The following is a 69,621-nucleotide window of genomic DNA, read 5'->3' as shown; positions in this document are numbered from 1 at the left end:
CAAAAACGACTATCTATCGCTGGATTTGAACATGCAACCTTTGGCACCAGAGGCAGATGCTTACACCCATCTGCCATCCCCGTCCACAATGCCCTAGCAAAACCAAAACCTACTTGAAGTTAACAGCGCATACCGGTTTCGATGTCATCTCCTGACATCGTCAGACGTCGAATACTGACTTGTTTCACGGGTGACCTGGCTGGTCTGGCACAGTGTGATTTTCACAGTCACTATCTCTCCCACGCTCTGTGTCTTGACGTTCTGCTATGCAAGAGATCAGGGGGAGAGAAAATTACATCATCATTATTTTAACCTTTATTTAACTTGGCAAGTCAGTTAAGAACAAATTCTTATTTACAATGACTGCCTACTGGGGAACAGTCTTGTTCAGGGACAGAATGACAGATTTTTACCTTGTCAGCTCAGGGATTCGATCCAGCAACCTTTTGGTTACTGGCCCAACACTCTTACCACTAGGCTACCTGCCACCTCATTATCCCCTAACCATATTCTTCAGCACACTGCTTATCATGGCAGGACATGGAACCCAGTCTGCTTGTAATAAGAAAATCATGTGCATGTTAGTGTGTGTTTAACCTTTGTTCGTGTTACTCACTTTACTGGAGCGGCCACTTCCTGATAACTCAGCCTGTGTGTGATGGACCAACTCCAGTGGCTGGGCTTGGGCTCTGTATATCACAAACTGAGAATCCCAAGGAGCCGGAATGGAGACAGAGGTTAACTTGTCACTCCTCTTCTTGATTAATCTGACGATAACTAGCCCTTTCAGGAACACTAGTTAATGCAATGCACTTCAAATATTCAATTAGCCTATTCCTATCTCTCAAAAAAGCACTGTTCCAGAAAGTGGAGACAATTCTGGATTAGTTATCTTTATGAAACAACATTACGATCCGGCTCTAACGATGTGCCAGCATTACGATCCTGCTCTAACGATGCACCAGCATTACGATCCGGCTCTAACGATGTGCCAGCATTACGATCCTGCTCTAACGATGCACCAGCATTACGATCCTGCTCTAACGATGTGGCAGATTCACTGCATCCTGTTGTTTACTGGGCTCTTGTATCCATGGTGATAATAAATGCATTCTGTTTTTGCACACGTTCCTTTAACCTAATCTCATTGGCCCTGTGTCAGTCAGAGTGACAAGCATAACACACTCTGTCCTTTCCACTCTTTTCCCCCCTCTCGCTCTCTCTCTCTCTCGCTCCCTATCTGACTGTTTGCTCCGCTCCGTGCTTCTCTTTTCTGAGTAAATATACAGAGAGTTGGTCTCTTGGTCGATCACTTAGTGAAGGTCACCGTCTGTGTTTCCGCGATAAAGAGCTTATTTTGACAGCTGCCTGAACTCGCCTCCTCCCCTACCCTCGCTGACTCGTCCCCTACCCTCACTGCCTCGTCCCCTACCCTCACTGCCTCGTCCCCTACCCTCACTGCCTCCTCCCCTACCCTCACTGCCTCGTCCCCTACGCTCACTGCCTCCTCCCCTACGCTCACTGCCTCGTCCCCTGCGCTCACTGCCTCGTCCCCTACCCTCACTACTTTCTCCCCTACCCTCACTGCCTCCTCCCCTACCCTCATTGCCTCCTCCCCTACCCTCACTGCCTCCTCCCCTACCCTCACTGCCTCGTCCCCTACTCTCACTGCCTCCTCCCCTACGCTCACTGCCTCCTCCCCTATGCTCACTGCCTCGTCCCCTACGCTCACTGCCTCCTCCCCTACGCTCACTGCCTCCTCCCCTACCCTCACTGCCTCCTCCACTACGCTCACTGCCTCCTCCCCTACCCTCACTGCCTCCTCCCCTACCATCACTGCCTCCTCCACTACGCTCACTGCCTCCTCCACTACGCTCACTGCCTCCTCCACTACGCTCACTGCCTCCTCCCCTACCCTCACTGCCTCCTCCCCTACGCTCACTGCCGCCTCCCCTAACCTCACTGCCTCCTCCACCACGCTCACTGCCTCCTCCACCACGCTCACTGCATCCTCCCCTACCCTCACTGCCTCCTCCCCTACGCTCACTGCCTCATCCCCTACGCTCACTACCTCGTCCCCTACGCTCACTGCCTCCTCCCCTACGCTCACTGCCTCCTCCCCTACCCTCACTGCCTCCTCCACCACGCTCACTGCCTCCTCCCCTACCCTCACTGCCTCCTCCCCTACCCTCACTGCCTCCTCCCCTACGCTCACTGCCTCGTCCCCTATGCTCACTGCCTCGTCCCCTACCCTCACTACCTCCTCCCCTACCCTCACTGCCTCCTCCCTTACCCTCACTGCCTCCTCCCCTACCCTCACTGCCTCCTCCCCTACCCTCACTGCCTCCTTCCCTACCCTCACTGCCTCGTCCCCTACTCTCACTGCCTCCTCCCCTACGCTCACTGCCTCCTCCCCTACGCTCACTGCCTCCTCCCCTACCCTCACTGCCTCCTCCCCTACCCTCACTGCCTCCACCACCACGCTCACTGCCTCCTCCCCTACCCTCACTGCCTCCTCCCCTATCCTCACTTCCTCCTCCCCTACGCTCACTGCCTCCTCCCCTACCCTCACTGCCTCGTCCCCTACGCTCACTGCCTCGTCCCCTACGCTCACTGCCTCGTCCCCTACGCTCACTGCCTCCTCCCCTACCCTCACTGCCTCCTCCACTACGCTCACTGCCTCCTCCCCTACCCTCACTGCCTCCTTCCCTACCCTCACTGCCTCGTCCCCTACTCTCACTGCCTCCTCCCCTACGCTCACTGCCTCCTCCCCTACGCTCACTGCCTCCTCCCTTACCCTCACTGCCTCCTCCCCTACCCTCACTGCCTCCACCACCACGCTCACTGCCTCCTCCCCTACCCTCACTGCCTACTCCCCTACGCTCACTGCCTCGTCCCCTATGCTCACTGCCTCGTCCCCTACCCTCACTACCTCCTCCCCTACCCTCACTGCCTCCTCCCTTACCCTCACTGCCTCCTCCCCTACCCTCACTGCCTCCTCCCCTACCCTCACTGCCTCCTTCCCTACCCTCACTGCCTCGTCCCCTACTCTCACTGCCTCCTCCCCTACGCTCACTGCCTCCTCCCCTACGCTCACTGCCTCCTCCCCTACCCTCACTGCCTCCTCCCCTACCCTCACTGCCTCCACCACCACGCTCACTGCCTCCTCCCCTACCCTCACTGCCTCCTCCCCTATCCTCACTTCCTCCTCCCCTACGCTCACTGCCTCCTCCCCTCCCCTCACTGCCTCGTCCCCTACGCTCACTGCCTCGTCCCCTACGCTCACTGCCTCGTCCCCTACGCTCACTGCCTCCTCCCCTACCCTCACTGCCTCCTCCACTACGCTCACTGCCTCCTCCCCTACGCTCACTGCCTCCTCCCCTACACTCACTGCCTCGTCCCCTACGCTCACTCCCTCCTCCCCTACCCTCACTGCCTCCTCCCCTACGCTCACTGCCTCCTCCACTACCCTCACTGCCTCCAATGCCTCCTCCACTACACTCACTGCCTCCTCCCCTACCCCCACTGCCTCCTCCCCTACCCTCACTGCCTCCTCCTCTACCCTCACTGCCTCCTCCACTACCCTCACTGCCTCCTCCACTACGCTCACTGCCTCCTCCCCTACGCTCACTGCCTCCTCCCCTACCCCCACTGCCTCCTCCCCTACCCTCACTGCCTCCTCCTCTACCCTCACTGCCTCCTCCTCTACCCTCACTGCCTCCTCCTCTACCCTCACTGCCTCCTCCACTACGCTGACTGCCTCCTCCCCTACGCTCACTGCCTCCTCCCCTACGCTCACTGCCTCCTCCCCTACACTCACTGCCTCCTCCCCTACCCCCACTGCCTCCTCCCCTACCCTCACTGCCTCCTCCCCTACCCCCACTGCCTCCTCCTCTACCCTCACTGCCTCCTCCTCTACCCTCTATCCTCTATATTTTGCATCTTTATTTTGTGTATGTAACATCAAAGAGCTAGCTGAAATGCCACATCTCCATCTGTTTTTGGCATGCCAACACATTCTAACCTTTGACCCCCTCATACTGTAGGTGTACCTATCTGTTTTGTATGCTCTTCACTTTCATTTGTTTTCTTCAATTCATTTGTTTTGTGAATCCATATTTGTCATTTGATATCATTTCATTTATATTTCTTTCTGCCTATCACTTTCTGTATGTCATGTTCTGATTTAATTTGTCATTTTTTGCATTTGATCCTTTTGTTTTCAGTTGATTTTGTTGGTGGATTTGACCCCTTCCCCCTCTACCATGTCAATGAGAAACCATCCCATCTCCTCTTAAAGCCCATGTATCTGTAAGTACGTGTGTGTGTTTGGCCTGTGTGTTTTTCTGCGGCTAGTCTTTGATATTAATTAAGATGAAACTTCTCTTCGTTAACACAGTTAATTGGAATAAGGCCTTAATTACTCCGCTTTAATAAGCGTTTCAGCTTTTGCCTAATGAGCAAGTCATTAAAAAGGACAGCAGATAGATGGCGCCATGGTGTGATGTCATAGGGTTCAAGGACATTTTATATGGACCGAGAGAAAAGAGGACAGAACTATGGACTATGTCTCAAATGGAACCCTGTTCCCTAAAATATAGTACACTACTTTTGGACAGTGATAAAGATATGTGGCTCTGGCAAAAAGTTGTGCAATTTATTTTTATTTAACTAGGCAAGTCAGTAAAGAACAAATTCTTATTTACAATGACGGCCTACCCTGGCCAAACCCTAATCCAGACGGCGCTGGGGTAATTGTGTGCCGCCCTATGGGACTCACAGTCGGTTGTGATACAGCCTGGAATCGAACCAGGGTCTGTAGTGATACCTCTAGCACTGAGATGTAGTGGCTTAGACCGCTGCACCACTCGGGAGCCCAGATTTATGGGGAATAGGGTGTCATTTGGGACATGTTGGTAAGTGTTAGTACTTTTTCCTTGCCAACACCTTTATTCTCCTGTCCTCTATCCCTCACTCCCAAAAAGAGCAGCCATCTCCTGCATTATGCTCCCTTTCTAGGGGGTGGGAAATTTGAGAAGTAGGCTGGTGTGTGGAAGTCTAGAGTTTGGGTGTCCTGTCTGATTCAGTTAACCATACACTCAAAGACCTGAACACACCAGCTCATAGTGTTTTCATTAAAGATTAGCCCATATCAAATTAATAAAGCTTTGCATTGCACGGGTTTATGTTATTGGGATTAAGAACATAAGAACTGTGTCATGGCAGGATATTCTATTCTTCTGTGACTCGTATAAACTTTCTTTGTGGTTCTGCTAACTCTGCTGGGGGGGGGGGGGGGGGTGCGTATGGTTGCATGGGTGTGTACGTGCATTTATGCACATAGACACACCACAGATTAGAGGCTCTCTGCCTTTTAACCACCATCCCAACTTTCATTTGAATGATATATTAAATTATGCAGGAAACATCATAACAATATGTGCAGTGGTGGCAGCTAGCCTAACGGTTACGAGCATTGGGCCAGTAACCGAAAGGTCGCTGGTTTGAATCCCTAAGCAGACCAGGTGAAAAATCTGTCTGTGGCCTTGAGCAAGGCATTTAACCCTAATTGTTCCAGGGTCACCATCAATAATGGCTGATCCCTGCTCATGACCTCACTCTCAAAGGGAGTGGGATATGCAAAAAAAGTATTTCTAATTTACACATGTGAAACAGGACCAATACAAGCACCCACCTAATTATTATTATAATTTCGCTACACTCGCATTAGCATCTGCTAACCATGTGTATGTCACCAATAAAATTTGATTTGAAAAAAGTGAATATATTATTAGCCTGCAGGACACCTCTCCTGACAGCTTCATCAGCTCTGTTGCAAATGAGGCAGGAATTACCCTAACCTTTACCCTCCTCCACCACTAGGGGTATATAGCCTTGATCTTAATAAATGTACCAGGTGTGTGTGTTTTTCACTGGTCATCCACTCACTGTCTCCTGTGTTCTATCTTCTCCAGGTCTACGTAAATAGGGCGGCAGCCGACGCCGGGATTTCCCATGGAAACAAAATGGCTGCTCTGACTGACACAACAACAGTCCCAGAATGCACTGCGGCAGGCCAGACATTCCTCTGATTCTCTACTTCTTTATTTCATCTCTTCAGTACTTCAAACATGTAAATTACTGGTGTTCTGCTTATGACTGTACTTCCCAGTTCTGTTCTGTTAGTGGGAGGGATGGCGGGGATAGGATTAGGGTTGGGGGATAGGGAGGAAGGGAGGGAAGGAGGGAGGGAGGGAAGGAGGGAGGGAGGGGGCGGGGTAATTACTGTGTAACATGGGCCTGAACTCTTTTTGTGTACTCATATCAATTATTTATCTAGAACTACAAACGGCATCCAACAACCGAGACTTACAGTACCTGCTGTTAATGGCTGTATTTCTGTCCATCGTTCAGAACTAGTGATCTACAGTATGTCTAGATCATAGCTATATATATATACATATATATATACATATATATATACATATATATATACAGTGGGGAGAACAAGTATTGGATACACTGCCGATTTTGCAGGTTTTCCTACTTACAAAGCATGTAGAGGTCTGTAATTTTTATCATAGGTACACTTCAACTGTGAGAGACGGAATCTAAAACAAAAATCCAGAAAATCCCATTGTATGATTTTTAAGTAATTAATTTGCATTTTATTGCATGACATAAGTATTTGATACATCAGAAAAGCAGAACTTAATATTTGGTACAGAAAACTTTGTTTGCAATTGCAGAGATCATACGTTTCCTGTAGTTCTTGACCAGGTTTGCACACACTGCAGCAGGGATTTTGGCCCACTCCTCCATACAGACCTTCTCCAGATCCTTCAGGTTTCGGGGCTGTCGCTGGGCAATACGGACTTTCAGCTCCCTCCAAAGATTTTCTATTGGGTTCAGGTCTGGAGACTGGCTAGGCCACTCCAGGACCTTGAGATGCTTCTTACGGAGCCACTCCTTAGTTGCCCTGGCTGTGTGTTTCGGGTCGTTGTCATGCTGGAAGACCCAGCCACGACCCATCTTCAATGCTCTTACTGAGGGAAGGAGGTAGTTGGCCAAGATCTCGCGATACATGGCCCCATCCATCCTCCCCTCAATACGGTGCAGTCGTCCTGTCCCCTTTGCAGAAAAGCATCCCCAAAGAATGATGTTTCCACCTCCATGCTTCATGGTTGGGATGGTGTTCTTGGGGTTGTACTCATCCTTCTTCTTCCTCCAAACACAGCGAGTGGAGTTTAGACCAAAAAGCTCTATTTTTGTCTCATCAGACCACATGACCTTCTCCCATTCCTCCTCTGGATCATCCAGATGGTCATTGGCAAACTTCAGACGGACCTGGACATGCGCTGGCTTGAGCAGGGGGACCTTGCGTGCGCTGCAGGATTTTAATCCATGACGGCGTAGTGTGTTACAAATGGTTTTCTTTCCGACTGTGGTCCCAGCTCTCTTCAGGTCATTGACCAGGTCCTGCCGTGTAGTTCTGGGCTGATCCCTCACCTTCCTCATGATCATTGATGCCCCACGAGGTGAGATCTTGCATGGAGCCCCAGAACGAGGGTGAATGACCGTCATCTTGAACTTCTTCCATTTTCTAATAATTGCGCCAACAGTTGTTGCCTTCTCACCAAGCTGCTTGCCTATTGTCCTGTAGCCCATCCCAGCCTTGTGCAGGTCTACAATTTTATCCCTGATGTCCTTACACAGCTCTCTGGTCTTGGCCATTGTGGAGAGGTTGGAGTCTGTTTGATTGAGTATGTGGACAGGTGTCTTTTATACAGGTAACGAGTTCAAACAGGTGCAGTTAATACAGGTAATGAGTGGAGAACAGGAGTGCTTCTTAAAGAAAAACTAACAGGTCTGTGAGAGCCGGAATTCTTACTGGTTGGTAGGTGATCAAATACTTATGTCATGCAATAAAAAGCAAATGATTTACTTAAAAATCATACAATGTGATTTTCTGGATTTTTGGATCACAGTTGAAGTGTACCTATGATAAAAAATTACAAACCTCTACATGCTTTGTAAGTAGGAAAACCTGCAAAATCGGCAGTGTATCAAATACTTTTTCTCCCCACTGTATATATATACATAGACAGTTCAGCCCTCTGCCTGGCCTCTAGTCTGAAAGGCCACTGTCTATGGCTCTGTGGGTTGGATTGTTACTATGGCTCTGTGGGTTGGTTTGTTACTATGGCTCTGTGGGTTGGTTTGTTACTATGGCTCGGTCTCAGATCATCACTGTTGGGCTGAATTACAGTTGAGCCTGTGGAATGGAATGGGCTGTTGTGTTCTGCCTGTTTACTTTAGGCCACGATCTGTGCACATAAATACACAGGCAAAGCAGGAAGGGGGAGAGGAGGGAACGGGGGAGAGGAGGGGGAGGTAGGGAGGGAAGAGGGAGAGGAGGGGAAGGTAGGGGTGGTAGGTAGGGGAAAAAAGCAGCCAAACATACAGAGGATTTGTTCAAAAAGAGAACCAGAAAAAAAGAAAGATGGAAAATAGTTTTGGTCAGGGTTTTGAAATGCAAACTTAACTTCATAACAGAGAAAGGGAGATGATGTTTAAAGTTTTACAGTAAAAGCACACAGGCAATAATGTTTGAGTTTGAGTCTTAACCTTTTCTTAATCTTACTTACGGTGCTGTGACTGACTGAATCCTGTCCAAAACCGTTTTGGACACCACTGATATACAGTGTTTCAATAGACTGAATCCTGTCCAAAACCGTTTTGGACACCACTGATATACAGTGTTTCAATAGACTGAATCCTGTCCAAAACCGTTTTGGACACCACTGATATACAGTGTTTCAATAGACTGAATCCTGTCCAAAACCGTTTTGGACACCACTGATATACAGTGTTTCAATAAACTGAATCCTGTCCAAAACCGTTTTGGACACCACTGATATACAGTGTTTCAATAGACTGAATCCTGTCCAAAACCGTTTTGGACACCACTGATATACAGTGTTTCAATAGACTGAATCCTGTCCAAAACCGTTTTGGACACCACTGATATACAGTGTTTCAATAGACTGAATCCTGTCCAAAACCGTTTTGGACACCACTGATATACAGTGTTTCAATAGACTGAATCCTGTCCAAAACCGTTTTGGACACCACTGATATACAGTGTTTCAATAGACTGAATCCTGTCCAAAACCGTTTTGGACACCACTGATATACAGTGTTTCAATAGACTGAATCCTGTCCAAAACCGTTTTGGACACCACTGATATACAGTGTTTCAATAGACTGAATCCTGTCCAAAACCGTTTTGGACACCACTGATATACAGTGTTTCAATAGACTGAATCCTGTCCAAAACCGTTTTGGACACCACTGATATACAGTGTTTCAATAGACTGAATCCTGTCCAAAACCGTTTTGGACACCACTGATATACAGTGTTTCAATAGACTGAATCCTGTCCAAAACCGTTTTGGACACCACTGATATACAGTGTTTCAATAGACTGAATCCTGTCCAAAACCGTTTTGGACACCACTGATATACAGTGTTTCAATAGACTGAATCCTGTCCAAAACCGTTTTGGACACCACTGATATACAGTGTTTCAATAGACTGAATCCTGTCCAAAACCGTTTTGGACACCACTGATATACAGTGTTTCAATAGACTGAATCCTGTCCAAAACCGTTTTGGAAACCACTGATATACAGTGTTTCAATAGACTGAATCCTGTCCAAAACCGTTTTGGAAACCACTGATATACAGTGTTTCAATAGACTGAATCCTGTCCAAAACCATTTTGGAAACCACTGATATACAGTGTTTCAATAGACTGAATCCTGTCCAAAACCGTTTTGGACACCACTGATATACAGTGTTTCAATAGACTGAATCCTGTCCAAAACCGTTTTGGACACCACTGATATACAGTGTTTCAATAGACTGAATCCTGTCCAAAACCGTTTTGGAGACCACTGATATACAGTGTTTCAATAGACTGAATCCTGTCCAAAACCGTTTTGGACACCACTGATATACAGTGTTTCAATAGACTGAATCCTGTCCAAAACCGTTTTGGAAACCACTGATATACAGTGTTTCAATAGACTGAATCCTGTCCAAAACCGTTTTGGAAACCACTGATATACAGTGTTTCAATAGACTGAATCCTGTCCAAAACAGTTTTGGAAACCACTGATATACAGTGTTTCAATAGACTGAATCCTGTCCAAAACTGTTTTGGACACCACTGATATACAGTGTTTCAATAGACTGAATCCTGTCCAAAACAGTTTTGGACACCACTGATATACAGTGTTTCAATAGACTGAATCCTAAATCTGTAGAGATGGGTGGAATGAAAGGAAATATTATTTTAAATCTAGTTTTACAGTTATTTTTAATTTTTAAAAATGTTTAATTTAACCTTTATTTAACTAGTTGTTGGTGTGGAAGATTGAGGTTTGTGTCAGGAGTTAGATGTGTGTTAAAACTCCAGTCCAGGAACCCAACTGCCTCAAACTACTGTGAGGGTTGAGTGTAAGGTTGAGTGTTTGACAGTTGATCATTAGTTATACACACAGTCGCTGACTGACTTTTTTCAATCCTAAATAGTGTGTGATATGAGAGGTAGTTTGACTACATTTCCCATCCATGGTATACAAAGATATTGAATGGAGTTTAAATGTAAAAGTAGCACAAATATAGCAAAACAAGAAGACAGAAATATACACAGCCTGTTTTCTCTATCATTCCATCTGTAGATTGTTGATTCAACTGTGATCAATTTTAATGGTTTGTTTCATAGCATGTTTGTAGGGGTTTTGTATGATAACCATGGATATGCTGTATTATACGGTAATAACCTAGTGTATGTTTGGGTCTATGTTGGATTGGGGAACATTTATCCCACAATCCCAAAAGACATACACTTTTGTGCCCAAACTTTAAGATGGGGGCTAGTTCTTGAGTATTTGGAGCATAGAATTAGAATTTAGAATACTGGAATGGACATGAACCTTCTTATGATGGGATAAAGGTCAGCCATTTGATCAGGGAGTTGGTCAACCATGGTTTGCCGGTGCTTTGATAAGATATTGTGTAAAATAATGAATATGAAGAATTTTAGAGGAATGATTCCATACTTTTTTTCAAATGAACTGCCAATATCCCTACATTCCATTCAAACAATGCAGTCAATCCACAGCCATACACTTTCTGAAATCAGTTGATGATAGGACTTAGACAAGTTGTAAATGTAACAAGTAATGATATTGTATTACATAATAGCACTCTCAGCTTTACAAGAAAACCAAAAATTTGACATTTATGGTCTGTTTACATATATTTTAGAGGCTATGTATTCCGAAAATTTGGTATAAAACCCGCATAAACTGTATTTATTTCTCCCTGACCAATAATGGCTACCATTTTCACCCCATTCTGGAACTTCAAGGTTTTATGACATAGCCCCTCTAGTAATTTAATAGTATCTCTAGCCCCTCTAGTAATTTAATAGTATCTCTAGCCCCTCTAGTAATTTAATAGTATCTCTAGCCCCTCTAGTAATTTAATAGTATCTCTAGCCCCTCTAGTAATTTAATAGTATCTCTAGCCCCTCTAGTAATTTAATAGTATCTCTAGCCCCTCTAGTAATTTAATAGTATCTCTAGCCCCTCTAGTAATTTAATAGGATCTCTAGCCCCTCTAGTAATTTAATAGGATCTCTAGCCCCTCTAGTAATTTAATAGGATCACTAGCCCCTCTAGTAATTTAATAGGATCTCTATGATTTGGACTTTCTGTTGCAGATTGTGTAACTGCCTGGGTTTTTGGCTGTGTCCCTTTAGGAATATGATGGAGTTGCCCGTAGACACTGATCTAAGCTCAGTTTTGTGTTTCATCTCTTATGAAGTTTTCAGAAGGGGCAACTGATCCTAGATCTGTGTGTAAGAGCATCTTCTACCTGGCCCGTCCCCTTCTGTTTTGTTACTATGTACCACTACCGCCTCCTGCTGTTGAATGTGGTCATGTACAAATTAAATACTGCTGAATATGTTTGTGTTCTTCACTTGAACAAACCCCTCAGCTTTGTCATTTAGGCTTTCATGGCATATTGTTTATTGATAAGTTACAAAAAAACAGTTAAGGATATTTTCCATTGGCCTACTGGACACTGGACCCCATAGAAAGGTCCAGGTTACTGCCCTGCATGTATGTATGTGTATATGACTGTATACTTCTTTATCTCCACGTTATCCATGCAGTCTTATACTTAACATCGTTCAGAAGAACTAATGTATTCCTTTATTTCTGTAGCCTCTAAACTCAATTGTTTTTATTTTTTGTATAATTTGTCTTATCTGCTGAGACATGAATGCAATGATTTAACCTTTTTTTTATCAAAGCTTGTTTTCTACCTAATCAAAAGAGCCTTGAACACAGAACATAAGAAGATTTGAATTTGGTTCGATCTCGTTTCCAGCAGCATCTGATCAACATGCTCTTATCCCGTGTGGTATTGTGGGTTTGGAAGACAGGCTGCTCATTTGATGATATTGAAATCACAGCTCTTTCTCTGAACTGATATGAGCTTGATAGGAATTCTATTGTAGAACGGTGGTGCAACAATAATGATAGTAAACCATGGACTGTCTCAAATGATATCCTAAAGTAGTGCACTATATAGGTAATAGGATATCATTATTTCAGGAGAGGGCAATATTAAAGAACATTCATATAGCGATGTCTTGTGCAGAATAGCCATTCTGTCATAGATATTGCCAGCTCTATACATTACATTTCTATCTGTAATATTGTATGTTGCACTCCAGTGAGTAAACCCCAAGTTTATCAATACCAAGCCAGGCTTGTCTGTCAGTACTTATGAACATACTGTAGGATCAGCTACAATTTAATAACTGTAGCCAGGATCATTATCAGAAATGAACACACACTGCACCTCATCTCTTGATAAAAAATGAATAGCTTGAAGACAACTAAAGTAATTTGATTTATGGGAACAGTTCTTCCTTTTAATGCAATACAGCCTTTCCAACAGGGAATGGAAGAGCCATACCTGGCATTAGAGTTGGTTGGGGCCTATTGTGGTGGCGTTATGGATACCACTGAAAAAGAGTCCACCTCTTTGTAGATAATTCTGTGTCTTTGTATAGGAAAGTGGGGGGAAAGCTTTTTGTATTTCTCTTCATTTTGTGTCCTCTGTAGTCCCCATCACGTGACTCAATTATGTTATCCTATTTGTCCAAACGTGTAAATAGAAGTTTGTTAATAAAACAATGTGTACTTTTAATCATCTGATTGTGATTTATTTGTATTAGGGATTATTCATATTTTCTGCAAATATTCTAACTGTAATCTGATGTGCAGTTGGACTGATTTACATTTTTACATTTTACATTTAAGTCATTTAGCAGACGCTCTTATCCAGAGCGACTTACAAATTGGTGCATTCACCTTATGATATCCAGTGGAACAACCACTTTACAATAGTGCATCTAACTCTTTTAAGGGGGGGGGGTTAGAAGGATTACTTTATCCTATCCTAGGTATTCCTTAAAGAGGTGGGGTTTCAGGTGTCTCCGGAAGGTGGTGATTGACTCCGCTGACCTGGCGTCGTGAGGGAGTTTGTTCCACCATTGGGGTGCCAGAGCAGCGAACAGTTTTGACTGGGCTGAGCGGGAACTTTAACTTTATTTAACTTATTTATTATATATATATGATTTATATGATTTAACTTGCTCTTCCAATTTTCACTGTAAACATCAATACTGACAAAACACTGGATATTGCATATGTGTTTATTGTTGTATATAAATATATAAACGAGGCCATTTTCATTTGAGGGTATTTTAAGCAGGGCAAATCAACAGAGCGTTTTTAACGTGGGTCAGATCTGGCATCCAACATCCAGGGAACATTTTCAGAACGTTCGCACAGCACCTATAAAATAATGTGAGCTGCTCCAAGGGGTTCTAGAATCTTTCTTCATTTGTCGAAGGTATACAAAAGCCTAAAAGGGAAACAAGGAAATTGTGTATTGTTTCTCAGTGTATTAGGGATACTATAGAATAATTGTGTCATACATATTCATAGGAGTCTCGTACTTGAGTGAGTCTTTCAGGACATGAATGCTCGGACGCTGCCTCTGATGGTGGCTCTGCAGATGGGGCAGTGACGCAGGCTGGCAGCACAGTCGCTACATACCACCAGGTGACCACAGGGAATGAAGACAATGGAAACCCGCTTGTCCATACACACCTTACATGTCCGCTCCTCCTGCAGCTGACGCAGGAGCTCATCAGGGGTGGTGTCGCCCACTGCTGAAATACACACAGGAGTGTTGCCGTTTGTGTGTGTGTGTGTGTGTGTATGTGGGCGAGTGTGTGAAATACACATGACCTCTGACCTTTTTCTCTGATGGGTGTCTGTGTCCTGACCCCTCCTGCACTGAGCCCCTGCCTCTCCACCGGCCCTGATAGGGACAGAAAACACCAACAGTAAAGGGTGAGACATGGTTACTCACGGTAACATCATCTAAACTCAGCAAAAAAATTAACATCCCTTTTTCAGGACCCTATTTTCAAAGATAATCTGTAAAAATCCAAATAACTTCACAGATCTTCATTGTAAAGGGTTTAAACACTGTTTCCAATGCTTGTTCAATGAACCATAAACAATGAATGAACATGCACCTGTGGAACGATCGTTAAGACACTAACAGCTTACAGACGGTAGGCAATTAAGGTCACTGTTATGAAAACTTATGACACTAAAGAGGCCTTTCTACTGACTCTGAAAAACATCAAAAGAAAGATGCCCAGGGTCCCTGCTCATCTGCGTGAACATGCCTTAGGCATGCTGCAAGGAGGCATGAGGACTGCAGATGTGGCCAGGGCAAAAAATTGCAATGTCCGTACTGTGAGATGCCTAAGACAGCGCTACAGGGAGACAGGACGGACAGCTGATCGTCCTCGCAGTGGCAGACCATGTGTAACAACACCTGCACACGATCGGTACATCCGAACATCACACCTGCGGGACAGGTACAGGATGGCAACAACAACTGCCCGAGTTACACCAGGAATGCATAATCCCTCCATCAGTGCTCAGACTGTCCGCAATAGGCTGAGAGAGGCTGGACTGAGGGCTTGTAGGCCTGTTGTAAGGCAGGTCCTCACCAGACATCACCGGCAACAATGTCGCCTATGGGCACAAACCCACCGTCGCTGGACCAGACAGGACTGGCAAAAAGTGCTCTTCACTGACGAGTCGTGATTTTGTCTCACCAGGGGGGGATGGTCAGATTCGCGTTTATCGTCGAAGGAATGAGCGTTACACCGAGGCCTGTACTCTGGAGGGGATCGATTTGGAGGTGGAGGGTCCGTCATGGTCTGGGGCGGTGTGTCACAGCATCATCAGACTGCCTGCAATGACAACAAGTTCAATCTCAATGCTGTGTGTTACAGGGAAGACATCCTCCTCCCTCATGTGGTACCCTTCCTGCAGGCTCATCCTGACATGACCCTCCAGCATGACAATGCCACCAGCCATACTGCTCGTTCTGTGCGTTATTTCCTGCAAGACAGGAATGTCAGTGTACTGCCATGGCCAGCGAAGAGCCCGGATCTCAATCCCATTGAGCACGTCTGGGACCTGTTGGATTGGAGGGTGAGGGCTAGGGCCATTCCCCCCAGAAATGTCCAGGAACTTGCAGGTGCCTTGGTGGAAGAGTGGGGTAACATCTCACAGCAAGAACTGGCAAATCTGGTGCAGTCCATGAGGAGGGGATGCACTGCAGTACTTAATGCAGCTGGTGGCCACACCAGATACTGACTGTTACTTTTGATTTTTGACCCCCCCATTCAGGGACACATTCTTTAATTCCTGTTAGTCACATGTCTGTGGAACTTGTTCAGTTTATGTCTCAGTTGTTGAATCTTGTTATGTTTATACAAATATTTACACATAAATAAACGCAGCTGACAGTGAGGACGCTTCTTTTTTTGCTGAGTTTATTTACATCTTTAACAAGAGTCTTCATTTGTTGTTTCTCAGTGTCAATCCAGTAATTTCAGATGAACAAGAATATCAAAGGGTTGTGTTAAAATATGAACGTGGTCAACATCAGAGTTAAAGATACCAACGTTGGTCCAGCAGGCAATTTTTAGGACTCCCCCAGGGGTCAAAGTGTAATTAGAACCCTGTAGGTTGTAAGTTCAAGTAATGGCATGTACCTCCCCTCTGTGAGCCCTTAGCCTTTACCCAGCCCATAACAATCTGCTGGTCCCTACCTCCAAACAAGTATCTATGGGTAGAGGCAGTGGGTTCTGTCAGACAAGGCAAATGTTTAGGGATTGACCCCTGTGAGCTGTACCCAGGCACGTGCTGATACTGTACTATCACCCTGGTAGTGGATGAAGTGAATCCCCTCCCCTTACAGTGTTAAGTGCTTTGAACATCAGAAAAGCTCTATGTAAATCGAAGCCATTATCATTAATATAATCACCATCCTTACCCTGACCTCTGCTCTGCGGCCTCCTGGTCCGGTCCTCCTCCTCAGCTGCCAGTATGTCAGTGACCAGGCCAGACACGGAGGTGTAGTGCTGGCCGTTCAGCAGGTACTTGGTCTGGACCAGACTCTCCACCAAGCCAGCCTCAAACCCCATCTGGAGCACGGTCTGGACCACAGGAGACAACATGGCCGAGGGCACGCCCAGACCACCCACCACATCTGACAGAGGAGAGGACAGGGAGGGACGGGGAGAGAGAAAAAACAAAACAGGTATTAGGTGGGAAGTTGGGAAAGAGACAGTTATATAGAGTTTCACTGAAAACCAACAGCACTGCATTTTTTATTCAGCGTTACTAAGACGATGTGTCTCTCCTTGAGATATGGAAAACCAATGACTTTGTTTCCTCTCCTGTATTCAGTACAACTAAAAAAAGATGAATAGCAGATTCAGCAACAGTATGTGATGCTATTGTGCTAGCATTCTATCATTTGATAAACGGCCCAGTAGAGAGAGCAGTACCCCAGGGTGTGGGAGTGGGCAACCAAGAGCCCCGCATCTCTCTGACACACATTAAACCACAGAAACAAATTGAGTTCTGATAGATACAGAGAAAAGCACCACTGAGGGATACATCTGTTTCTCTGACTGTCCTCTAAAACAGCTGAAACGGACAGTATTTGTAAATCTCTCGCTACACACACACACACACACGTTTAAGTGCCCACTTATGAAATACATCCTCTTAGTCTGTATCCAGGGGAAAGCAGCGTATTGGTTTCCAAGGCAATCCATATTTATTGTGTTTGTTCAGCACAGGTTAACACGTGGGGCGGATCACCCAGTGATGTCATTTAGGGAGGCGGGGGTCAAGAGAATGAAGTGGATGTAATATAAGTTTCAATGTTTTCATTTGTATCCTGGGACTCACCATTCTCTGAGTTGATTTCTCTGGACACCGGAGTCTGTGATGCACCCTGGAAAACAAATCAACACGGGATCTATTCTGTGAGTTCTCTAACACACTGTAGTGACCACAACAGTTATGTTGGCACACTACTAATATACAAATGATCCTGTCTTTTGGTATGACCGTGGAGGACAGTGAAGCACAACAGTGAGGGATGAATGTTAGGGATTAAGGTACTTACCACAGTCTCTATATTGAAGTGAGTATCCTGGATGTTGCTGACGTAGTCCCGCCCTCTCGCCTGGATCAGGAAGTCACATCTGAGGAATGAAAGAGAAAGTTGTAACATATTGACACAGCAGAACCGTGGACACAGGGTCAAAGACATTACATATTGCATTTTGACAGTTTGTGTGTGTTGGTGCTGTTGTGTGTTACCGTGGGAACCACTTGGCGTGCTCCTGCCAGGGGTCATCTCCAGGTTCCCAGTTCCTCAGCCCTCCATCACAGTAGAAACATTTCACGTTGTCACCGTGTCCTAGGAGGAGGGACATAATATTTTGTCTATCATAGCACTTCTGACAAAGACTTTACATGAAGATTAGACACACTAAAAAACACACACATGCATACAGTACACACAGACAGCAAGCAGTGTGTGTTTGCTGTCCGTGTACACACACACAGGTGGATTTAGGTATAGGCGACAATGGCAGCCGCCCAAGGCGGCATCTTGCTGAGGACAGCACGGGGTGCCCGCACAAAAAAATATGGAATGGTGACATTTGCACGATCGGTTTTCTATCGCTCATTTGCATGTCACGTCAATGATATCATGTCACCGTGTGGGACTGTGGGTCAAATAGCCTTGTCAGAGTGGGGGCCTTGATTCTAGTTTGTGAGATAGGCAGGCTACTACCTGGGAAGGTCTCCCACTCAGAAGTACGAGATGGGGAGGGGGGGCGGTGGTAGGTTAACCTCAGGTCTCCGCACTGGAAGCCCGAGGTAGGGGGAGAATCTATCAAATAGCACACCTCTAACTTTGTACAGTACTAATGCAATTAGTAAAATCAGTCACACTACAAAATAAACCACAATTCATTCATAATACTGTGAATATATAGTTTCACAGACATATTGTTGTATTTTTTCTGGTTTGTGCGAAATTGTTAAGAATAATATAAAACCAGTCTGCACACCACCAAGGTGAATTGGTTTAGTCTTGACTCTTGGTTGACATTGTTGGGGGATGGGTAATGTATTGCTGCTCAGTGCCAAATCAACACAAATGTGTTTCTATTTGTCACTTCTTTTTGATATTTATGAGTCTTATTTTTGTATATATTTTTATAGTCGTAAATGGTATGATTATTTATTTGTGTTGTTCCAAATGTCTGAATAAAAATTACAGTTAGTGCAGAATGGTGCTTTTTTTTGGCGGGGGCGCTGAAGGGGGGGTTCGCCCAGTGAGCCATACGAGCTAGAACCGACACTGCACACACAATGACACAAATTATCACATTAATACACACAGGCAGACACCCCAACATTCCTGCTGTGAGAATGTGGATTGTGTTATTGCATTTCCAAAACTGAATTTCAAACAAAGGAAAAGTTGTTTCTCATTCGCTCTCATAGTCGTTCTATGTTCTACGATTTAATGAACACAACAGTCTAACCATAACAGTGATGTTTTCCTTTACGCAGTCCGAGTCCTGTCCAGCTTTTTCTGTCTACAAACACATGACTCAGCGTGGCTATTGTCCCATGAAGTCACACACAAAGACTGGAACCTGCTATTTCTGAATATCCAATTGCCAATTTCTAATTACCAAGGCGTGCGTAATTTTGTCCAATAGCTTCACTAAACATGGGAACTAAAAGAAAGAAGCAAGTTATAAAATGTTCCCAACAGAATTTAGAAAAGTGGAAATACACAACACACACTGATGTCACAATAGGATTTCTCTCTCACCATCAACAAATACTATTGCGCACCTGTGTAGAAGAATCCTGCCCTCGACAGAACATCGGGCTGGACCGCAGCACCGGTGGGCCAGTTGTGGAAGGTGGTGAGACGGGATTCCTCTGACTCCATCTCGGGGTAAACAGCCTGCCCGGCCGCCCCCTGGTCGTCCACAGTCATCCTCTGGAGCTGGCTCAACAGCTGACCGTCCACGGAGTCCGAAGGGGACCCGGGAACGACATACAGTGGGATATTCCCAACGGCTCTACCCATTACCAAACTACAAGTGGGGAAGTGCCTCTTGTGTTCGACGATCGGACTGTCCCCATGGACCCAATACCTCAGGATCCCTCCACAACAGAAGCACTTGACCTTATCATCGGGCCCCAGAAAAAAGAAGCCCGCTCTGGCTAGGTTGGTCGCGGTGACCGGTGCATCGCCCGGCCAGTTTTCAAAAGTTCGAAGCCTCTCCTCCTCGCCTCGCATCTGGGGCGTCTCCAGAATATACATCATCTCGCTCCTGTCATCCGTCATGCTGGTGGGGGTTGTGGTCTCTTCTTTTTCCTTCGGTCCTGTGGCAGTCATCCCTTTTCCGTTCCATAGTGGACTGTGCAGGTGGGAGCGCGGAGCGCGCAGTGCTGGACATATATTCCCTACAGTTGTAAGCACGGCTTGCGCAGTAGCCCACATCAGGCAGCGTTCCAGAACTCGCTCACTAGATGCCAGAAGGCAGTCCCATGCGGTCAAAACATAGAGATAGATAGACGAACCATCTTTATATCTGTGCCATTATAGTATCTGTGACAGCATAGGTAGCGCCATTGAGGCTACAACCCATAGGAATCCCCATCCAGTTAACTAGTTTGACCACTTTAACATTTCGGAAGCTCTCTATGGCGCTGCCCATGCTATATTGGCCTTTTGGTCAATAGAGGCCTCTGTCATTCTCTTTTCCAGACTGTTTGACGGGGATAGCCTATCACCAAGAGAAGAACAGTGCGTTAGTGAGACGTGTCCAACCCGGAAACCACCAAGTTAAATTTGCTAAACCTACACATTAAATAATGTATATTTATTGCTGCAGATTTTGCACAATGATCGCGACTGTAACCAGTCTCACAATGAACACTGAACAAAAATATAAACGCAACATGTAAAGTGTTGGTCCAATGTTTCATGAGCTGAAATAAAAGATCCCAGAAATGTTCTACATGCACAAAAAGCATATTTCTCTAAATTGTTTTGCACAAATTTGTTTACATCCCTGTTAGTGTGTATTTCTACTTTGCCAAGACAATCCACCTGACAGGTGTGGCATATCAAGAAGCTTATTAAACAGCATGATCATTACACATGTAACGGATGTGAAATGGCTAGCTAGTTAGCGGGTACGCGCTACTAGCGTTTCAATCAGTTACGTCACTTGCTCTGAAACCTAGAAGTAGTGCTCTGCAAGGGCCGCGGCCTTTGTGGCGCGATGGGCAACGATGCTTCGTGGGCGACCGTTGTTGATATGTGCAGAAGGTCCCTGGTTCGCGCACGTGTCGGGGCGAGGGGACGGTTTAAAGTTATACTGTTACATTGATGCTGTTGACCCGGATCACTGGTTGCTGCGGAAAAGGAGGAGGTTGAAAGGGGGGTGAGTGTAACGGATGTGAAATGGCTAGCTAGTTAGCGGGTACGCGCTACTAGCGTTTCAATCAGTTACGTCACTTGCTCTGAAACCTAGAAGTAGTGTTGCACCTTGCTCTGCAAGGGCTGTGGCTTTTGTGGAGCGATGGGTAACGACGCTTCGTGGGTGACTGTTGTTGATGTGTGCAGAGGGTCCCTGGTTCGCGCCCGTGTCGGGGCGAGGGGACGGTTTAAAGTTATACTGTTACACACAGGTGCACCTTGTGCAGGGGACAATAAAAGGCCACTCTAAAATGTGCAGTTTGTCACACAACACAAGGCCACAGATGTCTCAAGTTGAGGGAGCGTGCAATTGACATGCTGACTGCAGGAATGTCCACCAGAGCTGTTGCCAAGGAATTGAATGTTCATTTGTCTACCATAAGTGGCCTCCAATGTAATTTTAGAGAATTTGGCAGTAGGTCCAACCAGCCTCACAACCGCAGACCACTTGTAACCACACCTGCCCAGGACCTCCACATCTGTCTTCTTCACCTGCGGGATTGACTGAGACCATCCACCCAGACAGCTGATGAAACTGTGGTTTTGCACAACCAAAGAATTGCTGCACAAACTGTCAGAATCAGTCTTAGGGAAGCTCATCTGCTTGCTCGTCGTCCTCACCAGGGTCTTGACCTGACTGCAGTTTGGCGTTGTAACCGACTTCAGTTGGCAAATGCTCACCTTCGATGGCCACTGGCACGCTGGAGAAGTGTGCTCTTCACAGATGAATCCCAGTTTCAACTGTACCGGGCAGATGGCAGACAGTGTGTATGGCGTTGTGTGGATGAGTGGTTTGCTGATGTCAACGTTGTGAACAGAGTGCCCCATGGTGGCGGTGGGGTTATGGGATGGGCAGGCATAAGCTACGGACAATGAATACAATGTCATTTTATCGATGGCAATTTGAATGCACAGAGATACCTTGATGAGATCCCGAGGTCCATTGTCGTGCCATTTATCCACCTCATGTTTCATCATGATGCACAGCCCCACGTCACAAGGATCTGTAAACAAATCCTGGAAGCTGAACATTTCCCCGTTTTTTCATGGCCTGCATACTCACCAGACAAGTCACCCATTGAGCATGTTTGGGATCCTCTGGATCGACATGTACAACAGCGTGTTCCAGTTCCCGCCATTATCCAGCAACTTCACACAGCCATTTTACGAGGAGTGGGACAACATTCCACAGGCCACAATCAACAGCCTGATCAACTCTATGTGAAGGAGATGTGTAGCGTTGCATGAGGCAAATGATGGTCCCACCAGATACTGACTGGTTTTCTGATCCACACGCCTACCTTTTTTAAGGTATCAAACCAATACCAACTGTACATACCTTTGTGTGCCTCCTCATCAGTATACCTGCAGGCAATCTGACACACAAAAGTGAGCCGTTCAGCCATCTGTGCCCAATGCAGATGGACCACTGATTGTCAATGGGTTTGCTGCCTTACAGAGGGGAGAAGAGAGAAAGGGAGACTATAAGTAGAAGACCAATGAGCCTTCTTCAAGGAGGTGGTTAAGGCATATTAGGCCTAGACCTATACTTTAATAGAAAATATATCCAGGATTTATAGCCGGGGTCTAGGGTCCATCCTCCAGATTTTTGTTGTTAGAGACTTAGGCCTAAAGCTCATGATCTTTATTTCTACAGTTTGCATAGCTCATTATGGAATTTCAGTAAGCATTTCACTGTAAGGTCTACTACACCTGTTGTATTTAGACAAATAACATTTGATTTGATTTGATTTGAATTATAAACATCTTATAAACATCTTCCCTGGCCTTGCCTACATGTCTTACAATGTAAATCTGTTAGGCAAGGGGTTTTATCTGGATAGCCTAATATTTATTTCTGCATGATTTAGGCCTAGGAAAAACATTTTATTTGTAGCCTATAGTATAGGCCTAAATCCCTGTGTCTGAATGGGACTTCTACATGTCTGGTGTCTCACAACAGCAACATTTTACTATTTATTGAAATGACTGCCCCTCATTGTACCATGCATCCTACCTGTTTTGCATAAACTTCCCATAAACTGTCACTAGACTCATTCTAACCTGCCAACACTGGTCCACCATGCAGGGCCACCCACCTTTCAAGAAACCTAGTGTCGCTGACGTAAAGCTCAGTCTAGAACCCGGATGGAACCAATGGGATAGAACAGCCATTGGGGGAAGTGCTGTACGCTAACTGTGGAGGGATCTCTGGAGTGAAAAAAAGACGTACAAGATTCAACTGTGGACAGAGATTGTACCGGATCCAAAAACAATATTCTGTGGAGATCTAGAAATATTATCCGGACTTATTTAAGCTTGGACATTGAATCCGAGCGGACCGGATAAGATACTTGCACTGTGGGAGTTGATCTGGGGATACAACAGTGGAAAAACACTTTAGCTAGCCTAGCCAGCTAACTGAGCTAGGAACCATCGAAAACCGGAGCATCGGATACACTGACCTGCTAGGCTCCGTGCGAATCCAGGGACTTGCTTAATGAATTATGTCTGCCACAAGCATTGACCCTCAGGTAACGAGATGCTGCCCGGCATCTCGCCGGGCAGCAAATATGTTACCTAGCTAATTAACCTTACTTAGCCAGGTAACGTTAGCTACGTTTTAAACTAATTTAATTGTGCCAGGCGGTTTGTTGGTAAGCTAACTAACCGGTTTGTTCAAACGAAGGACGTTTTGCAACCACATATTTGCATAGTTTTACTGTACGATGTTTGAGGGCAAACAAGTAGCTAACGTTAAACAAACTATTTGCTAGCGAAGTAATGTTGGCTAGGTAGCTAACATCTTGCTAACCTGCTAGCTAGCCAACTCTTGTTTAGAAACCAGGGGTTAACTAACCTGATAAGCTAATATTTAAATGGGTCATTGGTTAACGTTAGCTAGTTAGTTGTCTAAATGTGCGTAGCTAGTTAGTAAGTTAACTAGCTATCTTGCAACGTTACATCGTTGCTTGATGATCTTGTTAGTCATATTTAGGCTATGCGTTTAGCCAAAAAGCTAGCTGACCAACTCACTGATGGGATTTTCCCATGGTGTTACGTAGATAGGTAGCCAGAACTTTTAGCTAGCTAACTAATGTTAGTCTGATCATGGTTAGACACTTGTCAGCTAGTTAACTAGCTAGCCAGCGGATAGGCCCAGTTACCTAGGTAGGTCATGTTTGGTGAAGCTCCCTTTGGCTAACATGCATGTTTTCTTTTATTCCCGGCATGATCCAATGGGGATGCAGAGATCAAAGGGACAAGCATCTAAAGGTAAGAATCGTTGCATTTCACATAGCTAACACGTATCTATCAAATAGGCCTATCTATAACCAAAAGAAAAACAGCCGTATATTTAGCTGCAGTTTTAGGGGGGGAAAAGGTTCTACCTAGCTAGAACCTAAAAGGGGTCTTTGGCTGTCCCTGTGGGATAACTTTTTGTAGAATCCCGTTGGGTTAGCCCAATAATGGACTATCAGAGCCTAATGTTATCCTAATAGTTAAGGGATCTTACATGTTATGTTAGGAAAAGCGAATTGGTTCTGACAGCAAAATTCTAATTGTGAATCAATTCTCAATTGCGGTATGGTTCTAGAAACATCAAGCCCTCTACTTTCACTATACATCAAAATAAATTCACAAATGCTAAATATATACTTACTGTATGCCTGCAGCCCACAGTATTTGTAGTGCTGAGCAATTAGTGCTTTGTGAGTTCGGTTTAGATTATTAAAAAATAATCACGGATTTCGGTTTTAATTATTTCTGTAAACAATAAATGCACAATGCATTAAGTGGGTTGAATGCTATAACACGTAATGTAGAACAATTAATAAAGGACCGTTGATGGTAGTGACTTCCTGTTACTACTTATTTAAGCAATAAGGCCCGAGGAGATGTGTTATATGGCGAATATACCATGGCTAAGAGCTGTTCTTAGGCATGACGCAGCGTGGTATATTGGCTGGTTACCAAAGTAATTAGAGCAGTAAAAATAAATGTTTTGTCATACCCATGGTATACGATCTGATATACCACGGCTGTCAGCCAATCAGCATTCAGGGCTCGAACCACCCAGTTTATAATAGTTCTTATACCACAGCATTGTTGAAGACTCGTTTCTGATTTGCTAAAAGGGCATTCTAGAATGGACATTAAAATTAGATAATGGGACAGTTGGAAAATATATTGGGACAGTTGGAAAAGATATGGTAGTGACTTCCCGTTACTGCTTATCACTTATTACAAACTGGGGGGGTTTGAACCCTGAATGCTGATTGGCTGACAGTCGTGGTATATCAGACCATATACCACAGGTATGACAACATTTTTACTTCTCTAATTACATTGGCAACAGCAATAAGGCACCTCTGGGTTTGTGATATATGGCCAATATACCACGGCTAAGGGCTGTGTCCAGGCACTCCACATTGTATCGTGAACGGCCCTTAGCCGTGGTATATTGGCCATATACCATGCCCCCTGGATACTTGTTTCTAATTGGGCTAGAAGGGCATTCTAAAATGGACATGAAAACCAGATAATGGGACAGTTGGAAAAGATATCGGGATACCTTGCAATCATGACATAATATGTGCGTGGCGCAGCAGTCTACGGCGCACTGCATTTCAGTGCTAGAGGTGTCACTACAGACCCTGGCTCGATCCCAGGCTGTACCACAACCGGCTGTTATCGGGAGTCCCATAGGGCGGTGAATAGGCCCAGTGCCGTCCAGGTTAGGAGAGGGTTTGGACTGGGTAGGCTGTCATTGTAAAATAAGAATTTGTTCTTAACTGGCTTGCCTAATTAAATAAAGGTTAAATAAAAACATGCAGACCTTACTTGCTGCAAAGTTACAGAAGGCTAAACCAAAAACTACACAACTGAAATTGGATACGTTGTAAACACAGGTCCAACAAGGAAAACTTAGCTAGCTAGCATTGATTTGTTTGTGCAGACATATTTTTTGGAGCATCTGTTGACCTAGCACGGTGAGTGGTGAACATTAATTTCTCTGGTGTCTACTGTAGCCGTCATGACACACGTGGCGCTATGCTGTCAAATCCTCTCACGTTTCTAGTTTGAGCAGTTGTTTTCAGCAACATTTTAATACTGTTGTCATATTGGCAGGTTTGCTAACAACAAACTATTTAGCTAGCTTCTAGCCTAGTATTTGATATGCAATGCGGTCTCTTCGTAATGAACAGTTTCAAGTGTCCTGATGAGAAGGCAAACTTTTCTTGCTATGACAGGCAACATTGGGCATTATCAGCTCATTGTTATGGATTTATCCTACTGAATATCAATAGAAAACAGCTACTTTGACGTTATTCTGTCTGCAGAGGTCGTGACTGTTAGCCATAGCTAGCTGTCTAGCAAGCAATGGATAACAACGTCGCCACAAGCATGGTAACGGAACATAAAGAACTGTAACGACCCTGGGTTTATAAGCGTGGATATCGACTCTGCCGCTTGACCATGCTCTTGCGGCACAGTTGATAGCGCGCCGGACCTCAGGCTAGAAGGTTGAGGGTTCGAGACCTGCTCCCTGCCTGTTTCATTACAGAACGAACGACTGGGTCGCATCCATGAATATCAAACTAACGACTGTGTCGCGTTAGCAACCAAAATATGAGAGGATGAATTTGCTTATATAAATGAAAACATCAACAAAATGTTTTTCTTTCTACCGGTAAATGTGTGCTTAGTATTGTTTTCTTTGGCAACTGTGGTATAAATGGGATAAACAGCTTAAACAAACGCAACGGAATCAACTTTGCTGTTATTCTGGCTGCAGCAGTCACTATCATCCAGAAGGCGAGGTCAGTACAGGTACATCAACACTGGGACTACGAGACTCGCCAAGCCATCACTAGCTGGTCTCTACACAGTACCCTGCCCTGAACTTAGTCAATGTCACTGGCCGGCTACCATCTGGTTCCTCAACCCTGCACCCTAGAGGCTGCTATGTACATAGACATGGAACACTGGTCACTTTTATAATGTTTATGTACTGTTTTACCCACTTCATATGAATATACTGTATTCTAGTGAAGGCTATCCTATTCAACTATTGCTGTACAAATACAATTCTATCTTAAGTATTCTTCAGATATACTACATATTCTATCCATATAATGTCTATACCTCCCATCATAGATATATCACACACACACTACCACCGTTCAAAAGTTTGGGGTCACTTAGAAATGTCCTTGTTTTTGAAAGAAAAGTACATGGACAAAAACATTTAAATTAACATCAAATTGATCAGAAATACAGTTTAAACATGGTTAATGTTGTAAATGACTATTGTAGCTGGAAACGGCAGATTAAAAAAAAATGGAATATCTACGTAGGCGTACAGAGGCCCATTATCAGAAACCACTCCTGTGTTTCAATGGCATGTTGTTAGCTAGTCCAAGTTTATCATTTTAAAAGGCTAATTGATCATTAGAAAACCCTTTTGCAATTATGTTAGCACAGCTGAAAACTGTTCTGATTTAAAGATGCAATAAAACTGTCCTTTAGACTAGTTGAATGTCTGGAGCGTCAGTATTTGTGGATTTAAATACAGGCTCAAAATGGCCAGAAACAAAGAACTTTCTCCTGAAACTCGTCAGTCTATTCTTGTTCTGAGAAATAAAGGCTATTTCATGCGAGAAATTGCCAAGAAACTGAAGATCTCGTACATCGCTGTGTACTACGCCCTTCATAGAACAGCACAAACTGGCTCTAACCAGAATAGAAAGAGTGGGAGGCCCCGGTGCACAAAAGAGCAAGAGGACAAGTACATTAGTGTCTAGTTTGAGAAACGGATGCCTCAAGTCCTCAACTGGCAGTTTCACTAAATAGTACCCGCAAAACACCAGTCTCAACGTCAACAGTAAAGAGGCGACTCCGGGATGCTGGCCTTCTAGGCAGAGTTTCTCTGTCCAGTGTCTGTCTTCTTTTGCCCATCTTTTCTTTCGGCCAGTCTGAGATATGGCTTTTTCTTTGCATCTCTGCCAAGAAGGCCAGCATCCCGGAGTCGCTTCTCCACTGTTGACGTTGAGACTGGTGTTTTGCAGGTACACTTTTTTTTAAAATATATATATATTTTATTTTAACCCCCCTTTTTCTCCCCAATTTCATGATATCCAATTGTTAGTAGTTACTATCTTGTCTCATCGCTACAACTCCCGTACGGGCTCGGGAGAGACGAAGGTCGAAAGCCATGCGTCCTCCGAAACACAACCCAACCAAGCCGCACTGCTTCTTAACACAGCGCGCATCCAACCCGGAAGCCAGCCGCACCAATGTGTCGGAGGAAACACCGTGCACCTGGCGCCACAGGAGTCGCTGGTGCGCGATGAGACAAGGATATCCCTACCGGCCAAACCCTCCCTAACCCGGACGACGCTAGGCCAATTGTGCGTCGCCCCACGGACCTCCCTGTCGCGGCCGGCTGCGACAGAGCCTGGGCGCGAACCCAGAGTCTCTGGTGGCACAGCTAGCACCCGGGAGGCCTGCAGGTACTATTTAATGAAGCTGCCAGTTGACAATGTCTACACTGTATTTGATGTTATTTTAATGGACAAAAAAACAAGGACTTTTCTAAGTGACCCCAAAAAAAATTGTGTGTATGTTATTTATTATATATATATATTTCACACACACACTCCGGAGTCGACATTGCTCGTCCTAATATTTCGTCTTCTGTTTATGCACAGGTGTTCGGAGAGGAACACCTGTAATAGCTAATTAGAACAGGGAGTCGACTGTCTTCCATCTGTTTTCTGTAACCAAGCAGTGTAACATGGAGATATGGCCGTGTAGGAACCCTAACCCTATAAATGTGTGTAGTAATTTACCTTTTTTTTTTTTTTCGCTAATGAAAGATGCGTTCCTTATGTTTCCAAAAACCGGACCACAAGCAATGCGTGGCTCTTAACAAAAGCCTCTCACCTTTTAGCCAGGCACATTTCTATGGCAACGAGTCCTTCAGATCTAACTTGCTCCGGAGCAGGCTAACTCACGGCTGTCTCCACTTAGCCTAAATTAAATGACTGAGCCACGAGTTGAGGATCAATAAAATCAGATTCTCCATCTTGCAAAGGACAACTGATTTTAAATATTTTAATGATAAAAAAATTGTTGGTATTTGAACATTATCACATTACACATTTAGTAATGACAGAATGCATTTGTGACTTCATGCACAGTAACACTTTTGTATGACTTAAAACAATTATTTAATCGATACGAGTGGGGGGAAAAGGTGCATGTGGTTGTGCATTGATAAGCACACCGAAGTCAGCATTAACGATATGTTATAAAATATAAAAGCCTGATTTGATGTTTCAGCATTGTCTCAATGAAGAGTTTGGTGTTCAACTGGGTATGTGTGACATGCACGCGCAGTTACAGGCCTGCTAGAGTTAGCAGCAGGTGGACGAGCAACATCCACTCTCATAGTACGGATGAAGCCTGAGCTGGAATGTGAAGCTAACTGAAGCTGGTTAGCTTTAGAAAACCCTGAGTAGATCTAGCTTGCTTCGTAGGATAGCCCTCAGGAACCCACAAGGACAGCCCACTAACCTTTTTGAACTTTTTTTTTTTCTTAGAGTAGCTAGCTACTTGGGGTACTTTTTTGATCCTGACGGGACACCTATCTGATCTAGATAGTGTAGGCCTAGCTGAAGAGAGTATCTAGCCTGGTACCTTTTGCATGTCAGTTAGCTAAACAAGCAATAGTCAACAGCCTATTCTACATTTGTTTGTCATTGATTAATGGTGGAAGTTGTCGTGCACAATTCCAGCTGATTTATTAGCTAACATTTTGCCATACTTTCTGGATGACTTGACTTTGACATACAAACTTAGACTGCACACCAGATATTATTCCGAATATATATATTTATGCAAACCAGCCTCAAATTCTCTTCACACGCACACTTTGGTGACTCGCTGATTATTCCCTGCTGGTAGGCTGTGACGTTGATTGGTGTTGTGACTAGCCTTTAATTGTGTGTTAGACATTGAGGAAGGCAGGCAGTGACACACAGCACAGGCCTTGACTCATACTGACACTGCTGGAGGGGTGTAGGTCACTGCCTGATTACCTTCCAGGATACGACGGGTCTCCTAGCAAGTGCCAGGTGGCTGTCAGTCATATCACGATGATGCACGCAGGTTATTTGTGGAGGATGACACCACACGCGCATGCTGAGTGTCAGTGTTAAGGCTGCCTTGCCTACTAAGCACACTTCCAAATGCCCTTCACTGAACTCACAGTGCATTGCCACTCACCTGTTATTGTTGAGAATCATTCCTGATTTCTTTTTGCCAAAAATCCTAACTCCTGTGTTGTCGTTTCAGTGCAAAATGGTTCGCTGCATCAGAAGGAAACTGTCCACGACAATGACTTTGAGCCGTACCTCACTGGCCAATCAACCCAGGTGCGTGACTGGCCGCAGGTGATAATGCTGACCAGTCTTTCATGGGATAATGTTGACATTTTTTGTGAATTTACATGACAGGGGGGTGGCAGTTTTTGTGTTGAAGCTTTAGTTGGAAGAGTTAGTCTCCATTTGTATCAAACTGATTTTAAGTGATGGCTTATTAAAGCTCTTCATATCAAGGTTTCAGATTTCCCCAACATAGGCTAGGTCCCTCAAATTCAAATCTGGGACTCAAAGCCAGTTCCACTGCTTTTTTCCCCATTGTTCCCTCTAATCAGGGACTGATTCAGTCCTGGGACACCAGGTGGGTGCAATTATTATCAGGTAGAACAGAAAACCAGCTGTACTCAGGACCTCGTAGGGTAAGATTTGAATATGCCTGGGCTAGGCTTACATTTTACAGTTGGTTTTCAGTGGAGCAAAATTCTAGGTGGATGTTTCCAGTAGAAGAAAGTTCAGGGTCAGGTATTGCATATTAAGATTGAGGTGTCTTGAATGCCTTAGAAAGATGGAATTTCTCTATGCTCAAATGATGCTGACATTATTTCCTCACATGAATCCATATGGAATGTAATTGTCACCTAGCTTTTCACTTAGTAGAGAGCAAGACAGTTGATATGCAGAAGATGATAGCGTTTAACTTTTTTATTTTTAGTTGCTAAATGTGGCCTTCTGACTTGTACCCTCTATTCTCTATTAGTTTTTCATTTAAAATGGATGCCAGAAAGATCTCATGACCTTGTCTGTTGAAGGGCGATTGATTGTTTCCAGTGAGGGCCTCATTTTGCTCCTCACAGAACAAATCTGCCTTTGCAAAATTACATTTTTGGTATTACTTTCTCATCATTGCCATTCTTTTAACCCCACAGTTTTGGCCTTGTCGGTCCAAATTCTTTCCATTTACTAGCTGAGTGTTTTGTGATTAACTGTTTATTAGTGCTGCATAATGTGAAGCAAACACCAAAAGACTAATGAAACAACTTTTTACATAATGGGTATAGATTATTGTAATTGTTCTACCTCCACAGAACAGCAGCTACCAGTCCATGACCGACCCCTACCTGTCCAGCTACTACGCCCCCTCCATCGGCTTCCCCTACCCCCTCAGTGAGGCCCCTTGGTCCACCGGTGGAGACCCCCCAATCCCTTACCTCACCCCCTACGGACCCTTGAACAATGGAGACCACCACTTCATGCCCGACACCGTGTTTGGCCAGCCTGGAGGGCTTGGCAGCAGCATCTACCCTCACCGCTTTAACTTTTTCCCTGAGAACCCGGCCTTCTCCGCCTGGGGCACCAGTGGCTCCCAGGGCCAGCAGACTCAGAGCTCAGCCTACGGTGGCAGCTATAGCTACCCTCCCAGCTCCCTGGGTGGCACACTGGTGCCTGACGGCCAGACAGGCTTCCACAACGACACCCTCAACAAGGCCCCTGGCATGAATAGCCTGGAGCAGGGCATGGTGGGCCTGAAAATCGGTGGTGACCTCACAGGCCAGGGGTCTGGGGTCAAGGCTGTGGGCTCTGTGATTGGCGGACCGCCGGTGGTGGCACAGGGGAACGGGGGTACGTCCATCGGTATGCCCCCGCCCAAGCCCGCCTCCTGGGCGGCCATCGCTAGTAAGCCGGCCAAACCCCAGCAGCTGAAGACCAAGGTGAAACCAGGCATGCCCAGCCCTGGGGGAACCCTGCCCCCTCCGCCCATCAAACACAACATGGACATTGGCACTTGGGACAACAAGGGGCCTGTGAATAAAGTGGCCCAAGCCCCCATGCAGCAGCAGGCTATGAGCATGCCCCATGGCCACCCCATGCAGCCCCAGACCCCCATGCAGCCCCCTCCCCAGTCCCTGCTGCAGCAGCAAATGCAGCCCATGGCCTTACACCACCAGCACCACCAGCCCCCTCCTCAACCCTACCAACACCAGACCCAACCCCCACCTCCCCAGACCCGCTGGGTCGCCCCGCGCAACCGTAACCTTGGATACGGGCAAGGAGGGGCCGGCATGGACGGTAGCAGTATGATTGGCATAGTCAGCGGGGGTAATGACGGTCCCCCTGGTTCCGCCGGTATGGTCCCTGGTGGAGTGGAGAACCACCCGGTGTTGGAGAAGCTGCGTGCCGCCCACAGCTACAACCCCAGGGTGTTTGAGTGGAACCTGAAGAACGGTCGTGTGTTCATCATCAAGAGCTACTCTGAGGACGACATCCACCGCTCCATCAAGTACTCCATCTGGTGCAGCACCGAGCACGGCAACAAGCGCCTGGACGGGGCCTTCCGCAGCCTCAACGGCAAAGGACCCGTTTACCTGCTGTTCAGCGTCAACGGCAGCGGCCACTTCTGCGGCGTGGCCGAGATGCGCTCGTCTGTGGACTACGGCACCAGTGCCGGCGTGTGGGCGCAGGACAAGTGGAAGGGCAAGTTTGACGTGGACTGGCTGTTTGTTAAGGACGTGCCCAACAGCCAGCTGCGCCACATCCGCTTGGAGAACAACGACAACAAGCCGGTGACCAACTCCCGGGACACTCAGGAGGTCCCTCTGGAGAAGGCCAAGCAGGTGATGAAGATCATCGTGGGCTTCAAGCACACCACCTCCATCTTCGACGACTTCTCCCACTATGAGAAGAGGCAGGAGGAAGAGGAGGAGGTACGCAAGGTGTGTTAGATACACTGGTCTTGTTAAATCCTGTCCATCCACTCCTAGGCTGTATGGATGCTTAAGAACCTGCCTCCCAGAAGTGGTTGTTGTTTCAAATACAATCCTTTGTTGTTGGTAAACATTTTATTGACATTAGTTATCATCTTGGTGAATATGAAGATGGAATGTCATCAGTACATAGAACAGGGATCTCAACCCTGTTCCTGGAGTGCTACCGTCCTGTAGCTTTTCACTCCAAACCCAGTTGTAACTAACCTGATTTTAAGTTTATCAACCAGCTTAATTGTTAGCATCAGGTGCTCTAGATTAGGGTTGGAGGGAAAACCTACAGGACGGTAGCTCTCTAGGAACAGGTTTGGAGAGCCCTGATATAGAGCCTATCATTTCATAGCCCTCTTCAATAGATGTTCATAAGAGGTTGCTCTCTCTAGGTGTGTGTGTGTGTGTGTGTGTGTGTGTGTGTGTGTGTGTGTGTGTGTGTGTGTGTGTGTGTGTGTGTGTGTGTGTGCGTACTTAACTGACTTCTCTTCTCTCCCTCTACTCCTGCTGTCAGACCTTTGAGCCGCCTGCACCCATCCAGAACCGGTCTCGGCTGGAACAGGTACATGTCCAGTTTTTGTGTCTCAACTGGAATCTGACATTACTGTTATGATGACGAGAGTTGGAAGGAACATTTTGGTCACTGATGTTTCGATTGTGTTTTTCAATGTTATTCATGTCCTTCTCTTGTCTCCTCACAGGAGCGCCAAAACAGGAGTAAACAGCAGTAGAAAACATTTATCCTTGACTTGATCAACAGTTACACTAGGACATTCGATTTAAGAGACAGAAGAATTCCGAAATTATATTTAAAAAAAAAAAAATAAGTATTCTTTTTTTTCTATTTAATCCTGGTGAATTTCTGCCACCACCGTGGAGACTTGCGCTTTCCGGCCCCAGGTACCACCCATCACCTCTTGTGCAGGGATAACAAGCTGAGTTCATGTATTACCTAGGCACCACCATCACATTGTTTTAGTTCTGATTGACTTCGTTTTTTTACGTTCTCTCCATGTACTCTTTCTCGTCAGACTGGATTTGTTTTTGACCTCTCCTGGCCCCTCCCTTCTTACTCTTCCTCAAATTGAATCAGGGTTTGACAGCACCAAGGAGAAGAGAGATTATCTGCCACTTTATATTTCTGTACAATCAGGAACTGCCGTGTCCTGCCCCTGTTTGTCCATTGGGGGGCGGTGTTGCCATCCTTCAGAGGTTTAACTGTGCCAACAGGGTTGGAGGATCCCAAAGGCAAAAAATGTTCGGACTTAGAACTGTGTGTGATAATGAGACTTCAGCGGTTTATCTATTTTTCATTCAAGATCAACAAAGTCTATATTTTCTGGCTTTACTACTGACAGTTTTCAGCTCAGAAAGAGGATTTTTCTGGAGCCTTAATATTTAGTTTTCTAGTTATTGATGACTTGTCAAAAGAGTCTTTAACTGACAGGGCTGGAGAAATCAGGGATAGTCTGAAGTCAGACTCGGGACATTTCAAAGGAGGAAGTGTGCAAAGGCCTCTGGGAAGGAAGTAACTAATGGGTGTCCTCCACGACGACGGAGCTCTGACCATCTGAATTGAAAATTATACTATTTTACATCCCTAACACCCCTCCACTTTGTTTTGATAAATGACATTTGTCTTGAAGAAGTTGTGTCATTATCAGGAGATTATGTTCACGTACTCAAGCCAGTCTGAGAGAAATGTAGCATTCACCATTTTAAATGAATTATTTTATAGTTAGAATGATGTGCTGTAACTGCTACATATGAATGAATTGTTTCTCTATTTGGAAAAATCACTTGGGTTAATTATCCGTTCATCATAATTCTGTCTTATTCTGTTGTTTTGTTTGACTTTCTTCTCAAAATGGGGTTTTGCTGTAAATCTCATGTCCTTGGTAATGCTAAGATTTAACTTAGGAGCCTGTAGTCATGGAGATGACCTGAAATGAGTAACTGATTTACTATCAAGAGTAAGAAAACAAATAAGAACTAAATATGGTTTCTTGTGTTTTTTGTTGGTCAAAGTCATTGAAAATAAGTCCGTGGTATCAGGAAGTATCTATCCATCAAGATTAATTGGTGGCTGAACATTGAATGATAAACAATTATCCCTCTAATTAATAGCCCACAATGTGCAATCATGCAGGCTGCAATCACAGTCTGGTAACCTTGATTACATTGTGGTTAAACACTATATAACCCTTTTGAGTAATGGTTGGCACAACGATTTCTTTCTAGTACAGTTCCTTTACTGACAGTACAGCAGTATTTCCTTTGTTCTCTTACTGATCTCAGACATGCTGGATTCCCATTCTGCACAGAGAGAAGGGGTAGAAACTGTTCTGAGTGACATTCAGTCCACTCTCTTGTGTTGTAGGTTTATTCTGACTTGAGCATTAAACCCAGAATTCTGTGACATCACAGTGTGTGTGTGAGCAAGAGAGAGACATGGATGTGAATGCTGTCCCTCACTGTTACTGTACATCAGTGGAGGAGCTATAGGACGACGGGCTCATTGTAATGGCTGGAATTAAATAACTGGAACGGAATCAAACGTGGTTTCAATATGTTTGATATCGTTCTATTGATTCTATTCCAGCCATTACAATGAGCCAGTACTCCTATAGCTCCTTCCACCAGCCTCCACAGTTGTACATGAGTGTGAACCTGCATCTCTTGTGTTCATGAAGTTGTAACAGCGTTGTTTCTTGCCGTGTGCGTGGATCAGTTCCAGACTTGCTGGATGTTTGTGTATCACCACAGCCCAGTCTCAGATGTTGGTTTTGTCTGTACTCTGTTGCGTAGCTGCTCTTTTCCCTGGCCGGTGTAGTGTAGCCCCTGTATGTCTGGAGACATGACCTTTGACTTCATACTGGGGACATCCGGGTGCATCTCAATAGTCTAAAGTGGCTTCCTTCCTCTCCTCCATCTGCAGTAATGTGAAAACAGGGTTAAAGCCATATGGGGTGGATGATTTCTATGGTGTTTTCTTCCACAAGTTGTTTTTCACACCAGTATAGATGAAGGAAAGGAGACAAGTGATGGAAGCCACTTTAGATTATAGACATTGCTGTTGTCTTTCTTTCGGTCAAGAAGCATGAAATGGATGTGATGCCTATAGTTCAGGACTTACATGCACGTGTCGAGTTGTTTGCTGCAATAGAGGGCCATGTGTATGGTTCTAAAATAAAGGATATGTCTACTACACTAAAGAATAATGACATGAAATAAAATAAAAATTAATACAATGAATTATTGTATAGACAAGTAAACCACTTTAGCTATATCAGTGGGATCAACCTGTAAGGTTTTGAAAGCTCTATCTTGGTTTATTATATTTTTTCCTTTAGAAAAAATCAAGCCTTAATAAACTGTATATTTAGCAACAATCACTTTGTCTTCATCTCGTCATTACTGTTGATCATTCTGAAAACACTACTTCTGTTAACTTGACAGTGATTCTGTTTTTCCTTCCATGTTCCAGAAAGGTCTTCAGGGGACGGTTTTTCAAAAGTTATCTGATTACCCCTATCGGATAGGATTAAATGTTAGAATTTAGTTTTTCAAAACTTAAAAATGGGATTCTGATCCGCAGGATAGGGATAAGGATGAGGTAATCCAATCTGACCTTTAATCAGGGAATGTAGGTCATTTTGCGTTTTTCAAAACTCGAAGGTAGTGATTAGGTTAGTTTTCATCCCAAAAATCTGGATTATCTTGATCCCACTAGAAAGTTGGATTTAGATTGGATTTAGAAAGGTGAAAGGCACTACAACCAAGAAATGTCAATGTAACTAAAGTGAGGAGGTTTAAAAAATATTCCTACATCTGAAAACCAAAGGTTCATTACGTTAAATTGACTACAGTACAGGTATGTGGTAAATTATATTGACAAGTGTCAAATAAATGTATCTAATTATAAGTGATATGCAGGCTCATATTTTTAATCAAGATACCTTTATTCATGTGCACTGAACAAAAATACTGTATAAATGCAACATGCAAAAATGTTTTAGATTTGACTGAGTTACAGTTCATATAAGGAAATCAGTCAATTGAAATGAATTCATTAGGGCCTAATCTATAGATCTCACATGACTGGGCATGGGTGCAGCTGTGGGTGGGCCTTGGAGTGCATAGGCACACGCACTTGGCAGCCAGGCCCAGCCAATCAGAATGAGTTTTTCTCCACAAATGGGATTTATTACAGACAGAAATACTCCCCAGCCTCCCACCCACCCTCAGACCATTCTGCAGGTGAAGAAGCCGGATGTGGAGGTCCTGGGCTCGTGGTCTGCGGTTGTGAGGCCGGTTGGACGTTCTGTCAAATTTCTCTAAAACAACATTGGAGGTGGCTTATGGTAGAGAAATGAACATTAAATTATCTGGCAACAGCTCTGGTGGACATTATTGCAATCAGCATGCCAATTGAATGGTCCCTCAAAACTTGAGACATCTGTGGCATTGTGTTGTGTGACAAAACTACACATTTTAAAGTGGCCTTTTATTGTCCCCAGCACAAGGCGCACCTGTGTAATGATCATGCTGTTTAATCATCTTCTTGATATGCCACACCTGTCAGGTGGATGGAAAATCTTAGCAAAGGAGAAATGCTCACTAACAGGGATGTAAACAAATGTGTGCACAAAATGTGAGAGATATAAGCTTTTTGTGCATATGGAACATTTCTGAGATTTTTTTATTTCAGCTCATGAAACACTTTACATGTTGTGTTTATATTTTTGTTCAGTGTAATTTACTCCTTTCTGTTTCCCCATGACAGTGTAGAAGTAGTACCACAACCTGTCCAATAGATGGTAAGGTGGAGGCCTGTTCAAAGCACTGAAAATCTGTGATGTGATATTGCGGTAGCTGGATCAGAATGATCCTATTATTTTCTGAAAAAACAGCTCAAAAACAGACAGATTGATATAATCCCGATAGAAAAAAAAGAGGATTATAGAATCCGTCTCATTCTGATCTCCCCCCCCCCCCCCCTTTGAAACCTGACCCACACACACACACATGTAACTGCCAAAATAATGGAAACACTTGAGTGGGATACAAACACTTGAGAGGGATACAAAGTATATTGAAAGCAGGTGCTTCCACACGGCTGTGGTTCCTGAGATAATGAATCAATTAACATTCCATCATGGTTAGGGTCATGTATAAAAATGGTCGGCAGGCCATTATTTTGGCTACCATGGCTAAGCCCCATAGGATGGATGACAATGCCCCCATCCACAGGGCACAAGTGATCACTGAATGGTTTGATGAGCATGAAAATGATGTAAACCATATGCCATGGCCGTCTCAGTCACCAGATCTCCACCCAATTTTAACACTTAGGCCCATGGGAGATTCTAGAGCCAAGCCTAAAACAGTGTTTCCCACCACCATCAACAAAACACCAAATTATGGAATTTCTCTTTGTAGAATGGTGTCGCATCCCTCCAATAGAGTTACAGACATTTGTAGAATCTATGCCAAGGTGCATTGAAGCTATTCTGGCTCGTGGTGGCCCAACGCCCTATTAAGACTGTTTATGTTGGTGTTTCCTTTATTTTGGAAGTTACCTGTATGTCGTATTGAATTGAAATCAGCTGGGTGATGATTTTGTCTGGGGATTATAATGTCTTGTTGGACAACTATGCCATAGTCTAGGTCTATGTCTACGTTATAAAATGCCGGTATAGAAGCATATGAAGACAATTTGACTAGACTAGAGTGAGAAAAGGTGCAGAGCACGTGATGGTAACTCCCTTGTCCCGGACAGTAGCTATTATTAGACTATAGGCTAATCGGCCTACATTTCCACAGATGACGAATTCGCTATTTTGAATATATCAGTAGACCCACAAGATAAGTAAAATAAAAATGTCAAATATATTGAAAGTTAAACGTATCTTCAACTGCGAAATTTAAATGTATATAGGTTTATTTGGTTGCTAATAGACTGGCCTACATGCGTACGTGAAGGAATTTAAAACAAGGCTTCTCCTGCTTTCTAGAACAGGAACACAGGCATGGAACGAGATTCAGCCCAGAACAGAGTCAATGGAGAGGAGTCGTCGATGGCTTATGATGCCTGGGCAGCGCAGGGACTAAGTCGGTCTAAGTAAGTCTCCTAGCTGCCATAAGGTATAATATATAGGCCGAACTGAACTACCAAAACTGAATACATTTTTATAAGCTCTTTGAGGATGTTAGGCCTAAAGGTAGGCTAGGTCTATTGTCAACGTTATAGTTCCTAATTCATCCATGCAACCTGACGGGAGCTCTCCGTGGTCCTGAATAGGCAGAGTCCATCTCAATTTGTTACAAGCATCCCTACTACGGGATCTATCTGGAGGTTGCTTTTTTTAACAGATATGCCTAATGTCTTGTGTTCCTCGAATCGTTGGCACATATAACCTTTATACCGGTAGGCCTATTTCACATAAACATTTCTCTGAAACCTTTCCCCTTTCCCAAAATCACCGACAATGAAATAATACATGCACCCTCAGCATTTATTTATTGGTTATATTGTACACAACATTCCAAGTGTATGCACCCAGGCCAAGCATTGAAAATAGTTTCAAAAACGTGACATTGTTAAACATTTTCTGACATTTTTATCAGAATTGATTTCCTTAACAACCACTTACCTGAGAGATCTCGACAATACTCTTTTAATAATTCAGAAACCTTCAAATTATATGTGTCCTCTGATTTATCGGCTCCATCAAACATGATTAGGCTATATATGATATTCAGTCTAAAAAGGTACTTTTGGGGGGGAATGGGAGGCCTGCTGCAAATTTATAATCAATGGTATATTTGATGTTGTTTTGTAGGCTATTGTTTTACAGAAAAACCTTTTTTTTATATAGGCTGCATTTGAATGGACTAGGCTACTAGTATTTGTACAACCAAGCCAGTGATGCATTGTTAAAATGGTTCCTATAGGTGGCATTGACGCTTTAACTCATGACAAGGCGTAATGACGGTGACCTGACCATACAGGCCTCGGGAAGTCTAGAACAATATCTGTCATTTTAATTCACTTCATTCATTTGTTGTCAGTTGGGCTATTTAAATATTTATTTAATATATTTGGAAGCTGTTGCAATGTGTAATATTTGGGGACTTTGACAAGAATTTCTAAACAAAAAAGTTGCCTAAACGAATAGCAATATCTCATGACATGAAGGCTTAGCCTATGGATAGTTATAGGCTACATTAAATGCAAGGCAACGTTCTAAGAGACTCAGAAATAGTACAATTAATCAGTTATGGTCACTGTTACCTGTCTTTGACAGCTCATTTGTGGGCCTTTTTACCAGACGAAATTTAAAATATCTTTGATGAAATGCTATTTATAGCTCTAGATCCACACACATGCTAACTTTGCAGGCTACCTATTTAAATGGGGAATATTTATATGCAGGGTATAGTTGGAAACATCTTTAGAGGGAACAATTTTGTTATTATAATTCATGTCTCCGGTTTGTGACGCAGACTGCTGGATATGGCAGGATGGCGCCTTTGCCACATTGCGTTTCGATTAGCCTAGAGGCTACTTGTTTCAGTTGGAAAAATCGGTCTATTTCAATTATAGCATGAGTTATCTCGTTTGAATATAGGCCTAGCTGGTGTATTGAGCAATAGGCCTCCTTTAGTGCTGCCATGGAAGCGAGATGCAGCTTATATAGCCTTGATATTGTAATTATATTTCTCTCATTTAATTGATCGAATTCATAATTCAGTCCAAAACAATAAAATCAATTAGACCTATTCCACTGTGCAAAAACTGGTTGAATAAACGTTGTTTCCACGTCATTTCAACAACAACAAAAAACGTCATCAACTTAAGAGAATTTCGTATTATTTCTAACTTTTCACCTATTCAATGACAAGGTGACATTTGTTGTTGATTTCACGTTGAATTCAAGTTAGTTGACAACTCGATGTGCCCAGTGGGATATTTGATCATATATTTATGGAGGTGGTTCTAGTAGCCTAGTTCTGAACGTATCCAAAATAAGTGACATTTTCTCGGGTGTACGTGCAATTTTGGATATTGCCCTCATATTTATCCTACTAGTTTTTCATTGATCTCCGACATTCACATGACAGGTGTGTGTTGAAATGTACGCATAGAAAGGGTTGCGGTTACATCGATGCTTCATGACCACAGGGCCTTGTTTAGCCAAGGAACAGACCTGTTACGTTCATTGAAATGTACCAACTCATTATTTAACTGGAGGTCAGATGTAATAGGTCTGGTTTCTCATTCAGTCTAGTAATAAACTAAACGCAGATCTGGTTTGGATGTAGATATAAAATCTATGAATTTTCTAAGAGCCAGAAGCCACCAAAACCACCCACTACTTTACGCATTGCGCATGCACTCAGAAGAGTGAACACACACGCACACACGCACACGCACAAACACACACACACACACTGTCATCTAAAACACACCCTGTCATCTCAACGCAAATATGATATTAATGGTCAGTATGAATGTGAAAAGGTTTCGTTTCTGTCTTCGGCGCGTAATGGGGGTAGATTGAATGCCTATATCAGTGAACACGATGCTGTGTAGATTCCTCTCTTGGCATTCACCGCGTGCCTTAATTGTATGGACATTAAATCAAGGTCCGCTGTGAACACGCAGAGTGATAACCCTTCCTGATGACGCGCGCCCCAGCACGGATACAAGCACTGGTCACCCCCCATGGATGCGAGCACTGCAATGTCGAATCCCTAACCCTATTTGACACCCAACTCCGCGCGCACCCAAAGGAGCAACCCAAGACACGAGCTCTCAAAGAGGATATGCAAAACTTGGACTGAGATCACAGCGCGCCAAACACTCGGATATGTACGCACGCACAAACACACACCGACCACTGTAAAAAATTATGCATGTTTCTGACCAAACTAAATACACAGGCTATGTGATTGAAATCTTACGCAATCATCAGTGCTATCATATTCTGCGTTTAAACGCACCATCATCACATAGCACTATAGCATGTATATGCACACACTAACAAAGTCAAAAGCGAAACACCGACTCTTTACACTGCTGCAGACTGGATAGTGCTATTCGTCTGTCATAAAACGTAATAGCTCAATGACATTTTAGCCTATGCTCTAGTTTTCTATGCAGCGGTGCGCCTTTACGCATACGTCGAAGGGTGTCCATGTTCAAAACAACATTTCTTTGTCTATCAAAAAACAAACAAAAACAAAACGCATGTTCTCAAAGCAGCCCATGGCTTGTCCTCATTGAGAAACACAATCGGATGGTGTGTCACAGAGTAGCTATTTGGTTCAAATTATATACATCCCATTGTGCTGAGTAGGAAATAGGAATGCGGTCCGGAGCATAGCTGAGATGCAGTTCCTCCACTTGTCCGTTACAAACGCCCTCCGCTGAAACGTTGGATGGCTCTTCCCTCGCATTCTGTTGACAGGCTATATCAGGCCTGTATGATTACATGTCTCTTAAAGCATTTTGGCCGCATGCGTAAAATCGCTATCCCCTATTTGACAATATTGGACAACAAGAAAGCTATTATCTTCACGTCTCTGAAAAATTCCTAGATTTATTTTCTTCTTCATTAAAAAATACAATGGAACCCCGTGCGCGCCATCGGTGTTTTCTCTCCCCGGTAAGTCGCGCACTCCGTCGGTGTCTGTAAAGGACTGGAACCCGTTCTCTCTCTGTCTGTTCCCTTTTCATCTGGCGGTTCCTCGGCACTGCACGGAAACACTGGATGCAAGCGTCTGTCTCTCTCGCGGGCTCTCTGATCCACCACTCTCGCGGATTAGAGCGCGCCTCTCCTTTCCCATCCCAGACAATCGCGAGCCTCTGCTGATTGGGCTCAGCGCAAGAGGATTACATCCGCACACAATGACGTCATGGCCCGGGCCCAAATTTTCTCCCCCCATTAAACAAATCCTCATCAGCGAGAATGTCCTTGAAACCGCGCGGCTGACATTCTGCACGGCGTCATGCATTAGCACATAGCCTGCCTACATAATACACAGTGATTACGTCCCGACGCATAGGCCTAGGTTGCTTTCCCATCTAGGCCTATGTATGTCTACTGCATTAGAAAACACTCACAACGTTGTCCTATTAACTCTCATGCAAGTTTTCGATTTGAGACATTTACCATGATCATTGTATTTAAACACGTATAGTCTATGTTACACATATCTCTGTGGCCTTTAATGTAAAATTGAATTGCTCCTTTGTAGATTAAACAGGGAATATGCCTGAAATTATATGAGGGGCGTGAATAAGGAACTGCTACAGTAAGTGCAGGGCTATTCCATTTTGTATAGCCTTAATGTAAGGTTTGTGTTTTAGGTTCAATAAGGCATTGGCAATCCAGTCTCTGTTCCTTTGTATTCATCTACCTAAACCTGATAGGTTGACAACATCACGCACATGTATTTGTGAAAGAAAACAATCTATGGTCAGCAAGGGTATTAAGGCTACTCTTGGTGTTTTTTCTTGTACACTTCAATGGCACCAAAGGAGCCACCCAGCTTCGATTTATTTTGCACAATAGCCCGATATCCACATACTAACTTTTGACATACATTTATTGTTGGATTGGATTAAAATGTATACTGAAGTGAATTTACGTGTTATCTCTTCTTTAATTGTTATGTTACCCAAAGACTGGGGTTAACATTGGTCTGTCTATACTTAATGTATACCCCTTTCTTAATAATTATTAGTCGAGTGGCATGTCATGTATGACAACAGGTGTATGCTAGTCTATTAATATGATATTTAAAGAGGAAAAATAACATGACTGAATATTACACCTGTTGTTTATGTCGTTTGGAGTAAAACTATATTGGAGTTAAAACAGTGTATGAATATATAGGCTTCTTTAGGGCTTCGAATTTACGAATGTAGTTACGAATTTTACTGCCCTTGATATAAGGCTGTGTGTTGTTTGTTTTGATTATACAGTAGTAACACACACACACATGCATAGGCTACATACACACACACATGCATAGGCTACATACACACACAGCAATTTAAGCGTCTTGTTTGTATGGGCCTAGATATTAGCAGAGTAGTAGGCCCATCTAAACATATAGGCCAACGATATAAACATTTGGGCCCAATTTGAAAACCACTGTCTGAATGCAATTTAAAATAATGTATCCCCACCTCCACGTTACCTCTTATATCTTATCAAAATTAATGCAATTATTATAAATACTATAGACTCGCGTCTGAGTGGAGGCTATAGCTTCATGCTATTGCATAACAACACAATTTGGTGTTAACTATTCGAATGTTATTTCGTTTTAACAAAGCCGAATACGTTTACATTTAAATTTATACTGCACTGAATCAAATTCCCCTGGACTATATTGATTGATATTCCGGAAGAAAATGTCACACGGTGTATTCAAATGCAACCCCCCCCCCCCCCCCTCTCTCTATCTCTCCGGCTCTCTCTCACATACCACCCACTGTCGATTGAACAAAGAGATGGAGAGGGGGACACGTCAGAGATGGTTATTATAAAAACCGCGTCGCTTTACCCGCTTTACCCTCAATTATCGATAGATTCGCAAATGCAGTCTTTTCAAATGAATGTTGTTAATGATCTATTTTAGCCTACACTGATTTAGCCACGAGCCCCATCGGAATCGACATAGGCTATATAAACGACATTTTAAGTCCACTAATGCAATTCCTGTTCTGTTGCAGTTTTGTGCCTGAATTTCCTCTCCTGTTTCATCTTATTCAAAAGCTACATTTCTACCAATGCTTGGGAAAAGACGGTATCGAGAATAATAACAAAACAAATCATTAGCCTATTGGCTAGGCCTATAGGGGAAAACAATTATGTCCTTAAAAACAAGACGGCTTCAATCAAGGTCGGCACAGACTTCTCCTTTTCTTACACATAATGGCCCCTCCAACAATCCTTCACGGCTCCTTTGGCGGTCTTCTTTGCATTCAGAGGCGATCTATCGCCATATAGCCTCTCTAGAAAGAAAAACAGCTCACTGTTTTTGACGGTCTGAAAAAGCACTTGTTGTCTGTCGGGAAAAGAGAGGGACAGCGGCAAATAAATATGGCCGGGTAAGTTTTCTTTCTCCTCTTCTCTCCCTCGCTGCTTGGCTGAGCGGCTTCCACATCTCAAGCTGAATGAAGGGGAGTTGTCCCGATGCATTACAATGACTTTCAGTCCTCATTCATTCAGCCTCTGTCTAACGGTCTTTGGATAGCAAATGCACCCCATCGGGGGGTCGCAGCCCCCTCATTACACCCCCAATCCCAACACGCAGCCCCCACAATAGCCCCTACAAAAGAGAGAGGGGAGTCGGCTCCAGTTGTGCGCGCTGCGGCCCCAGAACTTTGGGGCAACGCTGGGAAATTGCTATCCTGGGTTTGACATATAGGACGCGCGTGTGTTGAAGTAGGCCTAATTTGGGTATTTATCCCATACATTTAAGATTCAGATGGAAAATGGGTTGTATATTGTATATCCGTTTGTATTCCCCCCCCCCCACCCCCCCTCACACACACACTCTTTCTGACGTTAGTTTTTTGGCAGGCAGTATAGGTAGATTCGCGAGTATGTTACCGCTTTGCATAGTGAGTGGCTGTGTAGGCGATGCCCGCTTTGTGGTTGAGCTGTTTGTTGGTATCCAAGGTGTAATGTCTAGCCTACTGCTCTGACTGCGAGTCTTTACTGTTTCGTTGTGTTTGAGGTTACAAACACGACACACGGTTTCATCAGTTCAATAAACAGATGGAACAACTTGGATTTAGCATTACAGTGAAATCCAATATCGATTCTTTAAACTGAGATGCATGTTTAAATAAATGTAAAATGTAAAATGCTATGGTCTAACCGTTCTAATATGCCTGGGCCAACATCAAAATGTAGTAGGCCTAAATGTTTACAAGTGTATTTTTCCTTGTTTAGAGCCTCGTGGACAATGTGAGAATTCACCGGTCCAAACGCATGGTCGCCATTTATTTTCCATGCTTTTCTCAGGATAGAGTAAGGCAAATATTGTAGGCAAAAAGGCAAAAATACCATACGCACGTCTTGGTTTCTCTGCGCACAATGCACGTGCGTTTCACACGTGAACACAAAGTAGTTTCTACACAAAAACGGATCTTTGAGGGTCGATTTTATAACATCGAAAATATAGAAAAGGCCTACGCATAGGCGTATGTTTCTCTAATATGCGCGTCCACACTGCTCTTTTAACAGTAGGGTATGGCATAGCCATAGGCCTATCACACGATAAACAAATCTGTGAAAATACATGTTGGTAAAATATCAATTATGTTAACGACAAAAATAGTCTAATAATAATAATACTAATACTTAACACATGCCTACTTATTACAAATAATTGTAATAGCCTATCAATTTTGTTTTAGGCCTATTTTATTATAGGCCTATAGCTAGACGACATGTTCAGTGACATTTAGCTCTATAGGCCTACTTAATATTTCAAAGAAAACCATCAACTAAATGTGGACGCCATGTTGAAGTTCTCTAGGAGGTTACTTTCCCAGGGAAATCATAACGATTTCCCGAAATTCTGTTGAAGGCCCGGATAGGCACAGCTGGGTCCCTGCTTATGGACCTATTCAACTAAGGGAGGGAGAGGTCATCGTTACGGCCTAGTGGGCAGGACACCGCTGAAAATCTCTTTATGCACAGTCTATAGTCCCTCATAGTCAACCTATAGGCCAGGGGTAGGCAGCAGGCGGCCCCCGTGCCAAAACTGTCTCACGAGGGATTTTTTTTTGTCAAACGTTTTGAGTAAAATAAACTGCTATTTTTTTTCTCCAATTTTTGGTCAAAAAAGACTATAAAACCACCAAGAATTCAGCAAAAAATGTGTTTCATTTAGGAAATATGTTGTTATTTTCAAGGCTAAATTGGGGTCAATTTGCAGTGTACAAATGATTATAATTATGTTCAGGCCACCTAAACATCCACTCCGACAGATATCGTCCCGCAGCTGAATCTAGTGTCCTACCGCTGACCTAGGCTATAGACCTATACAGAGAGAGCCCAGGTCTAACATCAGATTCATTCATCTGACAATCCCAAATACTTTATACATGTTGATTATTTATGTGTGTTGAGTTACAGTCTTTCTGTATGTGTAATCATAGGACACTTAATTCAGATGTATATTTCAGTGCTTAAACAATGGGATGGCTTGTGCTGAGTTATTGTAAATGTAATCGAAAAATACAATCGGTCATGTTATGTTTTCTTCCATAATTAAAGCACTGTCAAATCATAAAAAAAATATAAAGGAATGTAAGAAAACAAACATGTTTTAGTGACGGAGGTCTATTACGTCGCGCTTATTCCACCAAAAGAGCGTTACAAAATGAACACACCTTTTTATAGAAACCTTTTTTTCGTAACCTATACACTTCTCTGTAGCCTACTTGTTTGAAGAGGTATATATGGATAGGTATTATTTTGCGAAAATTTCATAAGTGTAAGGGCCAATTCTGGCCCTTAAGTATTGTCCGGGAATCGAAAGAGAAACACCTTCACAAAAGAATCCATTGTTCGCAGTGAACAATCCAAGGGGCCTTGTAAGCTGTCCTCCACGATCACGTAGGCGGCCTGTGATTTCAATGCAAGGGGCCCGGCCTCACTCACTCACTCACTCTCCCCGCCAATGAGAAATGGTTGAAATGGAATCGGCGATATAACAAACACTTGGTCAAACCGTGCACACCAGTGGAACCCCATCCCGTGGCCCCATCACACACACACACACACACACACACACACACACACACACACACACACACACACACACACACACACACACACACACACACACACACACACACACACACACACACACACACACACACACACACACACACACATGCCCACGTTTAGACTTGTTAGTAGAGAGAAAGGGAAAGTAGCTGGAATGTGGATCAAGTTGTGTTATTTACAACTAAACTCTGACTGCGCTCTTTGTCCACGTGGCCACAGGTAAGCACATTGCACGGGGAAATAGTGATTCATGTCCAATGAGAAATGGTTGAAATGGAATCGGCGTGTACAAATTTAAAACATTTAACTGTAATTGTAACTTAGATCCTAAATAAAACACAATAAATACATGCAAATGGAATACACAATCAAACTCCAAATAAATTAATATCCAGTCCTACACCAGTCATGCTTCAAATAAGTGAATGACTTCATATACATTAAAACGGTGCCATTAAGGAGAAAAATATCACACCTTTTTATATTTGGCTACTAATGATTAGGAAAACAACACGACTGGTAGACCTGCTAATCGATCTACTAACAAAAACAACAACAATTGTGCGTTGTTTTGCAATATTTTTCTGCAAATAAATGATTCATAAATATCTATACTTTCAAGGTAGCCCAACATCGAATGGATACATACCTACGTTTAGCACGCGTAACTTTAGTAGTGTAGGCTACCATATTTCTGCTCTGTGGTAGGCCTGTAGTTACTTTAATCCAGAAATAATGTCACTGAATAGCAATGCATTTCATCCTTTGAAATGCATTACAAAATCGATCATTTTGTGTCCAGTGTTTTAGGGCTGGGTTGAATTTAATATCAACCCAGTCAGTTCAAGAGATTTAATTTGATTCTAATTCAAGAATTAAAAATAAATACAACAATACAGCAATTTTTTAAATTCCTGAATTGGAATTTCATCTTACGTTTTTAGGTTATTGATTCCATTCTCAAGCTATAGCTTCATGCTTTCATCCTGAAACTATAGTATCAATTGAATGTGAAATTATACAAAAATCTAGCCTGTGCAACCTCTATCATACCATCAGCTGTATATCTCTGAGTCGGCATTGTCTCTCTGTAGCCTAATCCAGTAGTGATGCGAGAGTGACTGCATTCATATGGCTGCAAAATAAATGTCATCACACCTCTCATGTATTTGGTTTTCTGAGGAGACTGGAAACAGGCTTAGCTGTCAACTGGACACGGCCACACAGCAGCAAAGCACAGAGGTAGAATACAGTATATGTCAGAGAATTTCATTTTAAAGTGAGAAAAACTACCCTGACAAATGGTTTGCTACTTATGGCAAAATATGGACTGTCACATCTGAGAGAAATTATCTGTCTCATTACACATACATACTGACACACATGTACATGCATAGGCATGCACACACGCACTCACACACACACATGCACGCACGCACACACACACACACACACACGCACACACAAACTAGGGAATCATCCTGCAGATCTATAAAATCACGAGGTGCATTTCTAATTTCAAATCAAAACACTGCAAGTCATTTGCATTCGTGTAGCTCGGCTTCATTTTGACTGGATCATGGATTTCTGTATTGCAGGTTGTTTGTTGTGTGTATATTGCCAGCGCTCCATCTAAACCAGTTCACCAGCATGTGTGAGCATCAATATTAATGTTGTGGTCCTTGAACCGGTCTAATAATGTCATGAGCAGTTTCCATAGATCAGCTGAATACTGTAGCTGGGGTGCTATTGGAAATATTCTGCTTTGTGTGTGTGTTTGTATATATGTGTGCTGAGCCAATGCAGAAGCTGGACTCTCCCACTGTAAACCAATGGTACATCTCACAATGAATTATAGTATGGAGTTTGAGATTAGAGTCTGTTCTGATACCATTTGATTGGATATTTATGCTACGCTATACCTCTGCAGTGGTTGAACGGGAAGAGACAGCAGTCCAGTGCACAGTGAATAATTGGGTACAGTAAAGGGCCTCATTGATATTGATTGCTGCCAGTTGTAAAACAAGTCGAATCAGAATCAGTTCAGAACCTCTGTGGGAATACAATGACATGGTTGGTACAGAGGCAGGGAGTTAACACGACTCCAGTGCTAAGGTGAGTGTGCATACAAACTCTGCAAGTCAGCCATTCAGAGAAACACACACACACACACACACACACACACACACACACACACACACACACACACACACACACACACACACACACACACACACACACACACACACACACACACACACACACACACACACACACACACACACACACACACACTGTTATTTTACCTTACAAGTGGATGCTATTCAAGGAGAGTTATGTGCATTTCAAAGCACAATGCATCACACCATGGAGAAATAGAAAAGGAAAGCTAACATTGAAATGTTTGTTGATGTCTTGCATTTTCTCCATATTTCATTGTCAGCCCAATCCTCTCTCTCTCTCTCTCTCTCTCTCTCTCTCTCTCTCTCTCTCTCTCTCTCTCTCTCTCTCTCTCTCTCTCTCTCTCTCTCTCTCTCTCTCTCTCTCTCTCTCTCTCTCTCTCTCTCTCTCTCTCTCTCTCTCTCTCTCTCTCTCTCTCTCTCTCTCTCTCTCTCTTGCTATGTATGTGTGTGCATACAGTCGTGTGTGTGCCCATTATGTCCAAAATATCAACATTCAGCCTTTGAGTAAGAAGTGTGTATAGACAGATGAAAAACACACACACACACACACACACACACACACGCAGCTATAATTTAACCCCTGTGACCTCCACCATCCCCCACCCCCCTCTGCTGATTGGGTACGGCTCCAGTTGAGAGGTCGGAGCTGAGAGGTTTTGCATACAGCTGTGGTCACATTTGGGAGAAGCTCCTCCCATGAGAGAGAGAGAGCAGGGAGTGACAGACAGACAGAGATAAAGGCAGAAAGTGTGCGTGTGGGTCTGTTGACAAGTGTTTACGTGTGTGTACGTGCACATGTTACAGTACATTGAAATTACGTGTTTTATTAATGATCTTTCATGCATTTATTTATATGTATTTTTAGTTATTACACCACAATTCAGTTACTATCACGTATCATGTATAGCAATGATTTTAAAATAAACCTTATATTTGCTTTCCTGTCCACAAACCCTTTTAGTCATAATATGTGATTGTTTTCCTCTATTTCTTACAGAATCTCTAGTTGGACCTGCTGCAGAGCAAGAGAAACAGGGAGATGGATGTCTTTCTGCAGTGTCATCTCCATGTCCTCTCCTCACACTGTACCACTTGTGCTACTGTGACAAGATTGCGTTTAGAAGTAGGTGAAGGAGTCAGGCGCAGGAGAGCAGAGATGTCCGAGATGCGTAATTTTAATGGGCAAGTCCACAAACATGTAGGTAAGGTACAATACCAAAAATAAACGCCCTCGACAACAGGGAAACCCGTTACTCACGAAAGGAGGGAAAAAACAACGCGCCTAAATTTATACACACTCAGTATAAATCCGTGAAAACAAAACAGGCACAACCTTAACGAGCAACATCACACAAATATTCCCGCACAAACCTAGGCAGGCAACGGGGTAATTATACACACAGAAATGAAGGCAAATGAAACTAGGTGTGAAAGAACCAAAAGACAAAACAAACAGAAAAGGAAAAAAGGATCGGTGATGGCTAGTAGGCCGGAGACGCCGACCGCCAAGTGCCGCCCGAACAGGGAGAGGAACTACCTTTGGTGGAAGTCGTGACAGTACCCCCCCCCCCCGACGCGCGGCACCCACAGCGCGCCGATGCCGGCCTCGAGAACGACCCGGAGGACGAGGCGCAGGGCGATCCGGATGGAGGCGGTGAAACTCCCTCAGCATAGATGGGTCTAATACGTCCTCCACCGGCACCCAGCATCTCTCTTCCGGGCCGTAACCCTCCCAATCCACAAGGTACTGAAGGCCCCTCACCCAACGCCTCGAGTCCAGTATGAACTGAACTGCATACGCCGGCGCCCCTTCGATGTCCAGGGGGGGCGGAGGGACCTCCCGCACCTCAGCTTCTTGAAGCGGACCAGCCACCACCGGCCTGAGGAGAGACACATGAAACGAGGGGTTAATACGGTAATAAGGGGGAAGCTGTAACCTACAACACACCTCGTTTATTCTCCTCAGGACTTTAAACGGCCCCACAAACCACGGACCCAGCTTCCGGCAGGGCAGGCAGAGGGGCAGGTTTCGGGTCGAGAGCCAGACCCGGTTCCACGGTGCGAACACCAGGAGCCTCGCCGCGGTGGCGGTCAGCGCTTGCCTTCTGCCGCCCTTCGGCCCGTTTAAGGTATCCGTGGGCGGCCTCCCAGGTCTCCCTCGAGCGCCTCACCCAATCGTCCACCACAGGAGCCTCGGTCTGGCTCTGATGCCATGGTACCAGGACCGGCTGATACCCCAACATGCACTGGAAGGGCGACAGGTTTGTAGAGGAGTGGCGGAGTGAGTTCTGGGCCATCTCTGCCCATGGGATGAACGTCGCCCACTCCCCTGGCCGGTCCTGGCAATACGACCCCAGAAACCTACCCACATCCTGGTTCACTCTCTCCGCATTCTGTAGGGCCGTAGGGAGACCGGGCAACGGGAGGAGACGACAGGACTTAGAAAACCGATCCACAACGACCAGGATCGTGATGTTGCCCTGTGACGGAGGCAGATCGGTCAGGAAGTCCACCGACAGGTGTGACCAAGGCCGCTGTGGAACGGGAAGGGGTTGTAACTTCCCTCTGGGCAGGTGCCTAGGAGCCTTGCACTGAGCACACACCGTGCAGGAGGACACATAAACCCTCACGTCCTTGGCCAAAGTGGACCACCAGTACTTCCCACTAAGACATCGCACTGTCCTACCGATGCCCGGATGTCCAGAGGAGGGGGACGTGTGAGCCCACCAGATCAGCATGTCCCAAACCTCCAGCGGAACTTACACCCGTCCAGCTGGACACTGTGGTGGAGTAGGCTTTACACGGGATGCTCGCTCGATGTCTGCGGCCACCTCCCACCTTACCGGTGCCACCAGACAAGAGGCCGGAAGGATGGGAGTAGGATCGATGGACCGCTCCTCCGTATCATACAGTCGGGACAGTGCGTCTACCTTAGTGTTCTGGGAACCTGGTCTATATGATATAGTAAACCTAAATCGGGTGAAAAACATAGCCCACCTTGCCTGACGAGGGTTCAGTCTCCTCGCCGCCCAGATGTACTCCAGATTACGGTGGTCAGTCCAGATGAGCAAAGGGTGTTGAGCCCCCTCAAGCCAATGTCTCCACACCTTCAGAGCTTTGACGACAGCCAACAACTCCCGATCCCTCACGTCATAGTTTCGCTCCGCTGGGCTGAGCTTCCTCGAAAAGAAAGCACAGGGGCGGAGCTTCGGTGGCGTACCCGAGCGCTGTGAGAGCACGGCTCCAATCCCAGCCTCGGACGCGTCTACCTCCACTATGAATGCCAAAGAGGGATCCGGATGAGCCAGCACGGGAGCCGAGGTAAACAGAGCCTTCAGGCGACTAAAAGCCCTGTCCGCCTCAGCCGACCACCGCAGACGCACCGGTCCCCCCTTCAGCAGTAAAGTAATGGGAGCAGCCACCTGCTCAAAACCCTGGATAAACCTCCGGTAGTAGTTGGCAAACCCTAAAAACCGCTGCACCTCCTTTACCGTGGTTGAGTCGGCCAATTACGCACAGCTGCAATGCGGTCACACTCCATCACCAACCCTGATGTGGAAATGCAATACCCTAGGAAGGAGACGGCCTGTTTGAAGAACAAGCATTTCTCAGCCTTGACGTACAGGTCATGCTCCAACAGTCGCCCAAGTACCTTGCGCACCAGAGACACATGCGCGGCGCGTGTAGCAGAATAGACCAGAATGTCATCGATATAAACCACCACACCCTGCCCGTGCAGGTCCCTGAGAATCTCGTCTACAAAGGATTGGAAGACTGCTGGAGCATTCTTCAACCCGTACGGCATGACGAGGTACTCATAATGGCCGGATGTGGTACTAAACGCTGTCTTCCACTCATCTCCCTCCCGGATACGCACCAAGTTATACGTGCTCCTGAGATCCAGTTTTGTGAAGAAGCATGCCCCGTGAAATGACTCAATCGCCGTGGCAATGAGAGGTAGCGGGTAACTGTACCCCACATTGATGAAATTTAGACCTCTATAGTCAATGCACGGACGCAGACCTCCCTCCTTCTTCTTCACAAAAAATAAACTTGAGGAGGCAGGTGATGTGGAGGGCCGAATGTACCCCTGTCCCAGAGATTCAGAGACATATGTCTCCATAGCCACCTTCTCCTCCTGTGACAGGGGATACACGTGACTCCTGGGAAGTGCAGCGTCTACCAGGAGATTTATCGCACAATCCCCTCGTCGATGAGGTGGTAATTGGGTCGCCTTCTTTTTACAGAAGGCGAGAGCCAAATCGGCATATTCTGAGGGAATGCGCACGGTGGAGATTTGTTCTGGACTTTCCACCGTCGTTGCACCGATGGAAACCCCTACACACCTGCCTGAGCACTCCTCTGACCACCCCTTTAGAGCCCTCTGTTGCCACGAAATCTTAGGGTTGTGATGGGCCAACCAGGGGATCCCCAGCACCACCGGAAACGCAGGAGAATCAATGAGGAAGAGACTAATTCTCTCCTCATGACCCTCCTGCATAACCATGCCCAGTGGAGCCGTGGCCTCCCTGACTAGCCCTGACCCTAATGGTCGGCTATCTAAAGCGTGCACTGGGAAGGGTTTATCAATCTGAACAAGGGGGATCCCTAAACTATGCGCAAAACCACGGTCAATAAAATTCCCTGCTGCGCCTGAATCTACTAGCGCCTTATGCCGGGAATGAGGGGAAAATTCAGGAAAAGAAATTAACACATACATGTGACCAACAGGGGACTCTGGGTGAGCCTGGTGCCAACTCACCTGGGGTGTCCGAGCAGTGCTCGGCCTGGCGTCTCGACTCCCAGAAGGGCCCCTCCAGCACCGGTCAGCAGTGCCCTCTACGACCACAGCTGGTACAGGAAAGGGCTCCTCCTCCCGTCGCCCTCGCTGCAGCACCTCCTAGCTCCATGGACGTTGGAGCAGAGGGGCTGGGGGATGAAACTGACAGGCCCCGATCCGGACGTCTGCTGGTCGCCAGCAAGTTGTCCAGCCAAATGGACATGTCTATCAGCTGGTCCAAGGAGAGGGTGGTGTCTCTACAGGCTAGCTCCCTACAAACGTCCTCGCACAAACTGCACCAATAGTGATCGATCAGGGCCCTGTCGTTCCATCCCGCGCCCGCGGCCAAGGTCCGGAACTCTAGGGCGAATTCCTGTGCACTCCTCTTCTCCTGCCTTAGATGGAACAGACGTTCACCCGCCGCTCGGCCCTCAGGTGGGTGGTCGAACACGGCCCGAAAGTGGCGGGTGAACTCTGGGTAGTGGTCCCTCGCCGAGTCTGAATCGTTCCACACCGCGTTGGCCCACTCCAGGGCTTTACCTGAGAGGCAGGAGACGAGGGCGTTCAGGCTCTCACCTCCCGAAGGAGCCGGGTGAACGGTTGCCAGGTATAGCTCCATCTGGAGTAAGAACCCCTGGCACCCGGCCGCCGTCCCATCGTACTCCCTCGGGAGCGCGAGTCGAATTCCACTGGGACCAGGCAACGAAGGAGAGGGTTGTGGGACTGGTTGAAGTGTGGCTGGTGGAGGTGTAGGAAGGCCACCTCTCTTCCATCTTTCCATCGTCGCCGTCACCTGATCCATCGCGGTCCCCAGACGGTGTAATACTGCCGTGTGGTGTTGAACGCGCTCCTCCATAGATGTTGGGAGCGCGTCAGCTCCTGCTGACTCCATCAAGCGGGTGCGGGATTCTGTGACAAGATTGCTTTAGAGGTAGGTGAAGGAGTCAGGCGCAGGAGAGCAGAGATGTCCGAGATGCGTAATTTTAATGGGCAAGTCCACAAACATGTAGGTAAGGTACAATACCAAAAATAAACGCCCTCGACAACAGGGAAACCCGTTACTCACGAAAGGAGGGAAAAAACAACGCTCCTAAACTTATACACACTCAGTATAAATCCGTGAAAACAAAACAGGCACAACCTTAACGAGCAACATCACACAAATATTCCCGCACAAACCTAGGCAGGCAACGGGGTAATTATACACACAGAAATGAAGGCAAATGAAACCAGGTGTGAAAGAACCAAAAGACAAAACAAACAGAAAAGGAAAAAAGGATCGGTGATGGCTAGTAGGCCGGCAACGCCGAACTCCAAGCGCCGCCCGAACAGGGAGAGGAACTACCTTCGGTGGAAGTCGTGACAGCTACTGCAGACTTCCTCCAGGGAATACGAGGACCTCCATAAAGAAACAGGCAAAACTCTGAGGAGTTACGGGCACATGAGGTCACAATACAAGTCAGTGCAATGAAAATCATGTAATTTATGTAAATAACAAAATTAGGTTGCACTAATCAAATCAAATCACATTTTATTTGTCACATGCGCCGAATAGACCTTACCGGGAAATGCTTATTTACAAGCCCATAACCAACAATGCAGTTTTTTACAAAATAAACTAAAGTAAAAAGTAAAAAAGTTAACAATAAAATAGCAATAACGAGGCTTTAATACAGGGGGTACCGGTACCGAGTCAAATTTGTCATTGTAATTGATTGAATTTTAACTGATGTATAGTGTTAGATAAATGACTTTAACCGTGAGTTATGCTTGGCTATAGTTCTAATGATTTGTTTTTACAGCAATGCACCTGCTGGTATAAAGGTTTGATTAAATAGCTAAATATGCACAGTATGTACTGTAGCTTGTTGGACTTAATTTGAGTGAGTGTGAATGCTGTATCGTGACATAGCAGCCATTTTACAAATACATTAATTTGATTTAGGTGTGTTGTGTTTAATCATAGATATTTCAGAATATAAAGTTTAATCATAGATATTTCAGAATATAAAAAATAATCTAACTTTATGTCCTAAAACGGCAGTAGATCAAGTGGAGTGTCTGGGGGAAGTGTTTAAATCTTGCAGAAGGAGATTAGAGTGGATGATTGGTTGTATTGGCTGAGCTGTGCTGTGCAGTGGTTATCAGTCCTGCTCTCAGGGCTACATTTAGCCGTCTATTGTCTGTTCTGCCATTGGTCCTGCCTGCCAGGCATACACTGCAGATATGAATGTGATATGACAATAAAGTGGCAATTATTATACAGGCAAGGCCTGGTCTCTTTCAACCCTTCACCAGAGAAGAGAGAAAAATAGGTTAGAAGGGAGGAGGGAAAGAGAGCGGGGTGGGAGGAAGATAGGGTAAATGATGATGAGTTCTATGGTCGCAGGGTTGGAAGGGATCATTTGTTGGAATAATCTGGAGACTGTTATTATCAATGTCAATAAAGCTCGGCAAAACATGGCTTACTGACGAAGGGTTTATATTTACGCATCTTCAAATCATCTACTATGATCTGCTATCAATGCCAGTCACATAGGCACGCTATCGTTGTTGTTGTAGTGGTTGTTGGTGGTGTGTGTCTGCGTGTCTGTGTGGGTATAATTGTGGAGGTTGTGTGTGTCTGTGATGTATCTGGATGTGAAGGAGGTTGTGTGTGTCTGTGATGTATCTGGATGTGAAGGAGGTGGTGTGTGTCTGTGTATCTGTGTGTCTGTGATGTATCAAGATGTGAAGGAGGTGGTGTGTGTCTGTGATGTATCAAGATGTGGAGGAGGTGGAGTGTGTCTGTGATGTATCTGGGTGTGAAGGAGGTGGAGTGTGTCTGTGATGTATCTGGATGTGGAGGAGGTGGTGTGTGTCTGTGATGTATCTGGATGTGGAGGAGGTGGTGTGTGTCTGTGATGTATTTGGGTGTGAAGGAGGTGGTGTGTGTCTGTGTGTCTGTGATGTATCTGGGTGTGAAGGAGGTGGTGTGTGTCTGTGATGTATCTGGATGTGAAGGAGGTGGTGTGTGTCTGTGATGTATCTGGATGTGAAGGAGGTGGTGTGTGTCTGTGTGTCTGTGATGTTTCTGGATGTGGAGGAGGTGGTGTGTGTCTGTGGTGTATCTGGATGTGAAGGAGGTTGTGTGTGTCTGTGATGTATCTGGATGTGGAGGAGGTGGAGTGTGTCTGTGATGTATCTGGATGTGGAGGAGGTGGTTTGTGAACACTAGAATTTAAGGAGGTGATGCTTTTACAAAGCCACGTGTACAAAGATATCCTATTTCTTTCTTTCTTTCTCCCTCAGTCTTTCTGTCTTTTCTCCTCCTTTATATCCTCTCTTTTTACAAGAAGGTGTGAAATTATCTCAATTATTCCTCGCTATTATATCCAATTAATGCCGGCTTATGGTGTTTTATTGTGATATAAACTGCTATTGCTTATGGTTCAGTGGACAAAGACAATAGGTGTGAGTAAGGCCAGCCACCAGGGTTGGCTGTGGATCAGTAAGTGAGGGATGGAGGGGGACTTGGCCACTGCCCATGGGGGCCAAGCCCAGGCCACTGCAAATCAGTTAGTTTTGGAGGAGATCCTAGTCCTCCTTTTAAGAGGGGCCATTATAGGCTTGTTAAAGACTTGGCCGAGAGGGAAACACAGCTTACAGCTTGCTAAACCCACTAAAATGTACGCTCTCGATCTCTGACTCTTTCTTGTTCTCGCTCTCTGTTTTCTGTCTCGTTCTCCAGCTCTCTCTATCTTTCTTATCTGTCTTTCTCTATTGTTCTCCCTCGCTCCTGATTGGTATAAGTGTGTGTGTGTGTGTGTGTGTGTTTGTGTGTATATGAGTGTATTAGTGTATTAGTGTATTAGTTTATGAGTGTATTGGTGTGTGAAGCTGTGGGGCTTTTTCATGTATTGGCTGTTACATCAGCTATAGCCACAGGCTCTTCTCTGTAGACACTCTACTAAACTCTGGACAAATGCAGTGTCTCTCACAGCTCAGATAGTCAGAGCTCTTTGAGCTCTCTAACCAGCAGTCTTTTAAAACAAGGTTTTAAACAGGAACTGCCATCTCACGATGTCCATGGACGTCTCTGAGATAAATTTAGCCTGTGACTGCAACACATGTTTTGACCTGGGGTATAGTTCTACTGTATCATGGTCAAGGCTTTTCTTGCGCTATAGTTATTGAGTAATACCATTAATGAATACACTTGTGATGGAATTTGAACAACTGTCCTAAGTGGGTGGGAGATTATTTAGCAGGATGTTTTTCTTCCTTTCTACACCCACACACCTCTGAGGTTACTGTTGACTTCTGTCTGATCTCCATGACGAGCTGTGTGCACCGTGGTGATATTGCTTGCCTGAGATGCAGGCTAATGGCACATTCTGATCTGTCGTCAAGGAAAGGTTCTCCCAGTCACCCTGGAAACCTTTGTGTTAGTGACAGGAATGTGTGTCAGCCACTGCTGTAAACCATGTGCCTGGTTATGAGCATGGGGGTCAGAGGGGACTGACAGGGAATGGACCAGGGTGAAAATGACAAGGCACTGACTCCCGTAACTAATTTGGGCTCCCCCCATACGCGTTGATGATATGAACTAGATTATCCATATAATATATGTATTCAAATGTTAGCTTTATGTTGGTGTAGCATACTTTTCTCAGCACAAAATATCCAAATATAAGATAGGCCATTGCATTGGTCAAAGAAGTGTATTGTAATCTGTCCATCCTGACTTATACATATACTGTATATACAGTATTATTTATTATAACAGGAAGAACTGGCAGAAAAATATAATAGTCTTCCGCATTATTCAGTGATTTCAGTTCCAATTCCCTTGGTAAGAAAATGGAGGCTACACTGTATGTTCTAGCCATGGAGCACTGCTCAGGTTGCTGCTCAACAACGGAGGCCACTGTTCATCTCACTCCCCTCTGTGCTTGCTGAAGCAGTGCGCGCAGAGTGAGTGTGTGTGTCGTCCTTGAAGAGCTTGGGTGCATGGCCTGAAAGTGTGTGTTGTGTTTTGACTGTGTGTACTTGTGTGTCTGTCTATGTCTGTGTATGTCTCTGTCTCTGTGTGTCATCCTGAATGTTGAGTGAAGGGCGGACACACATTCGCCTCGCTCCAGAAGATCGCCCTTGGGGGACACCTCATGTTTTTGTTTCCGTGTGTGTGTGTCCTGACCCACACGTTGGCCAAACACAATCTATCAGCGAGAGATTGTCAGCCGTGATGAAAACAGTAAATCCAATGCCAGCTATAGCAGACATATATCAGTCATATAGCAGACATATAGCAGACATATATCAGACATATATCAGTCATATAGCAGACATATAGCAGACATATATCAGACATATAGCAGTCATATATCAGACATATATCAGACATATAGCAGACATATAGCAGACATATAGCAGTCATATAGCAGACATATAGCAGTCATATAGCAGACATATAGCAGACATATAGCAGACATATAGCAGACATATAGCAGACATATAGCAGACATATAGCAGACATATAGCAGACATATAGCAGACATATAGCAGTCATATATCAGACATATAGCAGACATATAGCAGACATATAGCAGACATATAGCAGTCATATAGCAGACATATAGCAGTCATATAGCAGACATATAGCAGACATATAGCAGACATATAGCAGACATATATCAGACATATAGCAGTCATATAGCAGACATGTAGCAGACATATAGCAGACATATAGCAGTCATATAGCAGACATATAGCAGACATATAGCAGTCATATAGCAGACATATAGCAGACATATAGCAGACATATAGCAGACATATAGCAGACATATAGCAGACATATAGCAGACATATAGCAGACATATATCAGACATATAGCAGACATATAGCAGACATGTAGCAGACATGTAGCAGACATGTAGCAGACATGTAGCAGACATATAGCAGACATGTAGCAGACATATAGCAGACATATAGCAGACATATAGCAGACATGTAGCAGACATATAGCAGACATATAGCAGACATATAGCAGACATATATCAGACATATAGCAGTCATATAGCAGACATATAGCAGACATATAGCAGACATATAGCAGACATATAGCAGACATATAGCAGACATGTAGCAGACATGTAGCAGACATGTAGCAGACATATAGCAGATATATAGCAGACATATAGCAGACATATAGCAGACATATAGCAGACATATAGCAGACATATAGCAGACATATAGCAGTCATATAGCAGACATATAGCAGACATATAGCAGTCATATAGCAGACATATAGCAGACATATAGCAGACATATAGCAGACATATAGCAGTCATATAGCAGACATATAGCAGACATATAGCAGACATGTGGCAGACATGTGGCAGACATGTAGCAGACATATAGCAGACATATAGCAGACATATAGCAGACATATAGCAGACATATAGCAGACATATAGCAGTCATATAGTAGACATATAGCAGACATATAGCAGACATATAGCAGACATATATCAGACATATAGCAGACATATAGCAGACATATAGCAGTCATATAGCAGACATATAGCAGACATATAGCAGACATATAGCAGTCATATAGCAGACATATAGCAGACATATAGCAGACATGTAGCAGACATGTAGCAGACATGTAGCAGACATGTAACAGACATGTAGCAGACATATAGCAGACATATAGCAGACATATAGCAGACATATAGCAGACATATAGCAGTCATATAGCAGACATATAGCAGACATATAGCAGACATATAGCAGACATATAGCAGACATATAGCAGACATATATCAGACATATAGCAGACATATAGCAGACATATAGCAGTCATATATCAGACATATAGCAGACATATAGCAGACATATAGCAGTCATATAGCAGACATATAGCAGTCATATAGCAGACATATAGCAGACATATAGCAGACATATAGCAGACATATATCAGACATATAGCAGTCATATAGCAGACATATAGCAGACATATAGCAGACATATAGCAGTCATATAGCAGACATATAGCAGACATATAGCAGTCATATAGCAGACATATAGCAGACATATAGCAGACATATAGCAGTCATGTAGCAGACATATAGCAGACATATAGCAGACATATAGCAGACATATAGCAGACATATAGCAGACATATAGCAGACATGTAGCAGACATGTAGCAGACATATAGCAGACATATAGCAGACATATAGCAGACATGTAGCAGACATGTAGCAGACATGTAGCAGACATATAGCAGATATATAGCAGACATATAGCAGACATATAGCAGACATATAGCAGACATATAGCAGACATATAGCAGACATATAGCAGTCATATAGCAGACATATAGCAGACATATAGCAGTCATATAGCAGACATATAGCAGACATATAGCAGACATATAGCAGACATATAGCAGTCATATAGCAGACATATGGCAGACATGTGGCAGACATGTGGCAGACATGTGGCAGACATGTGGCAGACATGTAGCAGACATATAGCAGACATATAGCAGACATATAGCAGACATATAGCAGACATATAGCAGACATATAGCAGTCATATAGTAGACATATAGCAGACATATAGCAGACATATAGCAGACATATATCAGACATATAGCAGACATATAGCAGACATATAGCAGTCATATAGCAGACATATAGCAGACATATAGCAGACATATAGCAGTCATATAGCAGACATATAGCAGACATATAGCAGACATATAGCAGACATATAGCAGACATGTAGCAGACATGTAACAGACATGTAGCAGACATATAGCAGACATATAGCAGACATATAGCAGACATATAGCAGACATATAGCAGACATATAGCAGTCATATAGCAGACATATAGCAGACATATAGCAGACATATAGCACTCATATAGCAGACATATATCAGACATATAGCAGACATATAGCAGTCATATAGCAGACATATAGCAGACATATAGCAGACATATATCAGACATGTAGCAGACATGTAGCAGACATATATCAGACATATAGCAGACATATAGCAGACATATAGCAGACATGTAGCAGACATGTAGCAGACATATAGCAGACATGTAGCAGACATATAGCAGACATATAGCAGACATATAGCAGACATATAGCAGACATATATCAGACATATAGCAGACATATAGCAGACATATAGCAGACATATAGCAGACATATAGCAGACATATAGCAGACATATAGCAGACATATATCAGACATATAGCAGACATATAGCAGACATATAGCAGTCATATAGCAGACATATAGCAGTCATATAGCAGACATATAGCAGACATATAGCAGACATATATCAGACATGTAGCAGACATGTAGCAGACATATAGCAGACATATAGCAGACATATAGCAGACATATAGCAGACATGTAGCAGACATATAGCAGACATGTAGCAGACATATAGCAGACATATAGCAGACATATAGCAGACATATAGCAGACATATAGCAGACATATATCAGACATATAGCAGACATATAGCAGACATATAGCAGACATATAGCAGTCATATAGCAGACATATAGCAGACATATAGCAGACATATAGCAGACATATAGCAGACATATAGCAGACATATATCAGACATATAGCAGACATATAGCAGACATATAGCAGTCATATAGCAGACATATAGCAGACATATAGCAGACATATAGCAGTCATATAGCAGACATATAGCACACATATAGCAGACATATAGCAGACATATAGCAGACATATAGCAGACATATAGCAGACATATAGCAGACATATAGCAGACATCTGGACATGTTCTTTTCTGGACATAACTACAAATGCTCAAGTTTTCTTTGAGATTTAAAGTAACAGAAAGAAGAAATGAAAAAGTGTGTGTGTGTATACTATGAGGTGTATATGCGTGCATATGCGTGCATATGCGTGTGTGATGAGTTTGATGTGATGAGAGCGGATTCATTTGGGTAATTAACAGGGCCTTGAACCAATTTCCTCAAAGAGAGAGAAATAACATGGGGCCTTGAACTAGTTGAATTCACATGTAGATCACATCATAGACTAGTGATTCAGCTATCTTAGTGCTGTTCAACCACCCCTACTTGAAGTACAATGTACAAATGTGGTGGGAAATGTGTTTGTGAAACAGTTTAATAGAACATCATATTCTGAATAGTACTGAATATATTTCATTTCTATGGTCCTGCTTGCATCCAACACATGGAAGGGAGTAGAGGAAAGTGCCTGTGTGTGCAGGGCCTGTCCGATTAAATGAACCAACCCCTCAGGCTCAGCTAGCCAAATCAGCCAAAACATTACCCTGTCGTCCTCTCTCTACCCTTCCCCTATGCATGCACCCATTGACCCTCGCCCCTTCCTCCTCCATCCCTCCATGCACTCCTCACCCATCTCCTATCTCCCCCACTCAATATCGAAAATGGGAACAATGTACTGTAGATTCTGTCTCTGCAGTCTGCAAACCCACTAATCACATCAGAACATCCATTCTATGTATGAAGATGAAATAAAATAATGTTGATGTTGTTTTACCATTTGCTTAACATGGAATTAATGAATGTATTTATTAATCTGTGTTTCTCCTCAGGTGTGGTGCTCTTGATTATTCTAGAAAACCCAGGATCTAAAGGATGTAACAGTAGACTGATGGACAGAAAGACCCATATGCATGCGCTTTTTCCTGTTTTCATCCACTCCCTCCTTTTCTATTTTCCTCTACCCTCCTCTGTTCCACTGACCTTTCCTATCATGTCCTATTTTATCATTCTCTGTCTATCTCTCTCTTTCTCTCTCAAGCTTTCTCTCATATATATTATTTTGTCCTCCCCTCACCATGCCTCAGATCTTGTTTCCTACATAGCCTGGCTTCTTTTTAGTAATATCTCTTCTCTTCTCTTCTCTTCTCTTCTCTTCTCTTCTCTTCTCTTCTACTCTCCTTTCTGTCATCCCCCCATCCTCCAAGTCTCAGTTAGCAATGTCTCTCTCCTTTCTGTGTGTGTTGGCATGAGCCTGGCTGGCTCAGCCCCCGCCTACCCGCACTTTATGCTGATTGGACCAGCTGTTCCACTTAAATTCACCATGGCAACCACAACCCATTGCCTAGCAACCCCTATCTTCTCCCTGAGTCCTGGCCAATGCTCTCCACAGGCAGAGAGAGACAGAATTTAACATTCCCTTAGATTTGTTTGTGTGTGTTTGTGTGTGTGTGTGTTTGGACGTGTCCCCACAAGAATAGTAAACAAACAAAATTTTGACCAACTGGGGACATTTTGTTGGTCCCTTCCAAGGTCAAATGCTATTTCTAAGGGGTTTAGGGTTAAGGTTAGAATTAGTGTTAGGGTTAGAATTAGCTTTAGGGTTAGGGTTAGGAGCTAAGGTTATCTTTAAGGTTAGGGTTAGAAGCTAGAGTTAGAGTTAGGGTTAAGGTTAGGTTTTTGGGTTCGGGTTAGGGTTAGGATTAAGGTTAAGGTTAGGGTTAGAGTTAGGGTTAGAGTTAGGGTTAGGGTAAGGGTACGGGTTAGTGTTAGGGTTAGGGTTAGGGTTAGGGTTAGGGGTTAGGGAAAATCAGATTTTGAATGGTACTGAATTGTGTGTCCCCACAAGGTTAATTGTAGAAGACTGTGTGTGTGTGTGTGTGTGTGTGTGTGTGTGTGTGTGTGTGTGTGTGTGTGTGTGTGTGTGTGTGTGTGTGTGTGTGTGTGTGTGTGTGTGTGTGTGTGTGTGTGTGTGTGTGTGTGTGTGTGTGTGTGTGTGTGTGCTTGCGTGCTTGCGTATGTATATGTAATGACACAGATACTTTCTCTCAGATGTGACAGTCCATCTTTCGCTAAAAGTAGAAAATAATTTGTCAGGGTAATTTTTCTCACTTTAAAATGAAATTCTCTGACATATACTGTATTCTCCGTCTGTGCATTGCTGCTGTGTGGCCGTGTCCAGTTGACAGCTAAGCCTGTTTCCAGTCTCCTCAGAAAACCAAATACATGAGAGGTGTGATGACATTTATTTTGCAGCCATATGAATGCAGTCACTCTCGCATCAGTACTGGATTGGGCTACAGAGAGACAATGCCGACTCAGAGACATACAGCTGATGGTATGATAGAGGTTGCACAGGCTAGATTTTTGTATAATTTCACATTCAATTGATACTATAGTTGCAGGATGAAAGCATGAAGCTATAGCTTGAGAATGGAATCAATAACCTAAAAATGTAAGATGAAATTCCAATTCACAAATAGAAAATTAGAATCTAATTAAATAAATAATAATAATAATAATAATAATAATACATATATTATTTAAAACAATTACTATAAAATAAAATCTTTTGAATTAACTGGGTTGATATTAAATTGACCCCAGGCCTAAAATGCTGGACACAATATTACGGCTTTTGTAATGCATTTCAAAGGATGTACAGTGCCTTCTGAAACTATTCACTTTTTCCACATGTGTTGTGTTACAGCCTGATTTTAAAATGGACTCAATTGAGTTGTTTTGTCACTGGCATACACACAATACCCCATAATATCAAAGTGAAATTATGGTCTTCAAAAGTTTTACAAATTAATTTAAAATGAAAAGCTTTGTTTTGAGTCAATAAGTATTCAACCCCTTTGTTATGCCAAGCCTAAATAAGTTCAGGAGTAAAAGTAAAAATGTGCTTAACAAGTCACATAATAAGTTGTATGGACTCACTCTGTGTGCAATAGTAGTGAGCATGGTGAAGTTATTAATTACACTTTGGATGGTTTATCAATACACCCAGTCAATACAAAGATACACGTGTCCTTTCTATTCAGTTGCCAGAGAGGAAGGAACCCGCTCAGGGATTTCACCATGAGGCCAACAGTGACTTTAAAACAGTTACAGAGTTTAATGGCTGTGATAGGAGAAAACTGAGGATGGATCAACAACATTGTAGTTACTCCACAGTACTAACCTAATTGACAGAGTGAAAATAAGGCTGTACAGAAAAAAATATTTCAAAACATGCATTCTGTTTGCAACAAGGCACTAAAGCAATACTGCAAAAAATGTGGCAAAGCAATTAACTGTTTGTCCTGAATACAAAGTGTTATGTTTGGGGCAAATCCAATACACCAAATTTCAGAGTACCACTCTCCATATTTTCAAGCATAGTGGTGGCTGCATCATGTTATCAGTATGCTTGTAATCATTAAGGACTGGGGAGTTTTTCATGATAAAAAAATTAACAGAATGGAGCTAAGCACAGGCAAAATCCTAGTGGAAAACTTGGTTCAGTCTGCTTTCCACCAAACACTGGGAGATGAATTCACCTTTCAGCAGTACAATAACCTAAAATACAAGGCCAAATCTACACTGGAGTTTCTTATTAAGAAGACATGGAATGTTCCTGAGTGGTCAAGTTTCAGTTTTGACTTAAATCTACTTGAAAATCTAAGGCAAGACTTGAAAATGGTTTTCTAGAAATGATCAACAATTTTGAAAATAATGATGGGTTAATGTTGCACAATTCATGTGTGGAAAGGTCTTAGAGACTCACAGCTATAATTGCTGCTGAAGGTGCTTCTACAAAGTATTGACTTAGGGGTGTGAATACATATGTAAATGAGATATTTCTCTAAATTTGCTAACATTTCCAAAAACATGTTTCCACATTGTCATTATGGGGTATTTAGTGTGTCGATGGGTGAGAATATATATTTTTTTAATCCATTTGAATTCAGGCTGTGACACAACAAAATGTGGAATAAGTCAAGGGGCGTGAATACTTTCTGAAGGAACTGTATGAGTATGTTTGTGTTATTTTAATTATCTCTCTCTTTCTTTCTTTCTTTCTTTCTTTCTTTCTTTCTTTCTTTCTTTCTTTCTTTCTTTCTTTCTCTCTCGCTCTTTTGTTCTCTCTCCCTCTCTATCTCTCTCTCTCTATTCATCCATCTATCTATAATCCTCTCTTTCTCTCCCTCTCACCCTCTCTCTTTTTCCTGTCCAGTGCTGGGTCTGTTCTGTCATGTCTAGTCAGACTGGTGAGTAGCTACATGCAGCCTTATACTAAAGTATTCATGTCTTTGCTGCTCTCTGAGGCCCCACCTGTCAGTACAGCCTCATGGCCACAGAATACTAATCAAAGACTCACTGGACACACACACACTTTCTAAATGTAATCCGTTACAGTTACTAGTTACCTGTTTAAAATTCTAATCAGTAATGTAACTTTTGGATTGCCCGAACTCAATAGCATAATCTGATTACTTTCAGTTACTTTTGGATTACTTTTCCCTTAGAAGTTAGAAGAAGTTAGAAGAAGACAAAAAGGATCCATCAAACTAATTTGGTGTGTCATCATAGTGCTCTCTGACCTGTGGTCAGACTCACTCAGATAGAAAAAAACGTAACCTTTTTTCAATACTGAATTGAATGTCATTGAGAAAACAGAAAACTGTCGAACCGAAGCATGCTGAAGCCTTTGGGAGACCTCTTTCCAGCTTAGGTCCAGACTGAGGCAAAGACAATAGCAGTAAACTAATCTGTCCTTCCTTGTTAAAGAGAGGGTGGAGAACAAACAGAGTTTTAAGGGGATCCTTCATTCAGAAGTGTGTGTGTGTGCACTCGTGTGTGACTTGTGAATGACTTAAGAGCTCATGTTTATTCATTAATTATATTGGAGCAGTCATACCTCAGAATACAACAGGTTTGCCACTTTAGAGCTGAGAGTAAAGACGGGTAAGTTTGAGAGGGAGAAGAGTTTGCGAGGGAGAGAGAGAGAGAGAGAGAGGGAGGAGGAGTGGGGGGGAGAGGAGGGTGGTCCAGAGCTGTATTTGTAATGTCAGTGAGTGTGTTAGGAGTAGGCTTGTTAGTGATGTGTAGGAGTAGGGTTGTTAGTGAGTGTGTTAGGAGTAGGGTTGTTAGTGAGTGCATTAGGAGTAGGGTTGTCAGTGAGTGTGTTGGGAGTAGGGTTGTCAGTGAGTGTGTTGGGAGTAGGGTTGTCAGTGAGTGTGTTAGGAGTAGGGTTGTCAGTCAGTGTGTTACAGGAGTAGGGTTGTCAGTGAGTGTTTTGGAAGTAGGGTTGTCAGTGAGTGTGTTGGGAGTAGGGTTGTCAGTGAGTGTGTTATAGGAGTAGGGTTGTCAGTGAGTGTGTTGGGAGTAGGGTTGTCAGTGAGTGTGTTGGGAGTAGGGTTGTTAGTGAATGTGTTGGGAGTAGGGTTGTCAGTGAGTGTGTTGGGAGTAGGGTTGTCAGTGAGTGTGTTGGGAGTAGGGTTGTCAGTGAGTGTGTTAGGAGTAGGGTTGTCAGTGAGTGTGTTGGGAGTAGGGTTGTCAGTGAGTGTGTTGGGAGTAGGGTTGTCAGTGAGTGTGTTGGGAATAGGGTTGTCAGTGAGTGTGTTGGGAGTAGGGTTGTCAGTGAGTGTGTTGGGAGTAGGGTTGTCAGTGAGTGTGTTAGGAGTAGGGTTGTCAGTGAGTGTGTTGGGAGTAGGGTTGTCAGTGAGTGTGTTAGGAGTAGGCTTGTTAGTGAGTGTTTTGGGAGTAGGGTTGTCAGTGAGTGTGTTGGGAGTAGGGTTGTCAGTGTGTGTGTTGGGAGTGGGGTTGTCAGTGAGT

The 69,621-nt window shown here is 44.0% G+C and overlaps 3 protein-coding genes and 1 long non-coding RNA gene across 12 annotated transcripts in view; 2 read left to right on the top strand and 2 right to left on the bottom strand.

The window, feature by feature from the left end:
• LOC139542906 (uncharacterized) overlaps nucleotides 1-1,293 on the bottom strand; it is a 13,372-nt gene extending 12,079 nt beyond the window's left edge. The window contains exons 1-2 of one of the 2 annotated variants that reach the window (XR_011668567.1): nucleotides 617-1,293; nucleotides 114-261 (exon numbers count right to left, since the gene is read on the bottom strand). This is a non-coding gene — a long non-coding RNA (uncharacterized lncRNA). The remainder of the gene's footprint in view (nucleotides 1-113; nucleotides 262-616) is intronic. The other variant, XR_011668568.1, reaches the window with a different exon arrangement.
• The window catches only part of LOC139542905 (sodium/potassium-transporting ATPase subunit beta-1-interacting protein 4-like), a 130,892-nt gene extending 124,844 nt beyond the window's left edge, over nucleotides 1-6,048 (top strand). The window contains exons 6-7 of one of the 3 annotated variants that reach the window (XM_071348874.1): nucleotides 4,227-4,311; nucleotides 5,976-6,048. In XM_071348874.1, the coding sequence (XP_071204975.1) occupies nucleotides 4,227-4,311; nucleotides 5,976-5,985 (95 nt within the window). In that variant the 3' untranslated portion in view covers nucleotides 5,986-6,048. Of the gene's footprint in view, nucleotides 1-4,226; nucleotides 4,316-5,975 lie in introns of those variants that run through there. The other 2 variants (XM_071348876.1, XM_071348875.1) reach the window with 2 other exon arrangements.
• A 7,742-nt stretch (nucleotides 6,049-13,790) lies between these two features.
• Nucleotides 13,791-20,269, bottom strand: LOC139542904 (baculoviral IAP repeat-containing protein 7-like). 3 transcript variants are annotated; one of them, XM_071348873.1, is made up of 8 exons: nucleotides 19,425-20,269; nucleotides 17,865-17,964; nucleotides 17,668-17,746; nucleotides 17,448-17,493; nucleotides 16,522-16,737; nucleotides 14,413-14,478; nucleotides 14,111-14,326; nucleotides 13,791-14,016 (listed from the first exon to the last, which is right to left on the bottom strand). In XM_071348873.1, exons 1-7 carry the CDS (start codon nucleotides 20,080-20,082, stop codon nucleotides 14,124-14,126), a joined length of 1,368 nt encoding a protein of 455 aa, XP_071204974.1. In that variant the 5' UTR covers nucleotides 20,083-20,269; the 3' UTR covers nucleotides 13,791-14,016; nucleotides 14,111-14,123. The 3 variants fall into 3 exon arrangements, with proteins under 3 accessions (XP_071204974.1, XP_071204973.1, XP_071204972.1); XM_071348872.1 differs by having other exon boundaries at nucleotides 14,111-14,323; nucleotides 19,425-20,172; XM_071348871.1 differs by having other exon boundaries at nucleotides 14,111-14,478; nucleotides 19,425-20,172.
• Nucleotides 20,270-23,166: 2,897 nt separating this feature from the next.
• LOC139542903 (YTH domain-containing family protein 1-like) lies at nucleotides 23,167-36,603 on the top strand. Of its 4 annotated transcripts, none has more exons than XM_071348866.1 (6): nucleotides 23,167-23,600; nucleotides 24,318-24,342; nucleotides 30,430-30,527; nucleotides 31,541-33,157; nucleotides 33,723-33,770; nucleotides 33,910-36,603. In XM_071348866.1, the coding sequence occupies exons 1-6, from the start codon at nucleotides 23,574-23,576 to the stop codon at nucleotides 33,937-33,939; spliced, it is 1,845 nt and encodes a 614-aa protein (XP_071204967.1). In that variant the 5' UTR covers nucleotides 23,167-23,573; the 3' UTR covers nucleotides 33,940-36,603. The 4 variants fall into 4 exon arrangements, with proteins under 4 accessions (XP_071204967.1, XP_071204966.1, XP_071204970.1 ...); XM_071348865.1 differs by having other exon boundaries at nucleotides 23,170-23,600; nucleotides 31,541-33,166; XM_071348869.1 differs by having other exon boundaries at nucleotides 23,171-23,600; nucleotides 30,430-30,509; nucleotides 31,541-33,166.
• The last annotated feature ends 33,018 nt before the right edge of the window (nucleotides 36,604-69,621 follow it).

Source organism: Salvelinus alpinus, chromosome 17 (assembly GCF_045679555.1).
Source record: "Salvelinus alpinus chromosome 17, SLU_Salpinus.1, whole genome shotgun sequence".
NCBI lineage: Eukaryota > Metazoa > Chordata > Actinopteri > Salmoniformes > Salmonidae > Salvelinus > Salvelinus alpinus.
Note: the sequence above shows the minus strand (reverse complement) of the source record. Positions and strands in the feature narration are given on the sequence as shown.

Bases quoted from the DNA above. Each gene is read 5' to 3' on its own strand.
- LOC139542904 (XM_071348871.1), bottom strand. From the start codon at position 20,082: ATGTGGGCTACTGCGCAAGCCGTGCTTACAACTGTAGGGAATATATGT. The intron at 17,965-19,424 runs GTGCGCAATAGT...CCCTCCTCCTAG, and splicing joins GGCAGGATTCTTCTACACAG to GACACGGTGACAACGTGAAA. The intron at 16,738-17,447 runs GTGAGTCCCAGG...CTCCTCTGTCAG, and splicing joins AGAAATCAACTCAGAGAATG to ATGTGGTGGGTGGTCTGGGC.
- LOC139542903 (XM_071348865.1), top strand. From the start codon at position 23,574: ATGTCTGCCACAAGCATTGACCCTCAG. The intron at 23,601-24,317 runs GTAACGAGATGC...ATGGGGATGCAG, and splicing joins CCACAAGCATTGACCCTCAG to AGATCAAAGGGACAAGCATC. The intron at 33,167-33,722 runs GTGTGTTAGATA...TCCTGCTGTCAG, and splicing joins AAGAGGAGGAGGTACGCAAG to ACCTTTGAGCCGCCTGCACC.